We start from the raw sequence: 63,596 nt of genomic DNA, 5'->3' as shown, positions 1-63,596 counted from the left end.
GTTGCATTCTGTGAACGTTAGTTGACAACTGACGGTTAAAAGGAGGGGAGCACGCGCTAGCTATGCGGAATTGAAAACTCCCGTTAAACACTTCCTAACTGACACCACCTCAAAACGACCACTAACGGAAACATTAACCGACACTAATGTGGTTTTCCACGGCAGGGTGAGTTACCCCGACACACACACACACACACCGAAGTTCACCCCTCTTTTCACCTCCTCTTCCCTCTCTCACTCTCTCTCCATCTTCTCCTCCTTCCCTTACCGAGCAGCAGCAGCTTGACCTCCCTGGCTGCCTTCTCCCCGTCGTCCCGCAGATTCCTGTCGATCATTTTGCTGCGCTCCACCGCCGCCTTGTCCTCCGTGCTCAGTGTGCATCCCATCCTCGACTGTGTGTCCTTCAGACCCCCAGACGGTGTGTGTACCAAAAACAAAAACCTAAAACACCATATATACCCACATTAAATGGTAAAAAACTGCCTTCACTCCGCACACACGCCCTTTTTTTTTTTTTTAAATGACAGGCAATTGATCTGTACGGGAGGGGGGGGAAGGGGAAGCGAATCGACTTTTAAAAAAAAAAAATAGTGTTTCTTCTGAAATATTTTCGGTTTCAAAAATCCTCCTTGCTTTCGGGGGGAAAGCTATGTTGATAGCGAAACAATTCCTTGATGTTGTGTCTCCTTCCCGTTAGCCTCCATTCGTTGCGGCGGCGACTACCAGTGTTGAATGTAGAGCTTCGACTGGAGAGCAGCGCGGTTTGTTCCGCAAGCAATAACAATCACACATCCGGTCTGGTTCTTCACAATAAAGGTGTTCATTTCACTTTTTTTTTTTTTTTTTTTTTAATGTTCTATTATTATTTTTTTTATGTACACACTTTTTATGTGTCCAGTTGTCTTTTTTTTATTATTTATTTATTTATTTATTTATTTATTTATTTATATATATTTTTTGTTGTGTTTTATCTTGTGTGATATAAGTCATTTCCATACGCCTAATAAAAAAAGGACTAATCTTTGCAAATATTCTCTGCAATATTTTCTATACTGTGCTAAAAGCCCATTTCTACTCTAAAACACATTAAATCCTTGGACTAATACTGTACACTGCAGTGTATACGCCATGCAGGAAATCTTTGTTAATGCACAAAATACCAGACTAGCAGCACACTAATCACATATAAGTGGTTGGAAAACACAAAATCACAGCAGGTCTATGGTACCAATGTGATATATTAATACCAAAATTAACTTAGAAAAGTGGTGTTCCTGGTTTTATTCTGGCAGAGAACCTTTGTTGCATGTCATTCTCCCTTTATTTTCATTATTTATGAACTTTGAGACCAAAATGTACACTGTAATTAATTTCTTTAACTATAACGCTGTATAAAAATGTAAAAATCCTTTATTTCAGTCTCATTAACTATCAAATATAAAGGAACACTGTACTGGGGACAAAAATGTAAACTACAGCTGACTGTGGCAGTCAAATGTTTGGCTACTGCAGTTATTATTACATAACACATGTACACATTAAATATATGTACAATCAAGGACGAATCATTACAGTCATTTTATTGGATGCTTTTTAGTCTATTATGTGCAGTCCTTACAGGAAAAAAAGAGGGCACATATTCTTGTTTTTTCATCAGTTTTCATGAAGCTGAGATTTCACCTGGTGTGTGTGTGACGATTAAATACCAAACCTCACAATTTATTTTTCTGACGCTTTTATTTTGAAGGTAGACGCCCAAACGGAAGCTACTTGACAGCGGAACGCATGTCAGACCCGCACACCCATAACTTCACTCACTGCTACCCAAATAAAAACCCATTATTTTCACATTATGGACCATATATATAATGTGACTTTTATTTTAATATACAATAAACTTATTTATTTACCTTGTGAGTCTCACTAACAGGATCTTTTTTTTTATATATATATAAAACTGCTATATTAAAATATATTATGTATATTCCCACTATTACATACAATACTTCTTCAATCATGTTACATTACCTGTTCAAGCTATAACTGTGTTGCCTACATTTCTAGAATGTATCGTCCCCATGGGAACCAAACCTCTAACCATGGCTGTCCCCTCCCCTACCCATTCAACTGTACATGACCATTGTTTGTGGTTTAAATAATTTAGCCTGTCGGACAAAGTCAAGTGTGAGTAGTCAACAGTCAGTGTAAAGGTTGGTGGTGTTCACTTCACACAGACCTTCCACACAAGCCCCCACGGTGTAAACATCTCCGCCTTTCCATCTCATTTTCATTTCAAATGTGGCTTTTTGGGAGAACATGCAAATTTGTGGTGTTGACATTTCCATTCTAATCCAGTGATGGCTGGAGGTTTCCCTCTTTGTCACCCAGGCCCTCTCCAGGTTTGAGATTACAAGCGCCAGAGGATGCATCCCGTAGGCAAAAAAAGGTTATGTCACTTTATCTCACACAGAAAATACCACAGACATGGAGTTCTTTGAAAGGGACAGTGTTCCCAATGACAGATGTATGTCTATATATACTCCTGCTTATATTAGGCATTATAAAATCCCTTTTTACTTTCATTTGTCTACATTATTTGTTATGTGAGGCTATCTATGTGTCCAACTGTACACATTATGCAAAAGAAAACTTGATTTGATGATAAACTGTGCACATGGTGATGAATTAGGAAAAACTGGCTTGTTAAACGCACACTTATAACTTATTATATGTTTTAAAACCCAGAATACAAACAACAATACAACATTATTGACATTATTAACATTTTAAAACCCTAAATTAATCATTAGATGAATAGAAACTGATTATTTGTGTGTCCAAAGAAGTCGGGACAGCAGCGATATCTGGTAGGAATCGGATATTTCTGCAGTTTATCCTCTGTTGCTTGCTGTTTTATTGCATTGCAATCTCTACAAGAAGTGCATTGTCAGACTCGAAATATGTCAATCTTTTTAAACAAATAGAACAGATTGACATAAATATTATCAATGACATGTTTTCAATAACAATATAAGCAACTGGCAGAGAAACACAAAGTCTATAGACCTAGTGTTGACCCACACATCCTGAAATCCAATCCGTCAACAATAAAGTCAGGTGAGATTCAAACTGTTGTAACAAGAAAGTTTGTTTAAATAGATGGAGACAGGTCTTTGGCAGAGAGACAGGGAGGGATGGACCAGGCAGGCCTTCTGCACTGGATGCTCAGTGAGTGGCGAGGGAATGATGGTGCTGCCCTCCAGTGGTGGTAATATGTAACTTCACGGTGCTGTAGAGCAGTATGAATATGACGGCTGGGAATAATACTGTGTGCTCAACCCTACAGCAGAGCACCACACAGTGCTGGAAGGCTTAAAGGGCCAACACAGCCAACGAAAGCAATGTCTTCTTCTTTAACACCCCGTATGATGTCATAGTGATGTCATCAGGGTTATGACGGTTTAGGCTAGGCTAAAAGAAAACTTATTACAATGGATGTGGATTTTAAGAGACACATGCATTTAGGGTGGGAGGAAAGGTACTATTCAGTTGAATTATGGGAACTGGGAGGTGTAGGATGTAGACTCTTTAATTTTATGTTCCAACCAGATGCTTTTCTTTTTAAATGTTCCTTATGTGTCCCATAAAAGTGCTGGTGAGAGTGCCTTTTGTTTTTATGCCCCTAAACTGTGAGATTTGCTGCCTCTGGATATTAGAAACCTATAATAAAAAAAACTATATGTTTTTAATCTGGCTTTTACCTTTGAGTAATGTTATAACCTTCATTTTTAGGTTTTAATCTTTGGCTTTTACATAATTTGTCTCCCTGGTGTTTTTTTTTTTTTCAAATCAGTGTTGTTCATTTTTGTTCCTATGTGTTCTTTCAGTTTGTTATGTGAAGGGCTGCGTGTTTGCATGAATGTCTTTAACACATGCACTGAGATTTAGCCAAGCGTCTGCCAAGAAGGGTTGGATCCATCGATCAGCATGTGCACAATCAAGGTTATATTGTTGCTAATTGACAAGTATCAGTTAATCATGTATATCACAATGATGAATCAAGATAAGCATTGCAAAATCTCTTTCAGACAGATAAAGGGCAATTCATTTTAATATCCCCCATGAAACTACACAACCACAAATACAGATAAGCTTTTCTCATGGTCTCTGCACGATGGGAATATAGTTAATAATTCATATATTCCTCCTTTTTTCTGTGTCTGGTAACCTTGTAGCTGGGATGAGCAGAAATTGGAGAGGAGACAAGAGAAACAGAACAGGAAAGAATGTAATAAGACTGAAATGTCTTTGAAGGTTTTCATCATCTAGGTCTCTGGATATCCAGAACTGATATATCTCACATCAATGAGGATTCAAATAAATGGCAAGTATTAAAATATAAAATACTATTGAAACAAATCGAAGATCAGACATAAACTTTTTATTTTATGCACTACGTCTCCGTGCACCAACTTTCCTCCTCAGCTCATTGCAGGTGTTATCTCCTGGTCTGATAGTGACTGCTGATACCCAAAGGTCATGTCTTTTAAGCTGAACCTTAAACTTGTCTTGTCATTATATAACTTCATTTATAGGAGGTACCTAGGCGCCTCCCAGAGGTGTCTGTACCTTTACCTGGCCTCAGCTGCTCTGTCAGCTCCTCTGATGTTACAGCCTGCCTGTGCTGCTGCTGCTGCTGCTGCCGGGTCGCAAACATAGACGAGCTGCACACACTAGCACACACCACAAACACAGACAGAAGGAGAACAGGCTGCCAGGCAGGCAGGAAGGCAGACAGACAGACAGACGTACGGAGAGGGAACGGACGGAGGGAAACGCACACCACCATGGTTTTCTGTAACAGAAGGTGCGGGCTGATAGCTGGAGCTGTGATTGGGGCGGTGGTAGCCATCCTGGGAGGCATCCTTATCCCAGTGGGGAACAACGTCATTGAGGGGACAGTGGAGAAGGTATGGTGCTCAGTTTCACCCTTGGGTGGAGAATAGGGAGTGACAGAGTGTGTGAATGTGTGTGTGTACGCGGTGATCAAGGTGAATCAGGAGAAATGAGAGGCGTGCGTTTTTTGGAAAGCTGCTTCAACTGGCAAGTGTGGCAAGTGTGTCTTGTTTTCCTCCATCAAAAGATAGGCATGTGTGATTTGTTTAAGGCACTGTAGAGAGAGAGAAAAAAAACGGTTTAGACCTTTTTTATCACAGAGCATCCACCGTTTTCATGTATCAGTGGGACAGCTGGCCTGCTGGCAGTCTTGAGGCATGTTAAAAATAGACTGTGTCTGTGTGTCTGTGGGGTTTAGGAAGCCGTCATTGAGCCTGGAACAACAGCTTATGACAACTGGGTGGCTGCAGGGGCAAAGGTGTACAGGCAGTTCTGGTTTTTTGACTTGAAAAACCCCCTGGAGGTTTTGCAGTATGGTGCAATTCCAGTGGTAGTGGAAAGGGGACCTTACACATATTGGTAAGGTTGATTTGTTTACCTCTTAAATATCATTTTGATGACAGGTGTTCCGAATTTGATTTGAAACAAATCTAATACAGAAACAAAAGGCTTTTATTCCTGATGTCATATGAAATGTAATGTCTAAGTAAGACCCTCTCCCCCTTCAGGACAAGATATCTCGCCAAAGAGAACATCACTTTCCACCCGAATCACACTGCCTCCTTCCTGCTGCCTTTTGGGGCCATCTTCGAGCCATCCATGTCAGTGGGATCAGAAGAAGACAAAATCACCACCCTCAACCTGGCTGTGGCTGTAAGTGTAACCCCACTGTGCGGTGATTCCTGACTTGACTCAGCTCTACTGCTAATATTAGTTACGGTACCTCTGTTGCAAAGCCAAGAGGAGCTATGCCAAAGCAAGCTGTGGGTTGTGGTTCCCAACCTGTTTTGGACTGTGACCCTCTGTGACAGGTTGTTGGTGAGCTGAGAAGAGTGATTGCCCCTTCACAGGTTGTTCCTTTAAAATATATTAAGGCTGAAAACTATCCAGAAATTCAGTAGGAAAGCAGAGATTAGAGAATCATTTGTACAATAAACTTAAAAGCAGAACTACATTATGGTTTTTCTTGGGCCCCCTCAGATTTAGATTTTATCTTTTAACCTTAAAGAGGGTCCCGACCACCAGGTTGGGAACCAGTGCACTGGAGGGTTGTTGCAGAAGGGGAACTTAAGTTTGGTTGGTACAGGTTAAGGTTTATGCTATACCAGTGTTGCAACAATATATAGAGTTTCTGCACTGATATCATCATACTTTGAGGAATATTAACATGCTTTTCCATAAAACCCCTATTTTATACAAAATATTTAAATGTAAAGAAAACTTCAGGTATTTTTCAACCTGTGTTTTATTCCCACAGTGACACACAGTGTAACGTGTGAACAACAATGTGTATATGGGCAGCTAGCATGGTTAGCCAGCAAGTTTCCTTGGAAGCAGTACGCAGTTAATTACAACAGCAAATGCAGCGGGCTAATTTCTGTTTACACTTACAACACTTAGCAATGTTTTTCAGAAGCAAGCAGCTTGCTTGGTTATCTGGCAAGTTGCCCCAGAAGTCAGCTACAGTAGCTAATGCAGCAGGCTAATTCCTGTTTACTTGGATAATGCTGCATGTTTTTCATTAACATGCAGCCTGCTTGGTTAGCCGATCAATCTGAATGAGGATTGGACGGGTTTTAGGTTCTAAAAAGGTATTAAGAATACCGAGCTCAATGGTAACTGGCAACTTGAGGCTAAAATTAACATGGTGCAGAGATGCTGCCTTGTTGTAATCTGGAAATTATTAACAACCGGAATATTTTACAATGGCAGTCTGTTCATGTCTGAGTCTGTAGTCTTAACGTGTATAAGGCTCAAATGATAAAGCAATTCCAATAAGAGTGTCTGTAAGTGATTACGCAGTATAACACTCATAAAAGAGGATTTCTTTCTGATCTCTTCAGGCAACCACAGCAGTTTTTTGAACAGCAGTTCTGCATGTTTCGCAAACGCTTCATTGTGGAAGAATACAGATTTATAACTGACACCATCACTGATAAAGAAATTATAATTTACTGAGCTTTTACAAATATAAAAGGTAAATGTTTTTGGACTTCTTTTCAGGGAGCTTATTCAGTGGTTCCAAAAGTGTTTCATGGCATGCTGAACAAACTGATAACGTCAAGCAACTCCTCCTTGTACCAGCGCCGTACAGTCAATGAACTGCTGTGGGGTTACACAGACCCCATGTTGAAAACACTTGTGGGCCTGTTTGCACCTGTGAGTAAACAAATATATGGCCTAAGACACTCAATCTACCCAGTAACTCCTTAGATATACTATGATTTTATTAATTTATTGACTTAAATGTATTTCTTCTAGTACAATGGTACCTATGATGGCTACTACAATGTCTACACTGGAAAGGATGACATCTCTAAAGTTGGACAAATTGACATGTGGCGAGGACAGAGGTATGTCTGATTATGGTAGGGTGAAGGAGATACTGAGTTAGTATCTTTACTGAGGTTCTACAGATATTCACAGGTGACAAAAATTGTATTATTAAATCAAATATACAAATTTTGACAAATTGAATTTTGTCCAACAGGACTTTACGTTTCTGGAACGACACGTACTGTGACATGATCAACGGGACAGGTGTGGCTCATGCAGCAATGTGCTTTGTAACAAAAAGCTACAGGACTTCTTTTTTCCTGAACCCCTTCTTATAACGCACTTCTGTAGCTCTAAATACAGACGAGTCACCTTTCTGACCTGATTTCTTGTCCCCCTTTCTCAGATGCTTCGTCATTCGCTCCCTTTATGGACAAGAAGAAGCCTATATATTTCTTCTCATCAGACATCTGCAGGTGACGAAGAGTTTCATTTTGTGGGAGCAATATCATCTTATCTAGTCTGACTGCACTTTGCGAACATTAAATGGGCCAGTAAGTGTCAACGACGGCAAGATTTAAAATCTTAATTTGAGAACTGCTACCATTTGGACTTTCTTCTCAGTAACCACTAGAGGTCAGAGCTTGCCAATACCAAAAAACCATGGTCATGTACTTGAGTCATTCTGAGTTAAGTTGCACCATAGAGCCAAAGATAACACAAGGTACACAAGGTTCAGTTGCTGGAAAACCTTTGAACTAATCTCTGTGTTGTTATGTCTTCAGGTCTGTATCAGCTAGCTTTGTGGAAAGCAAGGATCTGAAAGGGATTGAAGTGTACCGCTATGCCCTCCAGCCAAATACACTGGCCTCCCCTACAGTCAACCCAGACAATCAATGTTTCTGCAGAAATATGGATGTCACCAAGAACTGCACCTTGGCTGGAGTACTGGACATCGGCTCCTGTCAAGACGGTCAGTTTGCATTTCTTTATGTAGGATCAAATGTCCAGTGTGTAACATTTAGAGGGATCTATTGGCAGAAATGGAGTAAAATATTCATAGGTATATTTTCATTAGTGTATCACCTGAAAATAAGAATCACTGTGTGTCTACACAAAGATTACAGAAGGAGCTTCTACAGAGGCTGCCACGTTGGACCCATGTTTCTACAGTAGCCTAGAATGGACAAACCAAGCTCTATCTTTAGGCATTTTGTGAGTTTTGGGTCCACTGTAGTTGAGTTGTCTATTCTCTTGCTATGTAAATAGGAAGACCTATCTACATCTCTCTGCCCCACTTCCTTCATGGCAGTCCGTACCTACGAAAGGCGGTTCTGGGCCTCAATCCCAGCGAGGAGCATCATGCCACTTTCCTGGATGTGGAACCTGTAAGAGCTTCTCAACTTCAATTCACTTTGTGATTTTTGACTTTTAGCGACTCGGATGTAAGTTGTGGTATTTTTTCCACCAGACAACTGGGTTCACCTTGAGGTTTGCCAAGAGAATTCAAGTGAATATGATGTACGGACCATCAAATGTCATCACGTAAGTTGTGATTCAAAAAGATTTTTAAAGGGAACACTTTGGGGAAATATGATTTTTTTCCCTGCTTGACGAGAGTTAGATGAGAAGACTGAGACCACCCTCAATGTTTGTATGGCTACAGCCAGCAGCTGGTTAGCTTAGCTTAGCATAATATAAAGATTAGGACAACCCTAGTTCTGTTCAGAGGCAACTTAATCTGCCATTCAACACCACTAAAAATCACTTTTTTCTGGTCTGGTAAGTTAACTGCTAAGTTAACCTACTGCTTTGTACAGATTATACTACTATATAGATACTATATAGACTAGATATTACCTATTTGTTAGGCAAAACTTGTTACCTTCAGATGGAGCCAGGGTTGCCGTTCCCTGTCTTTGTGCTAAGCTAAGCTAACCGGCTGTTGTCTGTAGCCTCATATTTACCGTAAGGACAGAGTGTTATTGAACTTCTCCTCTAACTCTCAGCCATAAAGTGAATAGGTGTATTGTTTTGAGACAACATCATGAAACTGAATGCTGAGTAATGAACTCTTTCCCTGCAGGGTGCTTAAGAAAGTCAAGGATTACACCATATTCCCTCTTGCTTGGCTGAACGAGGTAAGATAAAAATGAGCCCTGCAGTTGTGAAGTGTATATTCTGTTAGCTTGGGATGCATGGTAATCAGTCACCCTCTCGTCCCGTCTCCCTCTACCAGACGGCTTCGTTGGATGACGAAACAGCGGATTTGTTTAAGAAGGAGCTCATCTCCCGTATCCAGATGTTGGACATGATACAGAAGGCGCTGTTGGGCATTGGTGTGGCTATCTTCGTCCTGTGTCTCACCTCCTACTGCGTGGTGGTGAGGAGAAGTAACAAGCTGGTGTGAATGACTCATGCAGAGAAGAGTGCATTTAAGCTGCTGTGGGACATTGAACCTTTTGATATAGACTTGCACTTTTTTGTAATTTCAGTGTTATTTATAATGTCATACCTCCCTTGATTCAAGGGAAGGGGATACTGTGATTTTGTAAAGCACAAGAGCTGAATTCCTTTGCCATGTATTGTTTTAATTGCAAACACTGTAACATTAACTCAATCAGGGATTTCTGGAGGGAGAGCAGATGGAGACTCCTCTGAACTGTCAGGTTATCAATCCACACAGAGGAGAAATGAGTTTGCTTGACATCCTACAAAATAAAGTGTCCATGAATCTAGTCTTGCGCAAATGTTCATATCCTTTGCTGAAGTAGTGTCTTCAAAATGAATAAAAGCTGAAAAGGAGTTTTTCATTGGGTATCCTTTCGTAGTACTGGGCTGTTTAAAACTGGTCTACATCCATCTTGGTCCAAAATACATAGAGACTGTCCCGCTGCTGAAACAAACTGCCGCATTGTGCACGTTGAAGCAAACTTAAATGGTTTCCTCTTTACCTTGAGTGGCCCATCAATCAAACAAAGCAATACAAAATGGACTGGGGGATGATTATACTGCTGTTATGAATGGTACTTGGGTTTGTTTAGTGAGAAAGCAGTATTTCTGCCTAGCAGGAGGCCTCTCTTCGATTTTATGGCTTACAAACGAGCCCCCCTGGGTGTCTTTGATTTTACTGCTCGGTCTGAATCTGACATGTCACACATATACGTGTTTCATTGGGATTAAAACAGACAAGTTTTACAGCTCTTCCTTGAGGTGGGGCAATTTACACTGTCCACTGATCTTTGAAATATAGAACACACGCTTCTGTTTGAAAAGCTAGACCCTTTTAAGCTTCCGTTTAATATTAAACCCATATATTTTACAGGTTGTCAAAAGCTTGTTACCTTCAGACAGAGCTAGGCTAGCTGTTTCAAGTCTTTGTGCTGAGCTAAGCTAACCAGTTGTTTGCTGCAGCTTAATATTTACCATACAGACATGAGATCTTTCTGTAAAATTGAGATTCATCTGAATTGATTTATTCAGGCTATCATGACAATAATAAATAGAAATACATATGTTTCATAACACTGAAATTACACTGAGTTGAAGCTGACATGATGCTGGTCACACAGTTTTATTCAGCGTGGAGCAGAGATCTGTATGAGGGAAGGTACAGCTAGAGAGTCTTTTCTCAAAATGAAAATAATACTGTATATCTCTGCAATTTGCAGATACAGTCATAGTTGGTGAAATAGGATGAAATTATATACACAATTATTTCACAAAAACTCAGCACAACATTAAATTAAAAGGATGAAACGGACAAAAAAATACTCTGTACACAAGCAACAAATAATCTCTATCTACATTAACTACGCTTCTGAAAAAAAAAAACCAGTCTATTCACAAATGTCAAATGGTTTATCTCACAGACTGTCTTGCTGAGTTAAAGGTCCAGTGTGTAACATTTAGGAGGATCTATTGGCAGAAATTGGATATAACATTCAAGGTATGTGTGTAAAATTACCTGAACATAGGAATCTTTGTGTTATTGTTACCTTTGATTGAGCTTTTATCTACAGACGCTGCAGCTCACCTTCCATGAAGTCCGCCATGTTTCTGGCCTTTTTTTTTAGTTTTGCGGCCATTGTAGTTCCTCCTACACACTTCACAGCCTCTCATTCCCAGGTCATCAGTCTGTAGTCTACAACTTCACAGCCAGATACCACTAAATCTTACACACTGGTCCTTTAAAAGTACGTCCAGTTTGCTATAGATGACGTGGAAAATGTGGATCCAAAGAAGGATATTGTCATGTTTCAGCATCTACTGTACCTTATGATGTAAACTTTCCAGGTTTACACTAACCAAAAAAAATCTGCTTATCTGCAGGTTTGGTTACTCAAAGGATTAAGAGACCACTACGTTACTCATAAACATGCGTCTGTGCTACAAACAAGTATGATACAATATGCAGCCGAATTAACAGTCTCTTACATGTATGTCTGAGTAATAGGAATAAATACAGGAGAGATCATGTAAGATGTTTGCAACAGCTCACACACAGACTTTCATATTCTACTCAGTCTTTTAATACTATTTCTGTTTGGGTAACATCAGCACTGGATGTCAAGTTTGGCCTTTGAACTAATACATTTGCTGACAGCACTGTAATATAACACTTATTGGGACCACTTGCCATCTGCACTTTGTATGAACAGTAGACAGTATGGCTGTCAACCTGTGAGATGAAAAAGTTATTTTTTTCCACACAAGTGGACTTTTTATTACCCTACATGTCATCCCACTGAGCAGACAATTTTGTTAGTTTAAAGTAAACACAGAAATGTGAGTAGAATCTAATGAAAGATTAGTATAATACTTCCAGAGGGCACTCACTGTCAAACATGCATCTGTCTCCCTTTTGTCCCTTTTCAATCTCCTTTATTTACTATCTTGAGTTCAAATTAACTCCTCTTTTAGTGAACAAATCCACTGTGAGCTAATATCCGGACGGTCCAATTTCCCCTCTAATATCTAAAGTATGATAAGATCAGAGCTGCATCTCATGGTGTATTATCATAAGCAATATCAGCGGAGACCACAGTTTATTAGTGGCACTCGCAACAGGGCCACTTCAGTTTGTGATGAATGGCTTGTGGGTGCCTGTGAGTGTGCGTTAGTGTATGTCACAGCCATCTGGTCACAGTGCCTCATGCAAGAAAAAAACAAAAAAAAGAGATATTGCCGAATAACAACTCCCCGCACCCACCTCCTCGTTTTACTGTACGTCCACAGTGCAGCTCTGCAGTTTGAGATGAGAGTTGGAAAATGAGGATCTGGATATAGAAACAGAGGAAGGCGTGCGTGTCAGTCTCTGCAGCAGCCAGCTCCCCTTGTGTCAGACCTCTGGGAGGTGATTGCGGCGGTTGCGGCTCTTCCTGCGGTCCAGCAGGGGCTTCAGTTTGGCCATGTCGCCCCTGAGAGGTCCAGGCGGCGGAGGCTGCTGCTGCCTCTGCTGGAGGTTCTGGAGCTCCTTCCTCTCTTTGCAGTACTGCTGCACGGCCAGGCTCTCCGCCGGACTGAAGGCTGCCAATAGGACCTTGGGGTGCAGCGAGCTGGCCCAGGCCCACGGCGACTGCTGCTTGTCCGTCAGCATGCTCACCATGGCCTCGCTCAGCACTCGCAGGCGGATCTTGGCGACGGTGCGTTTGAAGCTGTTCTCGGTGGTCAGGCAGTAGTAAAGGCCCTGGTCGGACAGCTGGACGGAGCGGATGAGGAGGCCGTGCTCCGTGGAGAGGACGCGGTCACTCAGCTTCACCTGTGGTTGGCACAATTAGGCCGTGTCATAACACCATCCACATGATGTGTGACAGAGAATTGCAAGGGAACTAAATCTAGCTTCACAGTATATACAGTGCAGACAGGTAACAGGTTAAACTTGAGCAATTACTAAATGTAAATTAAAGAGAAAGAAATAATCTGGAATACAGATAATCAAAAATAAGCAATCAATTTAAAATAACCATGATATTAAACTGATACTTAACTGATACTTAAACCCTTAATACCACACTGTTTATTCCTTATCCACTGACTACCTTTTAAACTAGCTGGACTTTAGTTTGGAAAAGACTCCAATGATTACACACCGTAAAACTAAAGTGATTTATTTCAGGGGCAACTTCGATTCTCACGGGGAAACGGCTATAAAACGGCCATTACTCTGAGCCTGCACCACGGAGGCGAGAACTAAATCCATAGAAGATTGTGTCTTTATTTAAGCAGGCGCTCTCTTACCGGGCTTCATTTAATATTTCACTTTCTTTCAAAGGGTTAAAGGGACTGTCAAATATTTGTGAAATGTTTCCCCGCTAAGAATCCGGTCATTAGTCAAGGTCTATATCATGTTTGATCTGTATCGCTGCTCATTAGGACGCTCCGCTGCCAATAAGTGCTCACTTTGTCATTCCTCAGGCGATACAAGTCCTTATCAAGTGTGTGAGCTCATCTGAATGCACGACATGATTAATGTTTGATGTAATGATTTAACTACGCGACTGAAACACCAGAGCGGCTCCCTGTACATCAGAAAAAGGACATTTAATCAGTTATGTCTCTTAGGGATTTCCTTTGTGGTCTTTGCCCCACTTCGGCCTGTTACATACGAGCGAGGGGCGGGTGTGATGTGTGACCTTTGACCTCTCTAAATGTCAAACTGACCTCTTTCCTCCTGTCATTGTCCCTCTGAATAAGCCAGCGAATGGAGGCCTGGGGAGACTTGGGAAGACACTCCAGGAAGGTGGTGTTGTTTTTCACGCCGTATTGCGTCATCTCCACTGCGTTTCTGTAGGCTGGCGCACACACACACACACACACACACATCGAGTCAATGGAGCCACATCAGACGTCACTTGCTGACGGACATAAACCCCACAGATGGGCTCAAATCTGTCTGAAGTCCCCACAGTGAGAGTGAAATGTTGACACAAAGCTTAGTCCAACACCTGCAACAAGAGCCAAACTTCACCCAGACTTCTTCAATTTCTAACCGAATAACAAAACAACCTCCAATGCGTCAACTCAGTTTCGTCTCATTTGCCGTGTCGTTTTTTTTGTCGCAGCTAAATGGTACATCACTCAGCTGGATGTGTGACAGGGTTCTGACTAATTAGTGGTAATGGCCATATGGTTGCTTCCCCAAGCTCGTGTTAATTTAGAAACGTAAACTGTTTTGTGGAAATGGAGCTCTCTGGGGAGCGAATCCTCTCCTCTCATTAAACTGCACCCCGCCAGTCGACTGCGTGCGTTTCTGTGAAGGATTGTTGTGCAGCACCTGGACAATCAAACAGACAAGCAACACCCCTGGACAGGTACATGAACACGCAGGAACATACAGCAGTTGCAGCTACAGCTTTGGTGGAAACAACTACAGTCATTCGTCCATCAAAATTATCTCTCCATCAGACTTACTTTTAGAATGACAGTAAATGTGTCAATGTCAATCTGCGGTGGGAGTATGTCTAACATGACAAATTTCCCTTTTCAAATACTACATTACTTTTACTCTTTTATGTATTTTTTGGACACTTGGGGGCAGTGGAACTTAAAAAAGAGCTGAAAACATTCCCACCACATGAATTTGTTAGCAATTGCCTATTTACACAACCTGTTGACATGTAGCAACATTAGCATTCATTTGGAAGTAAGTAAGCGTAATATTTACCCTTTAAAAAAAGGTCTGTATCTGCTAGCTGCTTTTCTTCTGCAGCTATTTGCTCATTTAGTCTGCTGTCGGGTGCGGGGCAGGTAGCGTGCAGGGAATTAATCAGAGCTTTTTTTTTTGCTGAAAAAAACAGCTGCCTGCTGTTGTGAGGTTGATGACTGTGTTATTTGTGGGCCGTAAAATCTAAACAATTAGCTAAAAGAGCCTAAGCTCTGTGGAAAAATCTCAGCGGGGTTGTCCCTACTAGCGACACCTTTCACACTCCAAATATATTGATTAGTGCTGGCAGCTTTAATTACCTTTAAGATTGAATCCTCTGCATTGAGTGAGTGGATTTCCATGCATAATGTCCTGCCTTCTGCTTCTCCTAAAAAATATTAGAAGAAAATAGCAATGAGTATTAATACACTGCAGCTAAATACAGAAAAAAAACCACACAATCATAACAACCTTCTTCCTCACATGTGCCTCTCATATTGAAACTGCGCGAGGAGCACTCAGTGCCAAAACAATATGAGGAAAATCTGACTGTTATTCCACTCAGCGGGGCACACTCATATAGAACAGCTTGAGGAAAAGAGCACGTAAACAGCTGACACATCTCAGACACATTTTCCGCAGGAAAAACTGGCGCTGCGCTTTTGTTCTGGGACCAAACTAAGCCTGACCTGCGACTGACTGGAATGTCAAGAGACAGGCAGCTGGTCCTTAAAGAGACCAGAGACGTGCTGCTTTAGAGACGAGGTGTTGCTCGTACCTCCTCGTCTGTGTTATGTCTAGACGGAGTGAGGGAAGCAACAAAAGCCGAATCGGTGACATGGCTTACATTGACATTGACGTGTGTGCTGAAGGAGGCTGTGAGCAGCTCTTTTCCATTCTTGTTTAACATATTGTTGTTCCTTAGCTGTGTCCCACATTCAATATAATACGACAGGGCGTGGTGCATTGATTGATTTCATATTTGTTGTATAACTGAGGAATACTTTGGATGTCTCACTAGATTGTCAAGGCAAATTGGGAAAGATTCAAAGCGAGTGAATAGAAATACTGAATTTTATTTAAAAAATCCACACTATGCCAATGCTTATTTAACACTAGTGAAAGTTTTGAATAGCTGCCTTCATGAATGGACTCTCTAATCAACACCTGTCAGCACTTATTAACACTGAAAAGGTTTTTTGTGGGGCTTAAAAACAATTTTTTTTCCTCACACTGCTTAGACAAGAATCTCTGGTGGACACTAAAAACTCCTTTGCATGCAATTTAAAGATACTGAACACTCCCACAAAACTGCAGTTATGAATCCTAAAACTGTAAACCTTTGTGTACCTTTTGCCTGTGGGATAAAAGCGAGAGCAGCTGAGTCCGTCCCATGCGCAGTAGGGGTCTCTGGCGAGGCAGCAGTCAGCGCAAGCCGAGCCGTAAGCGTGACAACGGTGCAGGGAGACCTGCGAGACCCCGAACTCCGAGCTGACGTACAGCTGTTGCTGCAAAGTAAACAGTTCAAATGTCAGTCGCCCTGTTTGTCTTAATAAGTGGCCGGCTGACAGGAAAATGAAGCAGAGTGCAGAAACAATTATGGCTTATTATTTCCTTGCCTTTGGGAGGCTTATTATGCACAGGAGATTTCTCTCTCGTGCGTTACATGGAAGCCATGAAGTATGAATAACATATTAAAACAATTAAACTGCACTTAATATGCGAGGAAAGCAAAGTTGGGAAGGACACTTACTTTTTTGGAGGATATTCTCAAGTTTGTAACAGGAGCTTGATTCTGAGAAATGGCACAAAAAAGAAGCAAGTTCAGAGCTTTTGGACATTGTTGTTTTTTCTATCAAATTGAGAGTTTGATGTTTAGATCTGTAAAATATGAAGCCGCCGCCAGCAGATTAGCACAAAGACTGGAAACAGCGATGCAGGCTCTGCCCGAAAAATCTGTCCAAAATCCGCCTACCAGCACCTCTAAGCTCACTAATTCATAAATAATTTCTTATTTGTTTAATCTTGCCAAAAACTGAAGTGCATAAGCCAACAATACGTTGTGATTTTATGGGGTAAGCTAGGCTAACTGGCTGCTCATTGCAGGTTCATATTTCCTATTCAGATATGACACTGGTGTGTTTATGGTGGATGTTAATTGTTAATTTGCAACACCTCTCAGAAAGAAAACGGGTTTCCCAGAATGCCAAACAATTCCTTTAAAAATATTTTTTTGATTACAGAAAACAGCTTATCATACTTTAATAAAATAATAGTCATAGCAGAGAAGGTAGCCATCTAGGATCAGCTTCCCGCCAGATGTCTTTAACTTTCTAGAATAAATATATGTCTTCTGAGAATAAATGTCTTCTGAATGACAGACTGCTATAGTCCAGGTGCTGTGGGAGATCAAAGGAGCCGTCTGATCACAGGTTAATCACACTTTTAGGGATTTTTAGCTAAGATAAAACAGTGTGTGCGAAGGTTCACTCGGGGCAACAACCAGACTCTTGCAGTATGTAAGCATGTTTCCCATCACTCCATGCTGCCCTGCACTGCAGAACATCCATATCCTGAATGCCACCCTGCTTTTGTCTGTCTGCCCCCTGGCCTTTGTCTTGTGGCCAAGCTCACCCTCCTCCTCCTCTTCCTCCACCCAGCCTTTGATTTTGGGAGGGAAAAGGGATGAAAGTAAGAGTGGAATAAAAAGCAAAGGGAGAAAAACAGCTGACCTTAAACACTTCCATCTCCTCCAGGATCAGATCTTCATGCAGGGACTGATTGGTGGGCAGGACAATCACCTTCTGTACTGTGCCTTTGTCTGGGGGCGGAAAGGGAGACATGTCATGAGTTGTAGGCACACGCAGACATTTAACAACCATGTGAGGCAGATATGGCTATGCCGAGACATGTGTGCTAGAAAAAAACTAGTGAAAAAAATAAACTCCAAGTCTGTTTTCCTTTACCCATGTTTGCTTTTGAATTAAGCATGATAGCCATGGCCAGCTTCCATATCAAAATCAACTGTGGCAGGAGAGGGAATGGGAGCTCTGCACGAGGGAGGATAAGGGCCACGAAAAGGGCAAAATGCAACACTACCATCATCAATATGGCTGTTTTGTCCAGGGAGCTGGAGCAGCAGAGCGGGGAGAAGGAGTTACAGTAACAGCTCCTGGAAATGCCTGATAAGAGAGTCTCCCTCATTCTTCAGACAAAGCAGCATTTTCGTGCTCAGATATGGTAAGACAGCACAGGCTTTTCTTCAAGAATTCAGGCAGGAGAAACAGAGTGGAGAGGGTGTCTGATAAACACAAGCAGCTGTGAGAGAGAGAGAGAGTCCGAGGGTGGCTTGCTGAACGCAAACATGTGCACGAATGCACGCAAAAGGATGTCTGCACACACACATATTACTCTGTTTGTAAGCACAGGAACTTTATATATTTCTGCTTGTGCAATGAGATATGCACTTTCATGTCTTCAGGTTTCTAAAAGCCTTTGATTAAAGCAAACAAAGAGACAAGTGAACTGCACTCGAACCACTCGCATGTTCTTGCACCTGATTTAATAAAATTAAACTATGTACTACTACGTATGAGATTAAAGTCCTCTGATAAAGGACCTTATCTTGTCACCCTGTCTGTGGCCTGTGACATAATTTATGCTTTATGCTGTGTCATGTTGTTTGTGTTTTCAAATTTGCCACCACACCCACATTTAACTAACCTAACCTCTGTTCTCTGTTTATCTGATAACCAGCTGTGGCAAAGGGACTCAACAATACTTTATTTATGAAACTGATGACTCATGTGACAGAGGGAAAGTGTATTACCTGTCATTTCACTGTCAGTTGGTTTCTTTCTAACTGAAAATTCTTCCATTTTAAGACGTCCTTATCAATAATGCTTGTGTAAAATTGAAGATTAGCCAATATATAATTTTCAGATGCTTTATTTTCAAATATGTATATCACTATCAACCTCAGTATCGGTCGAGGCCTTGCTCATTCCAAAATTCAGCCTGTGGCCTCAGTAAGGCTATATTCACTTAGACTGAAAAAACAACAACAACAACAACAACTATATCCAGTAACTAAAACAAATGTGATTTTGGGTGTCAATAAGTAAAGCGATGTTGATACTAAAGGAGTGATGTCTCTTTTTTTAAATTCCACACTCATTTTTAGAAAAATTTCAATCAAAAAAAGAAAGATTTTACATTTGAATGACACATTTTATAGTTTTTCTGCATTGTTTGTAACTAATTTAGATACATCCACATCTACTTATTTGGGCATGTGCTTTCTGGTGGTTTATGGAACGAGAAAGTGAATGAAATCCACCAGTTCAGTGCCATTTTCAATGCAGCCTCATCCGCTTTTGAACAAATGAAATAAGACACATCATTCTGCTGATAATCCTTTCACTCAAAATGATCTGATTTGAGGTTTAAATTAATTCTGCCTTCTAGAGGATATACATGAAATTGTTTTTGTTACAGTATTTTAGCATGGCCTTAACATACAGCAGAAAACATAATATAGCTCTTGTTGTGAACATAAGAAAGAGCAAAATTTGGCTGTACTTTGCTAGAATCTGCTGGACCTGTCTACATTCATACCTGTGCCCAGGAAGAGCACTTGGTAGTTGCCGTCAGCAGCCATGACCTGGTCCACTGCCACTGATGTGTATTTGTAGTCAGCATTGGTCCGAACCACTAGAGGTCTCCTCCCCACTGGGTAGATGGGGTTGAACATGACTGGATGGTTCCGTACGAAGGTCACCACGTCGTCTGGGAACTCCTTTGTTGACTGGATGTCAGGTGTGAAAGCTCCGCCGGGACACTGGAGAAAGGTAAGTGAGTGCATTGTGTTTAAATGAATGTCATTCTCATATCCACAATCTGAAAAAAAATAAAGAATTGCCCTGAGAGTCCAAATATATACTTAGGTGGAATAGTTTATAGATCATAGATATTAAGATAATAGACAATATACACTAGTATGCTGAGAATTTAGCTAAATATATAAAGGTTAAATATGGAGTCCCACAAGGGTCTATATTGGGGCCTTTTTATTCAATATTATTCTTACATACATTTGTGAAGTGTCAAGGGTAATGCAGTTTATTATGATTGCAGATTAATTTTTTTTCAGTTTAATTTCATTCTTTCATTTCTGGGTAATGTTATACAATGTACTGACAGTATTGTAAATTAAATGATATTATGTAATTATGGAAATGTACTGTTCTCTGTCATTTATTAAATGATTATTGAGCCACAATGACAGTATTGAAAAGGTTTAAGGTTTATTAATAGACAATAAGCTTGATAATCTTTTGGTAATGTTATATAAAGGCAATACTGCATTGCCGTTTTCAGCAAACCAAATTATACTATCCACTGTCCATCTATATATCTATACCCAGTTAGTATGCAAGGCAAAGTTACTAAATGATTTAATGTGAGTAAAAAAGATTATTGCCTAAAGAATTGCACAAATGTGTATTTCACCATGTTGAATCTAACTGCTGAGTTCAGATAAAGAAACTGTGCCTAGAGGGAATACCTGCAATTTAATGAGTAATATTCATATTCAGCTGTTGCTAATGTATGACGTTGTGTTGTCATTCCTTTTATAGCAAAAGGCTGTTCAATCATTTATGTTATTTATTCATTTTTAAAGAACAAGTCTGGTAATACAAGATTTTTTTTCTCCCTACTCATTCCCTAGCATAGGATGTGTAAAGAGGCATTGTCAAGATGAATATTTTATATAAAATGTTGTTGTAGAATCATGCACTGAAATAACCAATGAATGAATGATTTAATGAATGAGTGAATGGCCTACAAATTAACTCACAGTTCCTGGTCTTGGATAAGGAATGCGCCCCTGGAAGGCCACCCACTGAAAGTTGGGCCCCTCTCTGTGAGCGAAGGGCCCGTTGAAGACGGTGAGGATGTCGGCCATGTTGTACACGCACACTGCTGAGCCTTTAAACACGGAGCTGAGGAAATGAGATGCATACTTTAATGAAACACAACAGTGGGACCCACCCAGCTAAAATATTCAGCAGTTGTTTATTAAGATCTCTGTTTCTAAGGGTATGCGAGTCATGCAGTCTGGGTGGAACCGTTGCCACTCTCCAGTGAGGACAGCTCACCTATTTTGCCCTCACGGATGTGGTTTGGCAGTCATTTTAAACCACACTGCTTAGCACATAAAAGGGGCTTTGTTGAAAAGGGGCACAGAAGCATATTGTGTGAAGTGGAGACGGAGGAAGAAACACAGTGTGGCGATAGGAATAACATTGATTTAAAAGACCTCAAGGACCTCACTGTTTTGGTTTGGCTTTAGTCTTTGAGCCAGGATACACTACTCTAGCCTTTCTATGATCCTGAGGTAACAAGTGGATTGAGGGCCTGTGGCAGTCACCCTGGGTTAACCAGACAAAGTCAATTAAAGATCAGAACAGACGGATCAAGTGACTAAACCTCCAAATGTTCCATGTAACCCTGCTGACTGTGACTTCTGGCTGATTGAGAGTAGTGTAATCAGTTTATTCAGTGTGGTTTTATTAAATTACCGCAGAGGTCTAAACAGTATGTGGTAAACTTTTCTTTCCTTCATTTCTTATGTCAAAATCATTACGTTAAAATGTTCACCTTCATGTTATTCTCCAGATTTGGTGCTTTAGTTTTTTCCCCGAAACACTGAAGGATAAAGTGTTCCTTTATGGGTTGACAAAAATTCTCCAACTTCTGGAGCAAAATAAACCATTTAAAAACCTGCTGGATCGCAAATACATATTATCCCGCAGGTAAAAACAGGCCTGTTTGGACAACTCATGAAAAGTTTTTAAAGATTAATTTTGTGGGCCTTTTGCCTATGTTGGATGAGGACAGCTGAAAAGAGACCGGGGGAGGGGGTGGAGGGGGAGAGAGAGGGGATGAATTGTAGCAAAGGACCCTGGGCTGGACTCCATCCCGGCCCGCTGTGGTGAAGACTCAGTCCCGACAAGGACTGTAATGGCATAGGGAATTAGGCGTCTAAAACTGGGAGTAAACAAGGTAAAAACAAAAAGGCATCTGGTCGAGTGGTTAGAGATGCATACCATTTACAATTTGATGTTCCCAATCTGATTCTGGTAGACAATCAAATTGTTGCATGTCACCACTCTAAAACTACGTATTTTTTGTGTCTCTAAAGCCTGTCACACTATCAAAAAAAGCCCCAAATTCCACCAAAACATAAAAAAAAATGTAATAAAGTCAAGGCACACTGGTACAGAGAGGTATTTTTTATAGTATAAAGGAGAGTGGACACATCCTTAAAAAACTTTTATGGGTACATATTTGGTGGGACAGGTCTTTTTGGTAAATGTTTTATCCAGTGTACAAAATATACTAATATAGGGAAATGTTAACAGTGATCAGTCCGTTTTTTAAGTTTATCTCTCTGATCTGTCCATTTGGGTTCTGAGATACAGTTAAAAGAGAAAAGGGGACTTCAGTCCTTCCTTTTTTCTATGAAACCTGAAAACAAGCCTCGGGTTTCACCTACCTGAAGAATACAAAAATGAAATTCTCTCTGCACTCAAAAATCCTGGCTGTGTACTATTACTCTTTGCTTGTGGAACACATCCAACAATACATATCATGTAATGCATATTCTGTATCAATGCATACTATAAATAATGCGCTGCTGCTTGCTTGGAAAGAACATCAAAACGACGATGGTAAAGCCACCAGGGTGTTGTAATTGATAGTTCATCCTCTGACTAAGCTGTTCTGCAACATGACACATGACGTCTCTATGTAACAGGCCCTTTGACAAGCACATCCCCCCCCGCTGATATCCAGTCAGTGATTAACATAACCACTGAGGCCTGCAGGAATGTTACAGTTGGCTTCATCACCATCGGCCTTACCTTGTGGATGTGAAGACTCCAAACACCAACAGGCCCTTGGGCTGATCAGTTTCCAGCAAAAACATACTTTCTGAAACAGGAAACACATATGTGCACATGTGTAATACCTTCAAAAAATCCCCCGTGATATGGTTATATATCATGCTGCAGGTAAGATTGCCAAAAAATAATGAATGCATGAATTAATAACTGTACATGTTGACAGATGGACCGGTCCGATGAACTAAATATAAAAGCAGGTCTAAAATGCTGCAAGCTGTTTGTAGTTTTCAAAGCTGAAGCTAAAGGAAAGGACTGGACTAATATGCTCATAAATGAATTCAAGGTAACCAAAAACAACAGAAAAACTGTTATGAAAATTGATAAAGGTCTACAGCCTTAATCCAGACCAAACAAAGGAAGGTCCATGGATTTGTTTATGGAGAAAGCAATCGCTGGAAACTTTGGAACAAAAATAGTGAGCGTTCGGGAATTAGGGTGGTCTCTGGCAACATATTTCAAAAACATATTTGCTTTAAACTTGTTTCACGGAGCATAAAAATAAAAGTCACTGGAGTCACTTAACAAATAAAGAAAACATAAAATGTTAAAAACAACCATTTCCTTCATTTTACTTACCCAGTTCATCAAAGTGCGTTTCGGTGCCATCTTCCTCCAGAACCGAACACACCATCCTGGCCTTAAGGAAGGTGGTCCATTTGTTCACCAGGCTCCGCTGCCCTCCAATGTCGTTCTGCAGACAGGAGCCGCACATAAGCAAGTCGATACCACAAAACATACACTGCTGATTTGTTTAGGCACAGACAAAAGGCACTCACTGGGCACACTCTGGCCACCATAGTGTGGATATTTTTAGTATTTCCGCTGTTATCTGTTAGCCTCTCGCGGAAGAAAAAATACAATTTGGAATCATTGGGGTCTGTTCCATCTGGTATCAGGTGGGCATCAATGAAGATTGGCTCTGAATGACAGAAAGGAATAGTGAGTTTAACAGCAATAAAAAAAAAATGACATCCTATTTGTGTAAATTAATCAACATATATACACTCAAAATCTTTAGAGAATATTTTTTGTGCTCACCACTAAGCCACTTAGAGTTGTGCTGGTCTGTCCGCACTGCATTTCTCTTGGTCAGGCTCCTGAAGATGGCAGCATCTGTCCCCATGAAGTCAATGTACATGCCTGAGAACAGCTCCTGGTCTAGGGGGAAGTACACACACACAACAAATCAACAATGTGCTTACATATTTTGTAGAGCCTAAAACCAAAAAAAGACAGTACTTTTAGAAACGTGCATTTCAGTCTATGGCCGATAAACAACGTTAAGATAGTTGAATGGGTTTACAGTCTGTGTGTGTCCTGCTGCTAATAACAGGCTTCATGCTCTCCACAGCCGCATCATGCCTTTTATCATTCCTTTACTCTCACTTCATCATCCATCAGTTCCAGACCATGTGTTTTGGAGGATGTGGGGCAAGTTAGTGGAGGATTAGGGGTATGTGGCTCGCATCCAAGCTGGCTTGCTAAGGAGCGAGTGTCGACAGCACTCAGTCGGCCACAGAGAGTCCAAAACACGACGATGGGGATGAAGTGCAGATTTTATCGAGCCCAGACACTGCCTTTGGTTGTCCTCTGAGGCTTGGACTCTCTAACTCAGCTGCCACAGCTTTGCCTTTGACCTCAACTCTATTTGGCAGAGAATCTTCCTTCCTATCCCCTTTGGGTTATTCCACCCCTCCCCTCTGGCTGCCTCCTTGGCATCTCTGCAGGCGTTCACTAGCTGGCAAAGCTGCTGCTGACATGGCCGTGCTCAGGTGTCGGAAAGCAGAGCTGAGGGTGCAATGTGTCGCCTTAAGTCGTGTCAACAGCAACCCAACACCCTTTGACCAATCAGAGCTCAAAGAGAGAGAATGGGAGAGAGAGCGGGTGCGGCCTGACCTGCCTTAGCCTCTGGTGCTCTGTGTTTTATGTGTATTAAAGTAAAGCTGAAATTTGAATTGAAAATAAACAACTATTGTGTACAGAAAACTGTTTTTATATTTCTTAGTTATGGAATTATATGAGCTTCAGTTCTGTATGTGGGCGTATCTCATGGCATGGGTCGACTCACATTTCAAGTCTTGTGCTGCTTGCAGCTACAGACCGCCGCACATAATAGCCCTGTACAGAGTAATAGTAATAATATAGGAGTAACAACTGTCCCTGAAAAACAAACGTGGACATTTTACATCATCCAGTTGTTCAATGTAATAAAACCTAAATATAATACAGTATTATATCATTAACACACAGGATTTTTAACCCTTGCGGGATTATTTCTGAAGTCATACAACCCTCTTCAGTTGAGCGCTCACTAGTTGTTCCCATGACAATCTTTCCCTTCTCTATCATCCATCCCATATGGCGTGAACATGGCAACGGCGAACAATGGCTAAACCAGCTGGTGAACCGTCTGTGTATCCATTGGACTATTTTTAGTGCCCACACACACAGATACTGCACCGGTCAAACTACAGTATTGGCACTGTCACGAAAAATAAATAAAAGTTCAAATGAATCTGAATTTCTGGCAATTCCAGGGGTTTGGAAGAGGCAAAAATCACAAAGATGGAGGTAGGAGGAAGCACTTACTGAGCATGACGGAGACTGTATTCACTTGAGGGTTGAAGGAGCACCTCCCTTTTCCAGATTCGGTCCGGGAGTCAATGTGAAATACTTGTTCCTGTCACAGAGAAAAAAGTGGAAGTCAGAGAATTTGGAGACAGTTTTATATGTTAAATGATTCCGTCTAGTGGCCTCCACCACAATAAAACTGCATGTATGTACTGCGTGTCCCACAAGGTAGCCCTGCTCACGTTTCCCTCCCTTTTGGTTTTAAGGAAGCACAGAAACGGTCCTGGCTTGGTCTACCTTAACTGGCCCATGTGGGACAGTAAAAAGAACATTCCATTTGGAGGAATTTCCCTGCTAATGTGTTGGATAACTATCTCTCCATCTCAGGTGAAAAGGCTGCCAAGTTTCAACTCCCTCCTGGTGGCGGTCTGGCCGGTCAAAACGCCTCTTGCTAAAACCTGGGTAAACTATAGAGCTTCCTGTCCTATCCTTATTTAGAGGCTGACCCACAGTAGCGATGTAACTTTCTTGAATGTGATGAGAGTGATGTCAGCTGAAGAGCATTTTTCCAGGAAAATGTGTCCGTCCGCCAAGAAGTTGTGGAGATGGACTGAATCCATCTGGTAGGTTCTGTCATTAACCCCAATACTGCAAAATATATCAGTTTTAACAAAGAATTTGGATGTTGCAATGGATCATTAAAGCCTCCATCTGCTCAAAAATGTGCTTTGTTTACTTCACTTGCCTGTTTGACCTTCAGAATGCGTTACTTGTACAAATGTGTTTTTGTATTTGTGTATTCATAGTTTCCGAATCACATAAATTATTAAACAAATCATTACAATAGAAGCATTTTTATATGCCTTAAAAGAGGTCTGGAAGGGATCTTTAAAATAATATTTTTCTTTCAACAAGTGGAAACTGTTCGTATTGATAAACTTCTCTGACAATGACTGGAGTTATCACACCATATAAAGTTTTAAAAGACAAAATAAAAGAATAAATGGCTCAGTAATTTATTGCAGTGTATATTTAACAATGCATCCTTGAAGCCCTTTTGAAACATGCAAATTACCTGTCTGTTGCCGCCATCCTATCAAGTTTCTGAACTACAGTCTGGGGCACATTCTCACGGCAAAGGTCCACACTGAGCTTGCCGTCAACTCCACTCCACTACAGCAGCTTGTTATACTTAACAGATCCCTTTTCTTGAGACACTGACATGTTTGAGATCAGAAGTTGCAAACAGAGCAGTCTGCCTTTCAAACAACACCCCTACCCCCTCCCCAAATGACAAAAGGCACTGCAGTGCGGGAAGAGCCTAGTTGGGCGCTCTCTGCTTGTTAGCGTTTGGCAGCAGTTGGCAGTCTGTGGTTAAATGTTGTTCACTCAGTGAGCACTTTTCTCCTGGAGGGCTTCCCTGCTCTCACTTACAGAGCCGTGTGGCCGGAGATGAGAGCTCCATTACCCCCCTCTTATCCTCAGCATCTCTTCTCATGTGGCATCAAACTGAGTACATAATAACAAAAGTTATGGACTACATGGTGATGCTTGAAAATTCTTAGTAGACCAGTTAAAGAATATGCTATTGATAGAAACAATGGCTATCTGATGCAGCACATGAATTTGATTTCATTAAGAGAACGCTGGCACTGTCATCCACTATATGCCGTTTGAGTACTTGGATACTTGAGTCTGAATTACAGAAATATTGTATGTCCTCCAGTAGACAGTGGTGTAAAATAATAAAAATTATATTCTATTATTGCAGCTATCAATCAAAAACATGTTATATTTTCTTTTGAACCTCTAAATAATTGAATAAAATCTGATTTAACAAAAAAAGCTCATCCACATCCCTTGAAGCATTTTATCACTACCTAATCTCTTACAGGAAAATAATGATTTTTGTTTACTTGCTCTGGGTGGCAGTATTCCCACTACTTTGATTCTCCTGCGCTCAGAGATGACATTAACAGTCAGCACTAACGGTGCTTTTAGGGATTAATAAAGGGGAAGCGAGTTAGAAGAATACTGTCCCAAGTGAGCAATGAGAACATTAATTACATTAACTCTATTAAGTTAATGTAATTAGGTTTATTTCTGAAATAACCGCAGGGGAACCACAGCATCCATTGCTCATTATGTCCCATCATCAAACACATTATTTTATCTTTAATAATACTACATCCACACATTAAGTACTTACAGTTGAGGATTAGAGGGACAAGATGTTCTTATTTTTTTCACTTTTGAGATGTTAGTGGTGACATTCAGCAGCCTGCACTGCATCCCTTTAGTGAGTTTTAGTGAGTGAATAATCTACCTTGGTCTCCTCAACAGTTACAGTAATGGCTGTGTTGACCACCATGTCCCCAAAACGTGGTTTATACCATCACAAGTTTGTATATTTAGTGTAGCGAATCTGTCATCGCGTTCCCACCTCTGGTCTGCGGCCCCTATTGATGTACACACAGACGGGGCTGTACGCTCCGCTGCCGCACATGAACAGATGAGTTCTGTTGTAAGGCTGCACCACGCGGATGAAGTTCCCACAGCCGTGCTGGAAAAGACAGATAAACAAAAACAGACACGTAAGTTCAGTAGGTGAGAAACAACAATAAACATGTCAGTCTGATTCATTCCAGTTAAATGTCAAACCTATAGTTTATTGATGTAACCTTTTAAAGCAAGACTATGTAGCTTTGGAGAGAAGAAATAACATATTTTTCCTCTCACAAATGAGATTCTGAATTCATAACCAAATGATCAGTTCAATACATTCAGAGTTTTTTTTGTTGCTAGAGCCTTATTTGGTCTGGTATGTGCATATGTCTAGTAGGTTATGACAGCTAATATTATCTAACTGTAGATAAATATTGTTGTATAATGCAGTCAGTTTGTTAACTTTATGACTCCTCTTTGCTTGTATACTGTTAGCAGATTAGCATTACAGCTAAATGCATTATCTCATTTTAACTTGTAGCCACACTGTTCAGCAACAGTACCTAATGTCGCTTTCATGTTATCTAACCTTTTTTTTAATAAATTATAACAATATAACATAATAACAATATGAATTGCAGTTGGCAACACTCCTGTAATCCATTTCAACACTTTTCATGTGTTTTAATCTCTGCTATGACACAATGCACTGAAACAGACATAACAGAGGATAAGTTCTGTTTCCTGGTGTACAGCCAAGGTGAACGGAACTTGTTTATCTCTCCTGAAGTATCCTATTCCATATGAGGGAGTAATTCAAACTTATCTCACTTGCTATGACGGTTATACAATCACATGCTCTATGATCAAACAATCCCAGAGCTCACTCGTCTGGTATTAAGGCCGGTGGAAAAAGAGCGTCAGGGGGTATATGTGATATATCTAGGTAAGGCAGATTACTGCTCTCCCTCCATCTCTGCTTTCATTTCCCAAACCCGAACGGCAGCGGCATGAGCGCTGGACTTTGTGGCTAATTAAGCCTGAGCTTGCAGAAAACGTGTGGAGAAAGGAAGAGGGAGAGGAAAGAAGTGGGGAGGAGAGCAGCACGTATCCAGGGAGCCGTCAGGAACTTGGCTGCGGCTGCAGGAATGGCAGCTGCTGCAGCTCACGGACGGTGTACAGCTCCACCGAGAGCTATCGATGAAAAACAACAGAACTTTCACCATCACACGCCCATCTTTGTTATTTATCTGGCTTCTCTTTACCTCCCTCTGTCTCTTTTGCTTTCTCCTCATGTTTATCACCCATTCATCTCATCACACCCTCCTTCAGCCCTCACAAGCCCATACGCAGCCTTCGTGACTGTGCTAGATAAACAGCATCCAGCCTCATGGCCGCAAGTTCAAGTGGCGATCACGTTGAGTTTAAAGTGGGGGGCTTTTGAGCCAGCAGCAAACAGACTTAATCAACCTGGCTGGTCTATATTTCCCCTTTGATGCCACCCCCGGGCGCAAACAAAGTGTGGTTGCTCTCTGGAGCCCCGCTTCACTCCAGATTCTATCAGAGAACAGGAACTTAATATATACAGATGAGGAGGGTAACCATAACAGAGGGGGCTCTGATTGAAGCGAAGAGACTCATGAGAAAGAAGAGCAACATTATGGAAGAGAGAAAATGAAATATATTGCGGTAAAAAAAAGAAACCGAGAGCTGGAAAAAGTGACCCGAGACAAGTGGAAAAAATAGTAAGACAGAAAGAGAAACTGAAATTTTTAGAAGAGAAACTGGCAGAGTTGAAAGTAAAAAAAGGAATGACAGATACAAGAAGGGGCCATTGAGTGACTCCACACAGAGATGGCTCACCCAAATATTTGTGGGAGCCTGTCTGTGACTCACAGCAGCACAAATCACTCAGTGACTGGAAACAGCTTCTTCTCTATTTCTGCAACAGCGTGTTGTACAAAACCCTGGCCACATTACCCCAGCTGCTGTCAGGGGATGGAGAGATGGTGGAGAATGTAGGACAAACAGGCAGCCCTGGTCGTAGTGTGATGCTTTTTATGGTAACTCGTACTGTTATTTAAAAATCAGGGTTTCAATTTATGTAAAAAGTTGCTTGGGAGGTTTCTTTCACTGCAGTGTCTATAGGTAGCTGTGCGTGTACTTATGCGCAGAACAACCCAATTAGGGGAAAGAAAGAGGCAGAGGAGGAATCAGTCTTCTGAGTCCTACTGTATGTCTTCATTAAACCTTGTTGCAGCTAACAAGTGTTGCTCAGAATCAGGCTGGGTTATGAAATTTCTGCGTCCCATTTTGCGAGCTTTGATTCTGGTTTATTTTTCTACAGCGCTCCATGGCCCTCCATGGCCCTCCATCCTCCCACGCCTCGCTCTCGTCCTGACAAACTGTGCCTATGCCAGGAGGATTCCAGGCCAGGAGGTGACCCTGCGGACATCTGCTGCCTGCTACACATGTGGTTGGACCTGACACAAACTCACAGATGGGAGAGGGAAATCCCAGGAGGCGGCACGCACAGTTCCGCTGGAGACCCACTTGGAAGAACTTGTTCTGGGAACAGCTGACAAAACCTTCAGTCTACAGAACATCTCAATCATCATGGCAGAAAAGCATGAAGGCTAATCAGATACACTGGTTTTCTATCCTGTCCGTTACCATTAGCAACCTCAGTATTAGCTACTATTTATGGGGTCCAAAGCAGTATTGGTGTAAGGGACACTGTAAATACACAATCACTTGGGTGCTGCTCCATTAGATGAATGGCGACTATGATGAAGAAATGTCTAGGACTTGATTCTAGTTTCAACAGAATATGTGCAATGAACATGTGTAATGTTATAGTTTCATGCATGCACACACAAAACTAATCCAAAGTCACTTTAACACTGTGTATCTGACCGGACCAATGCAGATTGGGTGCAAAATGGTTCGCTCCATTACTGCCACTGCTAGGGATTGATGTGGAATAGTCCAAGTCGTGGCAGAAAGAGGGGAACAATTGGGACAATAGCGGTCTTTGCTAGGTAATGATTTCAATAGATGTGTGCTGGTTTTTGGCCACCATCTATTATGGATAAGATGAATAGTATTTAGTACAAGAACATAAGCCTTTGTGATCTGATTCCCATACATTTATATGAGATTATATACAAAATGTATGTTCATTTTTGCAGTCACTGTGTCTACAGATGGCAGATAATATTAATATTTAGTTCATATGCTGGGCTATTGCAACAGTATGGAGTGGAGAAGTGGAGAAAAGTCATGAAGTCAGCAAGCTGAATCAGCGTTGTCCCTTTATATGGCAATATTCACCTAAAATGTTTCTATTATACAGAAATATGCACCCTGAAGCTTGCTAACATTAGCCACCATAAGCTTCCAGACAAAGTCAGGCTGTAGAAGTCAAATACCTGAGTGACAATGCATTTTATTGCTATGAATTCAACTTTTTAATTTCACAAGAGAAAGAATGCGTCTCTCTTTTAAAAGCGGCATAGTCTTGCTGTAAAGATAACAATAAAGTGTAACAAAACAGACATAACATATAAAACAGCACAGACCTTTTACACATGAGATTAAAAAGGCTCAAATCTGCAGTAGAAGGTGTGTTTATCAAACATATTTAGCAAAAATGTGGTCTTAAAGGTGAAACATAAGTATTACATTTAATATCTCCTGTTTTTATTAATTATTAGCAGCTTCATGAGCTGACATTAACATCTGTTTTTCCATATTTATATTTCATTCATTTGTTAGGCTTGAACTTTAAAAGGCCATAAGCAATCCAAGATGAGGGTTTTGAAAAGTTCAGGGTTCTTACTGTAGGGTCCTTTCCTGCCATTTGGCATTCCTCTATCTTGCTTGGAGACGCAGGCCAAAACACCTGGTGGAAAAAAAACAGCACGGCATTTAAATAAGTGACAAGTGGGGGAAGCAAGCCCAGAAAACCAGTAACAGACTGAGAGAGACATAACATGCATATGCTCACACTGAGGTGTGATCATATCCTGCATACACAGACTGAAATCACAGGTAAAATGAGCAAAACAAATGTATGTACTGAAACTTTCAGTTCTGATATAAGTGTCAATGTCAGTGATTATAGTCAGCTACTGCCTGTGGAATTTTTTTTCAAACCTGGGAGAGGTGCTTAAAGGTCTAGCTCGATGAATATATCAAGCAATTTACCTAGAAAAAATGGATGCGGTGCAGCACTCCCTGGGGGAACCTAAATGCTTTCCCATCTGTTTATGCACTTCATGCCTGTCAATTACGCTGAAGATAACTCCTTCACTGCATACCGAATCCGTTATCAGAGAGCTCCAGCATTTTTATGCCTCTTTTGAATAACCCTAAAATTGTTCTGAACGCCGCAAATGTATGGTAATTTGCATATCATTGCACAGATTAGAATAATACCACTGCAGCAGTTTTATGATACGCCTTACATACTGCTAAATTTGACAGACATTTAATTTTCTCTTTTGTGGCGGTGAGAGAAAAGAGATGACAGCATTGCGTTAGAAAATGTTAATCACAGACCCTAATAATAAGCATCGGCTGACCTTAAGCGTGCCATGAGTGATGTTGTTGATGTCCATGGAGAGGACATGGTCTTTGCAGCCCACATACATCCTGTCCTGGTCCTCATCCATCTGCAGGATCCTGTAGTCCATGGCCTTGTCTGATATACTGTAGTGTTCAAAGGACTGGGAGGCCTGCAGGTCTGAGAAGACACAGAGAAAAAAGAGCAATGAAAGAAAACATATCAATAAGCTTGTTTCCACACCGAGATCAGAAAACGTTCTCTCCTACTCCTACTAAATTAAACTCAAGAGAGACAGCTACGCACAAGCCCACATTAATCTCTCTCTGGTCAGAAACAAGATATCTTCAAATTAGGTCTCGATGCATGAGCTCCGAGATTTAAGAGAGATCTCAAAAGAAAACTCAATAAGACTGTAACTTTTAGGATTTGGAATCTGCTCTTTAAACATGCGCTTCACATAGTAGCCTCACTGATGCAACTTTGCAGTGAATTCCTGGTTAGGTTTTATTTAGTAAATGTTCTTGTGTGACCACTTAGACATTTTTTTTTGTTAAAAAAAAAAAAAAAGTATCCCAAAAAATATTGGCACCAAAGCTGAGGTATCATACTGACGATAATTCACTATATAAATATAAAAAAACATAATGCACACAATCCCCTCCTATATGGTTAAACTGCATTGTTTAGGTACATTACCAAGTAGAACAGTACACTACAAGTCACAAAACATCATCATCCTTAACACAACTTCAGTGTATCAGGACGCAGTTAGTACTGTGGATTAAATCAATCAAATATGTTTTCAGATTCCATTTTGTATGTCATACATTCATTGCTCTTTATCACATACTAGTAATCCCAAAATTATATTAAATTAAAATGTTTCCATTTTCAGACATCTGAATTAATTATCTGAATTAACATTATTGGCAGAGACACTTAATGACCACAGAATAAATCGCCCATGAAATTCATCTCACTATGATTTGTTGCTAGAGATATTTCACATTTACTTTCTTTCAGTCAATTAAAGAGAAGCTGTGAGTACATGTTCGGGGACGATACAGTGTACACTGGATGAAAAAGTCTTCTTGCAGAGTCTCTTCGACTCATTAAAAGCGCACATTGTTCGCACACACACACACGAAGTAAACATTCTCAGACAGTTATTTTCAGCCTATTTGCTCCAGAGATTGAGAACTCTCAACCATACCATCAAAGACCTTCACTGTCGAAGCCAAACTCATGCATATTTATCACTTTTTCAATCTGCACTGAGAGCATGGGGGTGTGGGGGGGCAATGTAGATCTACACCCTCCATTTCCTCGCCTCCATTGACCTTCTCTGAGCTCTTTTTTGTATTCCCTCCTGTAATCAACAAACAGGTTGCCTGTGCTTTTGTCTCAATGCCTTGGGCTAAAGTCACATTTTCATTATTGTGTGACATACGCTTTTGAGTCTGGGGCCTTTTATCTTGAAGGAAAGCGGCTTTTCTGTGGCACCACTCGCTCTGATCACAGGCTGTTGTTTGGCACGTTCGGCACGTAAAGGCTGGAGTGTTTAACTTTAAATAAAGACAAGTTAACCACTTCAGTTGCAGGCGAGTTTCCCACGACTCTTCACTCTCTACATTCAGCGTGTTTAGGTAAATTGCCTTATATGGCTCTCGTCTTGAAGTGAGAGCAGGGTATTTTCGGGCATTGTATCATCCGAGGCGAGAGCATCATCTAGCCGCTAATGAGGAACATATAGAAAAACGACTCTGTTTTCACCACACTTGCCAGAAACAAAATTAAAAGTGAAACCTCCTGTCAGCAGATGTATGTTTAATAAAGGGAAACTTTCTTAAAGAGAGATCACATCAGCCTGCTGCTTCAAAGGTAGGAGATAGCATCGCAGAAAGCATCACAGAGAGCTCTGTGCAAAGGCAATATTTTCCTAACGCTGAAAAGGCTTAAGATGTTACAGGCTTTGCTCTGCCAGAGTGCGAGCCACCAAGGGTGAAAGACTCACTAACAGCTAATTAAAAACATGCAGGGCTCAAAATTTGACCAAAAAAAGAAAAGATGTATCTTCCCAAAATAGGTCCTTGGAGGTAATTCAGGAAACCCTTTTAAACCACAATACTCTACCTCATACTAAAGGTGGCAGCTCCCATTAAACATACAGATGTTTACAATGGATGGTCTGGGCAGAGGTTTTAGTTTTACAATCGTACATTATGGCCTATACAGGCGGAAATAATCTCAGTGGTTGAGTTAAACCTTGGTGGGTAGAAGCCCAAGAACCACAGCTTTTTAAGTTATGTAAGATTGAGGTGAAGTCCTGGGAAAAAGGGAAAGTTGAGGCTTTCTTTCTACTAACTAAAAAATGCAACTATATCAAGATTTCTAGCCAAAGTTTAGGTAAACCAAGCCTTAGTTGTTCTAGGATAAGCCTGTTTATGGGGCACAAGCTAGGAGCAGGCTAAATTACGTTTAAATTAAATAGTAAATTAACAATATCACTGACATTGTAGGTCACTATGACTTGACTGCTGTTTCCTGTTAGAATTTCCAACTAGATAATGCTAGAATAGCAATGGCCAACGTCAGCTTGTACTGTAGACATTTGCCATTATTTTGATAAAAGAATCAAAATTTTTATCAGCGGTTTGCTTAATGAGCCTAACTTAAAAATAAACTGGTTGCTTACAGGTACATTTGCTAGCACTAGCCAATGCTGCCATAGTTAAGAATGGGAAATTTAAATCACCAACAGAGTGCTCTGTCTTCAAAAGATTAAGCTTAGTTTTGTATACCGTATTTTTAATGGCCAAAAATGATTTTTGCCACTCAAGATTGTTTAATTCTCTAACTTTTAAGATCCCACTCACTCTTAACTGACTTCGACATAATGGTACACTCCTGTTTCTTTAACTCACCAGAACATTCCACAAGGAGAACCAAATTGTTCAGAGGGGTGCGGTACGGGTGAAATAACTGTTTAATATTATGATGAACTTTGTATTGTTTAATCAGTGGGGGGGAAATAAGAGACTTTTATTTTACGTCGTGAGGGTGTAAGGCCAGTTAAGCCCCGGTGCTGTGATGGGATGCATTGAGGGTGTGTCACATAGATCCACCTCATCCGCTGAGAGTCAAACCGAAACCCTCTGAAGCCCGCATACCTTTGGATCCAGTATCTCCTCAGTGCGCTGCTTTCAATCTCACACAAACATATGAGTCATGCCTGCACTGCGGCAGCATTGTAGACCTACATCAAAAGTTCACAATGCCAGATGGTGCACCTGCTCCATCAGGGCTCGCTTTGAACAATCGTCAAGGTTTTTCAGAGTCATTGAATATATGCACTGGGACCAAATGTTTACAGAATCAATGCCAGCTCATAACTTTCATATGACAACTTTGTAGACTGACGCTGCAACTACTAAACCCTCAGTGGCATCCACAAGCTCACAGTTTTCAAAATTAGACGTCGGGAATAACAATTTATCAAAACAGAAAACAATAGTTGGAACATAACTGTTTTTGGTTTTCGTGTCTGTGTTGAAGAAATCCTCTGGCCACATGTGGTTCATTAGTCGCAAGTTTATATGCATTCCTCATTGTTGAGATCACACAACTTCCCCTAGAGGGAAGGGTGTCAAAACTGTTTGTGGACATCATTACTCAGGCATTGTCGAGCAGCTTATTGCGGACAGTGTTGTGTTTTTTGGGATGCAGATTGAAGCACTTTGTGGATGCTGAAGGATAGAACAATAGATAACAGAAAAAAAGACCTGTCTGCGGTTTTAGGGGTGATATTTGGTGGAAAGATACAAAGCTGGGGCGAACACAAATAATAGTAGGACAGGGAAAAGCTGATGTAATGTGAGTGATGAAATGTCTTATTCTGTGTTGTTTTGTCTTTCTTGCTGCTGTCCTCGTTGCAGGTGGAGACAGAAACAAACAAGAGAAAGAGGAAGCACTGACAGTTGGTGGGTTTTCTATTATGTATGTGGGCAAGTGGCCCTTACACCTCCCTGTGGACCTCACAGCAGTCCCCAGTGTCCAGCCTTTGACTTCGGGCTTTGACCCATAGTCCCCTATTGGTTGGATGGCAGATCAATAGGGATACAATCCACCCTGATCCATGCAACGGACAGTGGGGTTAGCGGAAAAGGGCAAGGTGGCGACTGGAGAGCTGAGACTTTCTTTCCCTTTGATGTGTTTTTTTGTGTGAAGTGGTCAAGCGGAAGCAGCACAAAAGCCTTTTGTTGAACCAGCAGTCATTTAATATTAAACAGCAGGTTGCTTTCTCTGCTGCAGAAGAAACTGTGTTAGCCGAAAACATTCCTCACATGTTAAAGGATGGGCTGTGGTGCAAAGGAACAGGAAATATCTAGGAGATAAAAGTTATCCTGAAACATCCTTCAATAATTTGTTCATTATTTAAAAGGACTGGTACTGCAATTTAGTGTTGTACTGTCAGTAGAAGAAATCAAAATCAAAATATCCTGACTTTTAGTCCCTAGTTTGGGTCAAGCTAAACTCTATGGATTCTAACTCCATGCCATGTTTCTACTGTAGCCCAGAACGGACAAACCAAACACTCTTAATAGTGCCTTTCACATATTTTGAGTTTCATGGCCTTCACACTGTTCCTTCAAGTGATTAATCAATAATAAAAGCAATCACTATGCAGCTCTGGACTAAAGTCAGATATGCAGAGGTTGTCTAGTGTTGTGACAGGTGGTCTGATGACTGCACATTCATCTTTAAACATGTAAAAGATGAATGCGCAGTCATCATGTATGTCATGTCAATTGATCCCCGGCCAGACATCCTTTTTGGAGAATTAAATTAATTATACAACCCTTTGATTCAAGATAGCAGGCCGTACCTTTTGTTTGTGCTGTCACTACAGCTCTGAAGAACAGATATCTGAAGAAACTACAAGCTGTGATCACTGTGGCGGGCTAATTCAGCCTTCTGTAAACCGTGAGAGAATTGATTGTTCATGGGCACAGGCTCCAGAGAGAGGCAGCAAGTCTCAAAGACTAAAAAAAAAAGGAAAAAGAACATCCTCTTTTATGTGATTGCGGTGAAAAGCCAAGTAGAAATAGAAAAAAATGTGAGCTACAGGAAGGGACCTGTCATTGTGCCCCTATTTGTATGGCAGCAATTAAAGTGCAGAGGAGATTGCAGTGCTCACTTTGCTGCTTTTCTGCTTTTTTTCAGTTGTGATTATATACCCAGGAGAGGAAAGGCAACAACCACAAGGAAGCTTCACTCAGGTTTTCAACCCATAAGACTTTCTGACAGACTTGGCGTCCATAATTGTTTGCCTGATCAAATAACCCGAGTTTTACAGCAATGCCTCCAGCAGTAAACAACGCTTCCATGGTTCTGGTTTTGGATGTCCATACAAGGAGCTGTTTGTTGTAATGCATCGTAAAAATTAGAGATTCACAGTGGCTGGAAAGTATTTGGGATCTTTATGAGAGAGGCAACTGTAGTTTTGGACCGCCTGTGACTGAGGTTTTAGGACCCGGTGCCAACCGACTGAGCTGGTGTCAGCCTTTGGGTCTTCTTCTAATTTGATGGGAAATAGCAAAAGGGGTGAGAACATGAAGGAAACAGTGTGGCATCATAGGTTAATGTAAAGGGAGAACATTGGTTAAGACTGAAAAACACAGCTGTAATTTGTAAGATCAACCCGATGCTTGCCAATTGAAGGAGTCACCTCATGAAAATCCATCTGTGGAGACTTTTCTGTCTACATGAAAAGGTGATAAAATCAGCATGGGGAAACAATATGGAATTATTTTGTCAGAACATTAGCTTAGTCCTTGTGAAACACGTATGAACAGCTTTCACCAAATTGACTGGGTGTCTGGAGTGTTGGGTTTTTTGATTAACACCGGCGTCTGAACACAAGCCAAAAGGTCCCTGCAACTAATTAACACTTCAGGGTTGGACAGTGGACCAATTACAAACCAACCTTGGTGTCTCCCATGCAAATCAGCTCTCATCAATTGGCTTTGTACCTGAAAGGCCAGCATGAATAAATTAACTCCATGCTAATGAGGCTTGCTTTCCATTCACTTCAAGGAGAACCTGTTCCGTGGTTGTCAGGGGCAGCCAGTGGGAGGACACCAATCACCCGTCTTGATAAATATTGAAGCAGGGGCTTATACCGCCCCTTTGCAATTCATCTCTGCTCACAAGATAGAGTGAGTTTCATCACGAAGGCCTGACTTCAAACCTGGTGCCAAATACCATTGTTGGGACAATGCTAAGAGCTCTTCGGGTTCAGTTCTGGATGACTGCACTTACCTAACACAGCGTTGGCCCACTCACACATACTGCGCCAGTAAAAGACGTTATCCTGGCAACTGACAGGCCCCTCTAGAGATAAAAAATGGCTGTTGCCCGAATTGGACGGCCATCCACTCTCCTTGGGGACTTGCCTGATGGTATACAGTAATGACTGGTGGCATATACATATGTCAGTTAAGGTGCCGTTCCAGTGGAGACCACCCAGGACGTCTTGCGCTGGCTGACAGAGTCGTCCGATTGTCTGTCCAAAAGACATACTCCACATTCTCAGGCAGGCTGTGCTCAGCACTCAAAATGCGAACAGCATGCACAAACTTACTGTACTGCAACTACTTGTCATGGACAGACGCCAGCGTTGGCTCAGAGAGGGTAGACTTTATATCTCTTACGGCTCATTCATTTTCTGATTGTTGTCTGTCGGCAATTATCTATATCCAGACATTTGTAATAGGAATCATATGGCTGGACAGAATGCCTGAGCTCTTATGTATGCCTTCTCTCATGCCGCATCTAAATATGACATGTGAGCCTGGAGTGTATTTTCTCCCTTGGCTACGTGTGTGTGTGTTTGTGCAGAGTGATGTTATCCAGCACCAATGTCAACTGCCGGTTTCATTGCACGGCTGACCTGCTAAGGTGTTGGCTAATATTCCCCGTAGGAGCCGAAACTTGAGATGACAACCTGTCTATCACGCTGCCCCACCAGCCAGCTAGTTTGCGTTTCCAATGCTCTAATTAGCACCTGGCCTCCCCTTCACATGTCACCGGCAGCCGCTCCTTCGCATAAAACCAATGCGTACCACCAGCCACCCCGCCTTTTAGTCATGACCTCTCACCTGCCCACACCGGGAGCCTCTAGTTACTGCTCACATCCAGGAGACAGTAAATCTGTGATTTAACTGTCAGGGAGGCTCTCGTAGAGACTCTCAGAGCGAGGGGAGGCTTGCAGGAGATATGGGTCAGAGGATTCTCAAAGTTGATGTGTTTACTGGTCATGGAGGATGGAAAAAAGAAAAAGTAAAAATCTCAACCAGGTGGGACTCTTCTCTGCCATCTTTCAAGACTGAAACTGTGTCAGGCTGAAAAAGCTTTCCTCAGTGACATGATGTCGCTGAGGTCGAGTGATTGTTCCTGTGTTGCTGAGTGAAGGTAAAGATTTGCAGTGAGTGCAACAATGACAAATGCACCTGTTAAAACTTTTGCAGTTGGATGTCGACTCCAGGAAAAGAGCGTGTACATATTCTTTTGTTTCAGGTGCTTAAAGAAAATCAGTTCAAGTCAAGTCATAAAACATTTCCAGTAATGGAAAAGGAATCTGTCTTAAGGCTTAATCCAGAGATAGTAAATGCCTTTTTACCCCTGCAATATTAAGCATTGCTCAATGGATGGAAAAGCTCCAGTATGAGAGCAGTTCAATTCAATAACCAAAGCTTTCAAATATGCTACACAAATATGCAGACTGAGTACTAATAAACTTGCACAAGTAGTTACAGGAGAAGAATAGGTCATTGATTTGTGATCATGCCAACCTCCGACCCAAGGATTTTTCCAGTTGACCTTGGCTATCCTTGAAGAGATACTGTCTTTGTTTGTATTGATGGCCATTGATTACCTTTCAACATGTTGAGGTGGAGGAATAATAAAACATTCAACAGGGCTAGCAAGGTCAGCTGCCGGAATGGCTAAACACAGAGAGACAGGCAGAGAAAGGCAGGCTGACAGAGGAGCTGTCAAACATCTCACATACTGTCAGCCCCAAGGCGGTGCAAGCTGGAGCTCACCGCACTCGCTAACCCTCCTGCAGAAAATGTCCATGCTGCAACTCAGGTAATTAGTTGGACATCCTAGGACAAGAGTCTGGGGTAATGCATACACACAAAGAAACAGTTCTCCTCATGACATTCAGACACCAGCATTCAGGTTCAGAGAACACACACACGCATGCTCCGTTAACCTATAGCTATTTGTAGCATGTCTCTGTGTGCCGCTGCCGACAGCTTTGACAGGCCTATGCTTTGCCCAGCCAATAATTCCCCATAATCACAGAGCATCACTGATTTCACTTCACAGGCTTTATTATATCTACCACAGGAAAGTGGCGATGCTAATGTGCAGGTCTAATGTAAAACAGAGACAGGAAGCTGTCCTATGCTAGAGAAGAATGAACCTTTGGGGCACAGACATAGACATCCTGGCCTGCTTCTGGCTACTTGTCAGCATTGATCTGATCTTGATCAGAAGCAGTTAAACTTAGATAAGATAATAAGACCCTATGAATGAAAGTGTCCTTCCACTTATATTGGATTTAAATAATGTATTATTGGGTGAGACTACCTAGGCAAGATCTGCCTGAAGGAATTCAGAAAACACAGGATTGTTCAGATTGATAGAAATCTGAAAATAGTCCTGGTTTTCTTGACCTTCGGGGTATTTGAGGTATTCACTTAACAAAATATCTTGTAGATTTTGTTCCATAACTTACAAAGCTAGAAAACCACAACAATGATTCAGCAAAATGTTTTGCCACTGAAATGCAATCAAGTCAAAGGAATGCACATTCATGCATTTACCACGGACAAACATACACTTTCTTCAGCAGACGCTTCTGCAAACCCTCACCACCAAGTAAACATCCTCAACAGACCGACCTCCACCTACAGTGTATGTACACTATCATTGCTGTATGAATAATGGGGGGTGAGTGGAAGTAGCAATGAGGCATGATAAAAGTGAGGAGGGATTTGGTGTATCCGCTCTCTGATGCCTGGTTCCTGGTCTCCACGGCTGGTTCTGTTCAGGCTGTGAATGAAGCCCATGTGACTCATATATACCAGTGTGAGGGAGTGCTCATTAAACTATAGACACCATCTTAATCAATCTCCTGTATGTCTCAGCCAGGCTCTTAGCCAAGCGTGTGTGCAAAATTTACATTATCCACGCAAAAAGCCAGCACGGGCTCGCTCGCTTTCAAATAAACATCTTTCACGGTTTGACATACATACTGTATATATTTCTAAGTTAATACTGTATTGAATACTGGAGTTTTGCCAGAACAGGGTGAGGAACACTGATGAGGTTAAATGATCCTGATCATAAACACAGACCAGAGCCCCAACTGCCAACTGAAGAGATAAATGAGGCTGAATTAGTGATCCCACCATTCCTGGAATGGCATTTTGGCAACAGTGAGGCCAAACTCTGATACAGTAGCTGAACCAATAAGCAACATATTAAATGTACTGTGTTTCTCAGTATTAGTATTACTCTTAATCCAGTTTACAGCACATGAACGCAATGTGAGTGTATGTAATGCTTGCAAGTGGTAATGGGGTAATGTTAATACTGTGCAGTATTAATAGTAGAACTTTTAACTTCTTAAACAGAACATTAATATCCTTGATGTAGTATTTTTTTCTGAAAAATGTATATTCATTCAATAATCATTCTCTGGAAGCTGCTCAACAATGTCTAAAGTTAACAGCAGCAATGTTTTAATTATATCAACACTCATGATCAGTGTTAATTAGCCAGAAAATGTTGATTACTGATACTTGAGAAATGCAAGTATGTTTTTCTAACTTGGCCTAAATTAAAACAAATTTTGCAAAACTTTGATTTAAATTAGGAAACATCTAACCAAAGTGAAGATCACATATTTAATTTGAGAACAGCTTCGGTACTCGACCGTTTTTGATACTGCCACAGACACATTTCAGATGGTATAAAACAAGAATTAGGGTGAATATAAAGCCCCTACTTCAGTTTCAAAATATCAGCATATAAAGCATTAGGGATTGAAGTACTCCAAGTACTGTTCGATTATAGTAAAAGATTAGTAGTTGATCAGTATTAATCTGTTTTAATTCAAACTTCATGCAAGCACTATTAACGTAAAATTAAGATTACTAGCTGAACAGGTAATCATGACCATGAGAGAAGTAATATGTACCCCTAACCCTAAGGATTTTGGATTTGACACCATTGATGAAAAATCATGGTCAAAGCGAATGCTGTTTGTGGACTTTTAATGGTAACTTTAGCTTGTTGCTCAGCAGAGGCACCATGATTGAAAGTCAAATCCAAATTTTATTTTAGGATTATGAGCTGCATTTGAACTAATCCAAATTCAAGCCATCCGATACTGTAGTCCAGATTGATTCAAACTTTTTAAAAGACTGACAGCTCTAATAAGCACATTATAAAGAAGTTTGAAGGACTGCTTAATATTTAAAGTCAGACTTCTTAGAAATTATAATTTGGGGTGATGAGACCAAATGCATTACACCAATGATATCAGTCTAGATTTTTTAATGATTGTTTTCAACAGATATGAATAGTAGAATATTTTAAAGGTTTCTAAAAACCCAGAGACAGAATCTCTGCTAAGGACATTGATCAGAAAGTTGCAGTCAGAATTCCTCTGTCAGATTAGTAGCAACCTTTCTGATAAAACATGCCATGAAACAGGCCAAAATAAACACAGAGAGCACAATAGATATTTAAATCAAATGCACGGGGGTAATTATCTTTTATCACACTGGGCATCCCAAAATAGTTTAGCTGTATGGAAGGGGGGTATGTGTTTATTATCCGAGGCACGGAAGAGAAAGGCACCGCTTGAGAGTTTATTATTTGGGTTAGCTGCATTTTTCACTGTTTATTATGCGGTTTTAATTGCGGTCTGGCTGTGTTCGCCTGAAGAACACAAGAGTAAGCAGAGTGAGGGAGAGAGGAATGTCAGAGACAGCAAATCTCTGCAGGACGTGAAGCTAGGCCGGGAGTCCCATGAACCTGCCTTACCCCTGGATTGGATTTCAACGGTGACACGGAGAGGAAAAGGGGGGAGGATATTCCAGCGTCCAGATCCATGTACAACCCCAATGTCTTACTCACTGGTTTATTTTCTTGGTTTAGTTTGATCCAGCTTTTAATAATTAACAGGTCTTTGGGAGCGGAAGAAACCAGACTACAGGACTAACCTTTTGGCCACCCAGCAGGTGCCAAACCACCTGCGCCTTCTTCCCCTCTGGGACACCCCTCTTTCAGTTTTCCCTAGGACTCTTCATTCATCTTTCTGGCTACTTTGGATGGAGCCCAAATGCCCTGAATTCTTCTCTCGGTGATGACTTCCAATGTTTATGGGAGAAAAGAGCCTCCACCTTGGACCATAAGAGTCTTCCTACATCTGGTGCTCGCCCATGCCGAACTCTCCCCTGCTGCCAAGAAGGAGTTATGACCCTCGTCCTCCTCAGTTCAGGATGATTTCTAACTAAAAAACAAAAAAGGTGTATCTACTCATAGCTCCCTCATATTGCAAGGTCAGGTGCTAAATCAAAGATGGAATGTAAATTCACACCTGAAGTTGGCTTTGAACAAACATCCTCCTGCTTCGTGCTGCTCTATCCTCATAAATGTACCGAAATGTATCCTAGGGTATTTACGGCACAGTAAAACACACACATTTACCTCACCATACAGATAAACACTCATTAAGAATAAAGTCCAGAGTCTGTTAAAGAATTATTGCCCCAAAGATACCAAAGTCAAACTCCTTTTACAGTCCTCCCTGTGGTGAAACACAACTACAGTGGCCAAAACAAACCAAATCTAATCTGCACTCTGAAAGGGAAACGTGCGCTCCAGGATTATAGGGATTGGATCATTTTCAGCATGGCCACCTCTGACCTTTTAACATGGCTATTTGGAAACACTGGAGGAGTGAGTCAAAACTAAAGATATGATAGAGATGGTTCAGGTTTTTTCCCCCCCAAGTATTCGGTCAGTCATACGTTTTGGCTTTTTTGGTCAAGCTGAATGCCACAGTTAACAACACAGAGCAGAAACAGACTGCAGGCTGGTTCAGATATTTAGAATAAAAGAATAATCGGAGAAATATGAAAGCATGAAAGGGAAAGAAAGACAAAGACGGAATGAAAGTAAAAGATGTAAGGAAATAATGAGACCACATTGGGAAAACATGTGGCACAAGTAAGGCAAATTTAGTCGGAGAGAGAAAGAAAAGAAAACCACACCTGCTTTAACCTCATATTGTAAGCCTTTATTAACTGTATGAGTGCAGAAACCTTGCTGACGGACAGCCTCAGCTGCTCTGTGCTGCCTGTTCCACAGCAAGAGGTAGTGAAAGGTGATCAAACGTCTCCTTCAGCCCCTGCACACTATCCAGCCACTGTGAAAAGGTTACTGCGCCACTCATAGCTCAGGGGGCACGTGTGATTGGCCAGCTCATCTACACTGACTCACGCAACCTAAACCCCTCCTACCACTACATTACACTCTCATTTCAAGGGAGCATCTAAAATTAATAAAATAATCTATGTCAAAGACATTAAATAGAACAAGAGAATCAAAACCAGAAGCAGGAACAAGGCCCACGAGCCTGCAGTATAGAGGGGTGGATTAAAGTTTAACAAGGAACAGATTCAGGGTGGTTCTGACAAGCACTGCCACCTCCTGCAGAGGGCTGACTTTATGCTGACACACAGCAGGATAATGGATGGACAAGAATTAATGTGTGTTGTGGTGTTGTGTGTGTGTGTGTGTGTGTGTGTGTGTGTGATTTAAACTTTTCTGTGTATATACACAAAATTAATCTAATAAAAAAAAAAAAAGAGCATAGTTGCATGAGATCTACAAAGTCTAGGAAAGCTGTATACAAGTCTATAATTATGTAGCCCCTAGGTTTGACTTGATTATCAAGCATTTGTTTAGCATTAGCGCACTAAACACCTGGCATCAATGCAACCTCATTACATCTGCAGGGAAACACAACAAGTAGACAAAGGCCAAGTTGATGGTTTACATTCATTTCAGGGGTGCATGCTTGTTATTTCTTCTTACCCTCAAAGGGAAGGAAGACTCTTGGCAGGGGCTGTGGGAGGCTGGAGACCCCGGTGGAAAGGAGAGAGAGAGCCAGGAGGGAAAGCGCCATTGCTGACACCAGAGGTGGCCTGGCCAACCCCTCCGGCCTGCCCATGACTGCACCACTCAGGAACCCCGACCAGTCAGCACTGCCTGTTGGAGGTGTATGAAAGAGATTTTGGGTAAGTGTTGTCTCATTTTTTTTGGAAATCTTTAATATACAAGTTTATCACATTTGTGCTTTTGTCTACTTAGCCATCTTAGCTGTCACTGCTAAAGCTAACTAGCAACTCCTGCAATGTATTCCCCAACTAATTTTTGAAAATTTAAAACACATCACTGCTTATACACCAGAAAACATCATATAGTTAGTTTAGTGAGTTTATCAGAGCTTTTATTTGAAATGAGTGAAAGCATAACATTTCATTCATTCATGGAGTTTAAATGCAGCAGAAATGCTCATATTTAGACATTTAAAAATGTTCACTTTTCAATCCATTTCAGCCCATTTATGGAGGAGCTTTGTAAGCCTTTATTTGGCAGGCTAGGTGAAGATTCATAAGAAAGGGGGGAGAGAAAGGGGGGATGACATGCTGCAAAGGGTCACAGATTAGAATCAAGCTTTCTCCTCCATGTCTACTGATCTGCAAATGATCAAATCAGTGCTTACTGGGATGCAGTAGTTTCAAATTAAGTTAATATTCATATGACAACGTGTTTGGTCATATTTATGCAATTTAAATACAATGCCATCAGTTGCAGTGAGGATAATTCATTTTACAAGAGCATAAAAGAAAAACAAAAATACACATCACCAATATTTACAGTTAAAGCATGTGACAGGTTCAGAAATGCTGACTTATAAAGCAAACCGTTGCACAGACTACACTGAATAAAAATGAAAGCACAACATGTCAGTTAAATCCCATCACTTACTATATCCTTGCGATGTACCTCTCTTAAATATGGATGAGTTAAATCTGCACAAAAGAGCTGCTGGAGAAACGCTCCCCTCAGCTCAATTATTGATAGTGGCAGGTACTGTACTGCCTGCGGGGGAACTAACTCCTGCAATGCTAAACTCCACTGCTGGAGGAAGGCTTTTTTAACCACCCAAACTGGCTGTTACACTACCTGTGTGCACAAAACATTGCGCTAGATGAAAGACAATGTCCCTTTTACATGCCAAAAGAAAAATAATGTTTTTACAAGAGGGTGGATCTCTGCTCTCATGGCTTATAGATGTGCAATGAAAAATTGATGGCCAAGAGATAGCAAAGCTGCATGATTGCTATGAAAATTTCAGATTCGGGTGTAGTGTACAAATAGGTTGAGATATGGGTGTGTGTGGTGGAGTGAAGCGTGATATATATCTGAGGTGGAATTCTACAATTCAGGTGCATAACAGATGGCAAACTACAGAGGAACGAGATCTCTTTGGCTGCACTTGAGAGAAATAAAACAGCATGAGGCTTAACCAGACGGCCCCCGGACGCTGTGTTGCAGCCCCTCTCCTGCTGCATCATCCACACACACCCTCCCCCAGAGCCTGCTTCAGCCTGGGCGTCTCCCACCACTTTAGCCTCCAGGTGGATGGCTCTGACCCTGTCCTGCTCTGTCCTGCCTTCTTAAAGCGTTGCTCTTATCTGTAGAGTAGTGGTATCTGGCCATGCAAATTTGGTTTGGTTTTGCTTGCTCAGGTTTGATCTTGAAATTATATCTCTTCAGAATTTCAAGTCAAGTTCTTTGAATTTGAATTTGAGTTTTATGTCTACAGCTTTGAGAATAGGGAGAACTTCTTTAGTGCAAAGTAGTATCAATGTAAAGAGCTGATGTCTGTGGATTAACCAGAGTAATGGCGACCTCAAGTCTGGAAAGACACATTTTGATATTTTGAAACCATAGTTTCCCCTCACTTTAACAAAAAAGTGTTTTTGTTGTCTAAAGTTAACGTCACACCCATAGTTTATTACCATAACCACAATCTTTCCTTAACCTAAACCACACTGTAGTTGCCATATGCAGAAATTATACAAGGCGAGAATTAACAGCATTAACAAAAACACATAACATAAAAAGCATTAACATTGGTTATAAAAATGTTGTCATTGAATTTTGGCTTTTGCAGAATCATCTCAATTTCCTTGCGGGAGTCATCCCAAAGAAGTCTAAGTCTAAGTCTAATACTGACATTCTTGTCTGGTGTCAGAGTTGAATTACCACTAAGTGAGCATACAATATTTTTTTGTTGTTATAGTGAATCGACCCTGTTAAGCATCCACATCTACCCCTCCCTGTAGTCTCAGAGTGATGGGCGATCACCCAGGGAGAGGCACCGGGCTGGAAATGTTGCTCTCACAGCTGCTAAACTCATTGTCAAGGGAGTTAGTCTTCTTCAGAGCTTCTATGACTTCCCATCAGGTCGGCTTTAGACACTTCCTTTGCTTCACAAACACTGACATCTCTGTGATGATCGCCACACTGAGATGAATGAGCTCACAACCAGCCTCCCTTGCGCCACCGTAACGTCATCTGGATTAATGGGTCTCCCGATGAGAAGGTGCATTAGTGTTTGTTGCCATGAACAAAAATAATAAATACTTCAATTAATTTTGTTGAGCTCTTCAAAGTCCAGAAATTCCAGCGCTGAGTCTGCCAGGAATCTCTGGGACGGCAATTAAATGTCTCCACAAAGGAGGTCAGCCTGATTGAGTGGAGAGTTATATTTCCAGTGGGGTGTAATGATAATTGTGTTTATTGTGCATTCCTTGGCTGACAGCCTAATGAATTTTCCATCTCACTATTTCAGAGGCACTGTTCAAAAACTAATATTAATGAAAGCAGAAAACTGCATAGCTGTACAAACAAATCTGTAAAAAAAAAAAAAAAAAGTATTTTTTTCCATTTAGCAAACTGGGTCTATGATTGTTTGGCTCCTATCTGCTCCTGTTAATGCTTTAAACACATGAATAAAATTTAAACTACGAGGAAATTGAGGCAGAAAGTCCTCCCATCTGGATTTAGGTTTCATAGATAGAAATACTAAATAAATAATTCAATTTTTTCATTAACTGGAGAACAAGAATTAAAATTGAAATGGTAAACAACTTGCAAGTTGCTCCCTCTGTCCCAGCTCTAACAGGACTGTGTGTGTTCATACCACACCCTGTCATTCAGTTGTCAGCGGCTCTGTTACAACCACACATTCCCTCACACATGACTTAAAGACGCAGCCAAGAACAGCAGAATATTTGCAATTTAAGTATTTAAACTTTACATCCATTTATTAAATAACATGAGAAACCTGTTCAGGTGCATTAAAGTTACACAAAAATACTAAACTAACCAAAATAAACATTTTAAAAACGCAAATTTTCTGTTTTTAGCAGCTTCAGAACTGCAATAAAGTCATGACTCATATTCTGGAAATTCCTACTGTATTTAAAATAGACAGTGAAGCCAAAGCATGTGAGGGAAATAAAGCATGTCACAGTAGTCTGATGTAATATTACACAAGATTTGAAAAAGGAGAAGCAAGGGAAATTTGTTCAAATTTAATAAGTCTGATTGAGTTTACTTCCAGCCAGTCGCGCCAGTTCTCACTGTCGGGGCTCTGCACCTGTTAGCCTCTTGCCTACCACCTCCTCTTTGCCTCAACTGCTACAGTACAGCACGGTGCAGTACAGCAGGTAGACCCTTCTACCTACAGAGACAAGATCAAGATCAGTCCCCTAATCCAGGACTCACCTTTTAGGAGCTTCCTCCAGGGCTGGTTCCACTTGAACAAAGCCAGGTACCAAACCAGATCTGGATCTTATGTATCCCCCTTATGACACCTTGTTTCCAGTTTCCTCCAGTGACACCAAAGAAGAAAAATGCTGCTATTCCATCTAAGTGCTCACAGAGCAGGCTTGACTGAGAGAGCACAGGAGAGAGGAGAGGGGAGAGAGGGAGGAGAGCGAAAAGACAGAGAGGGCTGGTGTCCTATTACACACTCTCCACTGGAGTCCCCCTCCTCCTTCCCCTCTTTCCCCTCCTTCCCCTCCTCCTCCTCCTCCTCTTCCCCCACCCTCCCTTCCATGATATTCCTCCCTCCCTGCCTCTATTAACTAGACAGCAAACTTTAACATGTACAGCTCAAAACATGAGAGGTGGACAGAGGGTGAAACCAGAGAGTTCAGACATAATCAGGTCTGCCTTTTTATCTGTAGATGATCAAATGATGTTACAATATAATTGTAAGTTTCTATTAATATTGTATTTTAAATGATATATTTGAATCTTTTTTATGTTAAACTTTTTAAAGTATGATTATATTTATTAAGGGAAACTATCTTCATGAGCCATTTTTGGCTTCAAACCTCTCCTGCACATTGCTCTATTTCTTTTAAATTCTATTGTTACATATACATTTATAGTGTATGTGCAAATAATAGAATAAATAAGTAAAAGAATAAAATAAAATGGCCATTCCATTATGTATAAAAACACACATTTTCCGTTGATTTCTATTTTCATCCACATATTAAGTATCATCAGTTTTTCCAAAATAATGAATCAGCTTAGAAGTATGTGCTGGAACCATTTTAACAACCAGGCAATGTCAAACATACTGAAAACTACTAAGAGTCTACAGCCTACTCAAAGCTCCACTGTGCCACGTTTACCATGTTTACAGGTCTTGGGTAGTACTACTGAAATAAGTTTTACAATGCTTTTTGTGGCTCCAGAGAGAGCTGCACAAAATCTGATAAATTGCCCCATGTGATGGCACGAGTCAGCATAATTTGGGGCAAAAGAGTACTACTAGTCCCAAAATAAAAATAAAAAAAATCTGGGGTTGTGGAGTGGAGAAGTGAGCTTGCCAGACCTCTGCAGCCCATTTGTCATCTGTGCTAGTAACTCGAAGCTACCTTAGCCAGAACTAGCATTACACACCCGAAGCTCTGATGTTGCACTGTGGGTAAAGAAGAAAAATGTGTGGAATAGAAAAATCTCTGGTTCAGCTGCATCAATTTGATCCTTTTTTGAAAAACTGTCCATTATGAGTCCAACAATGTTACTCTGCATTTGCTAATTAGCACTAAACATACACTTGAAACGTAGTTAATTTCCCTGATTTTTGGTCATAAAACAAAGGAACATTTGACCTGATGGTGTTGTATTGCAAAGTTAAAGAATCACCAGAGTTATCAAATTCATCTTGAGGGAATTAACTGGATTAAAGGGTCCAATATTTGCTTCAAAATCACAGACTTCAACCTCATGGTGGCACTAGAGGTTAAGTCAGAGAATCACCAAAAGTCAGTAGGCTTAATTCTCTGGGGACCGAAGATGTCTGCACCAAATTTCAAGGCAATCCACCCAACTTGGACCAAAGTGGTGGACCAGTCAGCAGACCAAAATTACCATCCAGCCAGCGTTTTCTAAAAACAGCTGAGTTATTTCTTTTTCCATTGCTGATGCATTATTTCCTAGACTTCCCTCACAATGTTTAGTATATTAATGTCCTCCTCTGGGTAGTCTCTCCACAGAAGTGATGGATTCCATCATCGGGATAGATAGTGAAGTAAAGTAATAACATAGGGCATTTTTCATCCGATGTGGTCAGCCATAGAAAAGCTCTGGATATGCTTTTGGTGAGAGAAACATGCTTGATTTTAAACCAGGAGCACACAAACTGTACTTTCAGAGAAGCTATGGACAGTCACTTTAAATAGGCTCAATGGGGAAAGCTTGCTCAGCACAGGGAGCTAAAATGCTATGTCGAGGTCTAAACCATGCCAAACCTGCATAAACACAAACGCTTATCCCAGTACATATTTGTAGCTTCAACACAAGCCCAAACCAGAAGGAGTCAGGAGTCTAGGAAGACTTGGCTGGATAAATGAATGCTACAGTATGTGTTACCATGTGTTAGCCACTAGCAACATGCATTTGGTTTAACCATTTCCATACTGAGCTCCAGAGAGGGAAATTATGCTCTGGTAGCATTTTCATGAATGGATGCTTTTGTCAAGCATCACATGTCACTTCATTGCAGGTATGAGCCAGGATGTGAAGGATTTTACACTTTAGCACTTTGGCTTTAAGGTAGACTTAGACCTTATTGCTAAAAAAAATAAAAAATAAATCACAGCTCATGAGCTTTCCTGCAGGAGAGAAAGGAGAGGAAAGGGAGTGTGTGAGCCAGGTCTGTGATGAAAGCGTCTGACAGACAGAGAGTGTAAAATGGGGGTGCAAAGCAGGGATCGCTGGTGGCTGAGACAGGAGGAAATAATTACCCTTCTCCCTGACAATGGAGCCTGATTTATGCCTCTCCAATTAAAGTGTCAGGATGCCCCACTAGAGCAATGCAGGTTCTTCATTGGGCCCGGTTGCACGCTCATCATTGGTGGAAAAAAAAAAGGATGGAAAGTGGTGGGTGAGAGCAAAATAGAGATGAGGCGTATCCTTTACTATCCCCGCGACAGGGCTTCAGCAGTAAATTAACTTAATGAGCGCGAAGAGCCAAAGAAAGTGTAAGCGGGTGAGAAACACCATGCAGGTGTAACATCTGACAGGAGACATGATTATAGGGAACTACGTCTTACAGTAAGTGATCGTAAATCCACAAAAAAAAAGACGTGATGCAAAATTATGCTTGTCTCAGGTCGGAAATACATTTTGGTCATGCAACATCCGATCTGCAGCGTCTCTGTTACACAGTTCGCAGGTGGGAAGGCTTATGGGGTTGTCTGGTGGTGGTCATGCAGTGCTTCTCTGTCGCTTGATCTCTTGTCCATGCACACATCTTTGAACAACCTGTCCCTTGTTAACACTGCAGATGTTATTCATTTGTCACACTGACGTTAAATGTGCAGGCCAAGGTCGGGGGAGGCCCTCCTGCGATGTTTTCCGCACCACATGGACATGTATGCACTCGGTAAGATATGGTATAGTCGCACTCAAGACAAGACAAATCACAGGAAATCCATGTATTTCCCATAAAACTGAACAACCAGACAAGGTCAAATTAACTCGACCATGATCAGTTTTATTATGTGGAATGTTTTAGTTTTCTAAATAACTTACCAAAATTGGTGGGCAAATGTATTTGAAGATTTAGTAGGGCTGCTACTTTTAATAATGGATTCATCTGTTTGTTATTGTGCTTATTGACATATTCGTTATTTATACTATAAGTTTAGAAAGTATCAGAAAATGCCCATCATGTTTTCCCAGGGCACAAAGTTTAAGGTTTAGAATGATATAAAAACATAAAAACAATTACATTTAAAAAGCTGGAGCCAGTAAATGTTGCCATTCTTTCAAATAAGTTACTGAAAGAGGCCCTCCAGAACTTTTTGACATAAAAAAACCACTCTACTTTGATAATATTTTGTCTGATATTGTTTTCCATAAAATAAAAAAAACAAACAAAAACAAAACAAAGTATGCAAATATTTTTGGTTGCAAAACTGCTGGACACAAAGTGTCCTCCACTTCACTCAAGAATCCATTGACTGTTGACTGGTCTTTATGATCAGTTGGCCTTTAATAGACTTTCCAACGACCTCCAAAAGCTGTCTGAGGGGTTATCTTGTACAATTATACAATGTTCCTTTTAATCCATATTTTATTAAACTTGCAAAGCGAGCAGTCATACACATAACATTCAGTGTAATACAGCAAGACATCCCAATTAGTTTGTTGATTGCTTGATAATGATTATTGAAATGTCAAGAAGACAAGCTGTGTGGCATCTTCCAGCTTGACATGTGATTGAACCTCTTAACTGATGCTGCACATATTTTTTCTAGGAATAAAAACCAGACCCCCCCCCCCCATCAGCGTAGTTTATTAGATTTTACATATGTTCATTCCATCTGTGCAGCCGGTGCATACCTGTGGCAAGGTTGACACTTCTTCAACCTTGTGAAAGTGAAGAAAAACAAAAAAGGCAGAGATGTGAGTAATGGTTAATTAGCTGCTAGGCACCAAAGGGCAGATCTGATAAATGCTAAACAGAAATAGGCGGCGTCCTTCACTTTCAACAGCTCACTCTGACAGATTAATCGAGAGATTTAGCCACCCCTGCAAAAGAAAGAGGTGAGGAATTCTGCCAGAGTCACGCTCTGTGTCAAAACAGCTTGAGGGAAATCTCCCTGCACCCCTTTCTCAGTGTCTGAAGTCATCAGCGGGAATCCATACATTAGTGTACAGTGCTGTACTGTTGCCTCTGCACTCTAATGTGGAGTGACTGAGGCTGAAAAGTGAGCTGTGGTGTTACTTTCTCTGTCGGAGAGGGTCATTTCCATAATGGAAGGTGCACAATCTCACTCTGCAGATGAAACAGAGGGTCCAGCAAAGCCAGAAAGGAGGAAATAACAAAGGAAACAACTTGTGAACTCATTACAGTGATTCATTTGTCCACTGACTAATTTTAGTCTAAGTCTTATATCTTTCCAAGCTAAAACCCACATGTTGTCGCTCTGTTATGGCTCTAAACCTAGCTGATATTGATACTGAAGCTAGAATTTCTGAGTGGCTTGAAAAACCAAAGACAGTGGTTCAGAGCTCTGGTTTTTATCACTGTCCAGTCTTACTATAAACACATAGTCACATAGCCACAATTGCTTAAACAAGACAAAAAACTCCCCACATAGAAATTCCAGCTCAATCAAATAGCAGCTTCAAACCCCTGAGCATCAAAACCAGCTATATATGAGCAGGGGTGAGACCAAAAACAAATAAAGCTGCCAAGCCAGTTACCAACATTTAATCTTTCAGCTAAGCTGTAAAATTTACAATACCTCCACAACAGTACATTCATGTTAGAGTCACTCTTAGGGCTGGAAGGACCAGAATAAATATAAAAATCAAAGGAAAGAACAAAAAGAACCCACTGCCCTCCATCAGTTGGTATAGTCCTGGTTGCCTGGACAATCTGGAAACATTGCTAGCACCTGGCGGAGCACATGTTCTTGGAAGCCTCCAAATCAAACCAAACAAGAAACCGGCAAAAAAAAAAAAAAAAAAGATGGTGTAACATGTACTGAGACTGTACTTTCTTAAAGGGTCTAAATGATTAAAGTTTTAGAATGGTAAAGTGGTAAAGGGTTGATTTCAGACATCTGTATATTTGCATGAAACCATCCTAAATAGCAAATATATTAATCAACCTAAATTTAGATGATAAATATATATTATGTAACTAAAAGACAGATGTCAATCTAATGAGTTAAAGGGCTTTTCAGCTGATTGGTGAGGGAGTTACTGACGATCCATCACACACTCTTGTTGGACAAGCATTTAGGTTTATAGAACATGTAAAGTTATACCATTGCCCCTAAAAATGATTGATTCTGACTGGCTGCAGGGCATCTATTAATTTCTAATTAATGGACAGTAAAACCACTTAATTCTTTTAAATAAAGACATGGAGAAGTTGCAGGCAATGTGAAAGGGGAAACAGAGATGGCGACACAACATAACTTGTTTGGTACTTCTCTGCCTTCTCACAGTTTTGTTGTTGCACTCACTTTCAACGGTGGGCCTCACCTTGATCACCACCACCAGCTCACCACGCTAACATCACCATAGCAAATGTCCCAACATGTCCCCAGCATGTACAAAGTCTCACTGGGTTTTGTGTAGACTGGAAAATGGTGAGATAATGGGGTTTTGATTTGATTAGACTATAATTAAATATAAAAAAAGAACATGATGCTGCTGTGTTTAGCAGAAAGGAAGAGCCTGTTTCTGCATTATTTTGTGCTATTTTTGACCATGATGCCTGGTGTAGAGCCCATCTGTCCCTGTTTACCTGACACACTATACTGGTGATTTCTCATGTGTGTCTCCTCTCCCATCACTGCACATCATTTCCTGTCCTCCACACTTCCATCTCAGTAGGTGGGGGACACAATAAATCAAATTAAAAGTTCGCTACTCGAGGCATTAACTTCCACAGGGGAACTAATGGAATCTGGTTATGATTTATCCCACTTCCTGCTTCTTCTGTAGCTGCTGTACTCCATGTTATACTAAGCTCCACAGTAGGCTGGAGTTCAGCACTGAGATCTTAATAGATTTAATAGAGAATGCCAATCCACGTGCACAAGTTTATTAGTCTGTCTAATAAACTTAACGAACTTACACGTAAAACAACCGCTCTTACAGTAGTTGTGGTTTTCAGAGGCAGCTTTACAAGCTCTGTTGGATTTATATGTTGTTTACTGGTTTCTAAGCTATTTTCCAGATATATCATCTGTTGATATATCTGTACCAGAACAGAACAGTTTTCTGTGATGATCATTTATTGATGCATGCTTCTGATATTCTGATACGGACATTGTGATGCTTTAAATCATACTGATCTGTCTTAAGGGATCGGCAAGATCACTTCCAAAAGATTACATCCAACCTCTTGAATTTTGGTTTAGGTTTCCCCTGAAGTAACTTCCAAGTTAGAAAGAAATATTTTCTTCACACTGTATGTATTCCACATCTGTGTGTTTGAACGCTTGCCTTTATACCAATTTGAATTTAAATTACCGCCACTTTTGGTCTTTTTGTCTGACATAATTTCATATTAATTTCGATGTAGTTCCATGAGACATATTTGGTATTTTCTAGAATATTTGGGATCTTGCCTGGAGTTAAAAAAATATTTGGGTTTAAATGATAGAGCCACTGGAAGAGTTTCTTTTACACTGTGGTAGACCTTAATATGTAATAAGTCAACAATCATCCCAAGGGTGCAATTCCCTTCAAAGTGGGACTCACATGGAAATATTTTCTATTTTCCACACTAAATTGTAACAGAATATACAACAAATTATTGTTCATGTAAAATACAATAGAAGTTGGCTAAATTGAACCCCTAGTTTTTAAGGGAAAACATGAATTAAATATGAAACACAGCTGATTTTGTTTTTTGTCAAAATGGCTTTTCATAAGGCTAGACAACATTCAAATGAGTAACACAATAACAGGCCTGGGTAGCAGGGATTTTTTTTAGAAACAGTGTAATGATAAGACTAATGCTGTGTATGTGGATATTTGGCTCTTAGTCTGGATGTGGCTGATCACTTTGGGATTAGACACGATGAGACAACTGGCCCCAGAGACTCTGAGTTTGGATCGGTCGAGTGACAGCTGCTGGGAGGAGAGTCCTGGAAGCAGATCCAGGAATAATGGACTTGCTGGACGGTGGAGAGGTTGTAAGAATGATCCATTTGGGAGAGAGCTGTTGGCCACCAAGCTAGGCTGTACTCTTGGATATGCCATGCTGGAAGGTAAGGGTGGCCAGAGAAATTAGGTGTTTGGAAGGCTAATAGTTTTGGATACCATTCAGGTGGTTGAGTATCTGATGCTTGATAGCTACTGAGAAAGTCTGTGAAGATGAGGGCTGAGACAAGAGCTTGGAAAGGACTGAGTACAGAGGACAAGGCAATGGTGTTGCCCCAATGAAAACTGGGAGGTAAATTGTCTGTGGAGTGCAATGGAAGTTTGTGCCAGGGAATGTGAAACAGAGGACAAGTAGGAAGCTGTGACAATAACAACATAGTCCAGATTGTCACTCGAAGAAGCTTGTTCCTGCCAGGTAATCTTGGAAGACAGAAGTATGGTTAGATATCATGGGGCTGGCATATGTTCTGGAGGATGAAATAAGCAGCAAGTCTTTGGAGAGGAATGGTGTGTCTACTTTTCAGTCAACATCCTTATAAGCATTACAAGGCAGTCTGTTAACAGGACAGTGTTGGTGAAGAGGATAGGGGGACTGGTTTAGATTGGTGATATTAACGTAAGGTCAACTGCAAGAAAAGAATGAGGAAGACTTTACAGGGAGTGGAGACAGCTTTCATGGTTTCTGTAGGATAATACTGTAGAGCTCTGTAAGTGAAGAGCGCCAAAGTTAGCTGTAAATCAAACCTTGACTTGTTTGTGCAGAAAAGAGGCAGGTCTGCTGTAGGTCTTCAGGTCACTCACCCAAATTTGGAACACCTGGTCCATCTGACACGATGATGTTGTGTGGATGATGTGTTCATCCAGATTGTCAAGTCAAGTGTGAAGAGATGACCTCCTCAATGTAGGAGCAAACAGCAGCCGATTTTTCGCCATGTTGTGAGGATAAATATTAAGATATCTTGAGCAGATGGCAAGGAGTTGAAATCAGGGAAACACTTTGGAATTTAGCTCTGGCAATGTTTGTGTCATGGTTGGCTTAGTAAAAAACAGTGCTAATGAATGAGGCATATTGTTAGTAGGAGTTCTATGTGTGGACTCAAAATTGAGCACGGGTGAGCTGGAAAGTGTTAATGAAAACATAAAAGTGTGGTGCAGATGAATATGCACACCTTTTGATTAGAATATACAGTAGGCGGAAAGATGCGTGGCTGGTCTGATCTCCTGCAGGTTAGGCTTGTAACTCCTACCTGCCTTTCACCGAAGAGCAAGGAAGCACATTGTTCTGTTTACTCTTGATCATCAACTAACATTACATCTTTTAAAAAGCACTAAGAGGTTCAACCAGTATTTGAAGAAGCAGGGAGTGCTCATATTTGCAATCCAAGCCAATAACAAAAGACTGAAATATGTTTCTGGGAGAAATCTTTTTTTGTATGTTGGGTGGCGTTATCTGCAAATCTATGAACTCATTTAATTCTCCTGTCCTTCCATGCTCCCCATAGTGAAAGACTTCTATTCAGAGTGCAAACACGTAGCTACTCAGCAGTTGCTATCAGCTAAATAAGTTATTTTAATGATGAGCATGCCAGAGAAACAAAGAAAGACTTGAAGATTGAGCAGTATAAGATGGTACATTATGCTACACACAAGATACTCCCACCCATCCTGCTACATTCTCATTCAACATCATCATCACGGAGGCAAATCCATTTTGGTCTGTCAGCTACAGCTCATTAACTTGCCATGCCAGTTCCCATCTTGTTACTCTGCCTTCTGCTGCATTTTTATTGAATTTCATCCCTCATTTCCCCGAATTGTCACTATGTCCATCTTTTTTTTCTTTTTTCCAATGAAAATACTATCAGACATCACACACAACCCAGACACAGCTACAATTTTTTGGGGATGCAAAACCTGCCAGCCTTCTGTCTTGATCTCAAGCCCAATTCACAAGTAGGAAAACAACAAAAAAAACAAGTGAACACAACGCTTAATAACGGGTAAATCTTATCATAAACAAATATGTACCTAACTGACCCTCCAAAAAATAGCTTTGATCAGCTGATAGGAAAAGTTGTTTTCTTATCAGTTGATTTTCCTTTCTCTTGTGTCAGGAACATTTTGGTTTAACCTCCAGTTAAACTCTCAGACCAGGAGTGTGGCTGATTTGACCAGTGAATACAAACTTTGATAAGATCTACAGTGATTACAGTGACCGTAAACACAGTCAGTGATTGATACTGATGAGAAACTACATATCAATTGGAGACAATCCTCAAAAGAAAAGAAAAAGCCTGTTGCAACAAGCACATTCCGCACCAGCGCCATTTATCATAATTTACATGACTTCAGCGAATAGTTTAGGATGGAGACAGAGATAAAAGTCTGCTCGAGGGGCGACTGAGATTAGTTTTATCCTCTTCATCTGAATTCCTGTAATTTGACTGTCACTGTGGATCACTGCTGTGACTGCAGATCTTCATGCAGCTTCTTCACAGGAATTTCAATCAGGTGGAGAAGGGATTCTCCACAGGGATTTTCCTTTCAAAAGGCTCAGAGCAACAAGGTCACTCAATAGTTTCCAATGTGTTCAATGCAGTTGATGGCAATATATATTCTTTGGGCGTTCCTAAGGAGCCCACGTCAGTGTCAACAGTCATGATTGTCCGATTGAGCCTTCATTTAAGGTCAGGGGTCACCTGCCATCGTCCTGGTGTCAATCACTGGTTGACCTCTTTGACTGAGTTGGGAAAATGGAGAAGATGCAGATTTTCTGCTATCGCCGTAACTCCTTCCTCAAGTCAAAACACAGTGACTGTTAATAGTGTGAATGGTTTTAATCAAAAGGACTATAATAGTTTAAAGAATGAAGAGGCCAAGTGGTCAAAACCAATAAAATGTTTGAACCAATATGTCCAACTAAATAAAGGTTTTTAACTTATCTCCTTGTTCTTAAGAGTTCCTGAGGAACTGTGACCAGAACTGAGTATATGGAAGCCTGGAATTAGCCAAACAGAAAGTTACACAGAGTGCTTAGGCTAAAGCGTCATCTGTCTTAGACAATGTAAACACCTGAAGTTCCCTAAAGGCTCCTTTTCACAATCATTTCAAACACCCACAGACAGCTAAATGGGACACTTTGCAACAATCATGGCATTGTTTGAAGTGTAAAGATGGATGGGTACTTTATGCATCAGTGGGCAAAAATAAACCCCTTGATGTATTGGCATTTTCAACTATCTCTAAACGCATCTCATCAAGATTCTTTTGTTTTTGTCAAAGTTCAAAGGTGAGTACTGCCTGCCTCAGAGTGGCTAAAACTCAAAGGATATACAACCTCATTAAGCTGAGAGCCAGGGTCTCTCTCGAAGCACATGGCTCAACAGCCATCAATTTATATACATCAGGAGATTGTTCGGATTCACGGAAGCTGCAGCCCCCACACGCTACCTGCATTATGAACAGATGTGCCAGGAGCTCGAGCCCCTGATCCAGCGACGCATGACGAATGGCTGAATTTCACCAAAGACCAAGGGTCAAGTCGTATCCCTTACCCGACCCTGGCATTAGACACAGATGCATGATGTCAGTTCCCATGTGTCGGGACTGGAAGGTGACTGCAAACCCTTTGACACGCCTCAGACTTCCCCACGGAGCTGCAATCCAGGCAACCACTCACCATGAACCGTGAACCTTCAGTTCCCAGATACCCACCTCAAATTATCTAGTCCCAGAGGAGCTGCACGCTTTCTTCCATTCACCTTCACCCACCATTCCCCTCTACCAACCAGTCCCCAGACACCCACCAAAGCCATTCACCTGTGGAAGGAAGCACATAGTACAAGAAGAGGTTCAAATTATGTCTGAGCTTGTAGGTCATGGTTTCAGTATGTCCTGGCCTTGTAACTCCTGGTGCACAGCAGCTCCTTTTTATTATTTATTGAACACTACACAGACCCATCACTTTGTGAGTGCGTTCCTAAAAAAAGGCACAGCTGCACTCTTGTCCTCCCACCGATATCTTTTTAGAAATATCAACATTTGCTCTCTTTTTACAGTAAAATGACCAATCCAGCAGATACTGTTTGCCACAGCTTTAAGGATGAATCAATTTTTTATTCCATAGATGCTAAATTTAACAATGTGTTATCCGTATCATTACTGGATAAAAGCTGGTTTTATGCTTCATGTTTCCAAAAATTGTGGCTTGTTTTTCACTTTATTAAACCAATTTGGTGTTATTAGTCTAAACTGTAACTCTGTGCATGGATCCAAACAATATACAGTTTTTGAGAATGCTTCCATAATCTGTATGTGTTTCCAGGATGAAAAATGAATTGTGTTAAGTTTTTATGGATTGATGATTAATAACGTCATATAGTTTTTTCTCATGACTTATGACTTTTTGACTGTTATAAATAAAGGTATAGACTCAGCATAGATGTCTAAATATTATGTTGACTTACATCCCCATAATTTATAAATTCATGTGAAACAAAGGCCCCATTTATCAGATTAGAGTGCCTCGATGGCAGCAACGGGGAGGGTATATTGGCCCTGTGTCACCCATCACTTATAAATTGGGGCTTGTGTAAACTTCCTGCTGTTTTATATGCTTCCTGAGGTGAGGGGTCATCTGACGAGCATGACCAATCACAAGATAAATCAACGTCTGAAAGCATTTTGTCATCGGCATACTAGCATTCGATTAGCTTTAATTCATTGTAAAGGGCCTCAATTGGCTCTGTTGTTACTCATCTTGATGGATGACGTTTTTAACAGTGAGCTTACATATACAGTCTGCACACACTGCATTAGCTAAAAGTGCTGAAATGTAACACTTGCCTTGAGTTACATCACATACTGCTTGTATGTGAATATAACTTTTGTTTTTTGGGGCTCTTGGCTTAGTTATTTTATTGGTTCAAAGTGCACAAATTGTGTAAAAAGGCAATTGTTCTTTAACATGCCCACCATAAAACCTTGAAGAGGTAATCAGCTTTTTCCTGGCCAAAGCATCTATTAATGCAGTTTTAACGTGATTTGTTTTTAGTAGAGTGATTGTTGAAATGGTAATGTTGTTTGGTTGATACACCACTTTTGTTCCAGACTGAACTAATCTATCTGATTCAATGGATTGCCATGAAATTTTGTGCAAATATCCACTGTGCCCATAGGATACTTCCTACTGACTTTGGTGATCCCCTGACTTTCATAGAGCTACTACCTGAATGGTATCCACAACTAGAGCCTAGTATCTCCACATCTACTGGATGAATGAATACCTTCATGATTCCAAGATGATGTACTTTTTCAGATCTCCTGACTTTCCTCTAACATCAGTATGACGTTTACATTTGTGGCTTTGAGTGAAATGTCTCAGCAACTATTAGATAGATTGCCATGACATTTATGTTTCCTCAGACTGATTAGTAATAACCACTGACATATATAAAGATGATCGATGTGTCTCCACTTCCTACTATTTCACAAAAATTCCACCAAAATATCCCAGATATGGTCACTGCCATCTTGTGCTGGTGGCATCATTTGTAGCCAGAGTCTGTGCTTTATTTATTTAGGGTCGGCCACGGTATGGAGGTCCCAACCATACACCCACCTGCTAGCATGGCTGTAGACTATTATCAATATCTGTTCCTTGGTGAAAAATGTCTAAATAGGCTTTTTCTGACAACATTACAATTAAAACTTTATAAAGTTGAAGCTTCTACAATAAACAATCAATGCAGCTTTAATTTAAGATTTTCGTTGTCTCAAATGCTATGTGAACAAACATTATTCTCTCTTTATTTCTCCTTTTCAATTAAGCAACATACAAATGCACCATTTGCACTGATAGAAGTCATGCAGGTGGCTGACATGCTTTATTAACATGGTTCATAGCTTCAGCACCCATTATTTATTTCGTGCTTACTTTTCAATCTGGGGGCCCCTAAAGACCACATTAATCAAAACCTCAGTGACACACTGATTGAGGCTCAGACAGTTTAATCAATATGCCCAGGATTAGCAGTAAGACAGAATAACTGCTACCTTTAATTATCGTTACTGCTTTGATCGCTGGAGCTATAGGCACTGCTTTTAACCAACGTAAGTGTAAAAGGAAAGTTGAAACACTGCCAAGTCTATTTTCTGTCAATCAGTGTAGGTAAGAAAATCAGTTTTGCTAAAGGTATTTTCTGGTGCTTTAAAAAAGTCACATAATCTTTCTTGAAAATTACAGATCCTAATAATAAGATCTGCAGTATCATTTTGAGTTCTAACTATTTTGCTCTTTACAGCCAAGGATTCAGCTATTTCCTCTGACAGAGTGGTACTACAGCGTGAAGGTAATGCAGCATTTTTAGCCGCTGAGTATAACCATTGGAAATCAAATTTTCCACTTCTCTTATCAGTTCTGATTAGAATCACTCACACCGCTGAGTGTAATACCTTCTAGGCTTGAAACTGGAATCACACAGAGCGAAGATTATATTATAGGAGGATATAGCTATGACTTCATTCTCATATGGGGGGCTGCTTTTGTGTCCAAGGTTAGCCCTGCTTCTTCATAAGGAAGAAACCCATTACGGCAAACAATCAGGCGATCATGGCGATTATAAAC

At 40.8% G+C, this 63,596-nt stretch overlaps 3 protein-coding genes across 4 annotated transcripts in view; 1 reads left to right on the top strand and 2 right to left on the bottom strand.

Moving 5' to 3' along the window:
- gnai1 (guanine nucleotide binding protein (G protein), alpha inhibiting activity polypeptide 1) overlaps positions 1 to 757 on the bottom strand; it is a 14,756-nt gene extending 13,999 nt beyond the window's left edge. The window contains exon 1 of the mRNA XM_035677037.1: positions 269 to 757. Within this exon, the coding sequence (XP_035532930.1) occupies positions 269 to 386 (118 nt within the window). The 5' untranslated portion in view covers positions 387 to 757. The remainder of the gene's footprint in view (positions 1 to 268) is intronic.
- Positions 758 to 4,847: 4,090 nt separating this feature from the next.
- cd36 (CD36 molecule (thrombospondin receptor)) lies at positions 4,848 to 10,110 on the top strand. The gene is made up of 12 exons (XM_035680151.1): positions 4,848 to 4,970; positions 5,315 to 5,475; positions 5,625 to 5,769; positions 7,120 to 7,275; positions 7,378 to 7,469; positions 7,607 to 7,656; positions 7,799 to 7,868; positions 8,178 to 8,365; positions 8,662 to 8,780; positions 8,864 to 8,937; positions 9,479 to 9,533; positions 9,632 to 10,110. The coding sequence occupies exons 1-12, from the start codon at positions 4,848 to 4,850 to the stop codon at positions 9,800 to 9,802; spliced, it is 1,404 nt and encodes a 467-aa protein (XP_035536044.1). The 3' UTR covers positions 9,803 to 10,110.
- On the bottom strand, positions 4,878 to 49,744 carry sema3c (sema domain, immunoglobulin domain (Ig), short basic domain, secreted, (semaphorin) 3C). Of its 2 annotated transcripts, XR_004797455.1 has the most exons (19): positions 49,544 to 49,744; positions 45,776 to 45,949; positions 32,610 to 32,770; positions 31,865 to 31,927; positions 28,022 to 28,141; positions 25,597 to 25,687; positions 24,046 to 24,165; positions 23,784 to 23,926; positions 23,584 to 23,698; positions 22,966 to 23,035; positions 20,898 to 21,042; positions 19,655 to 19,877; positions 17,770 to 17,858; positions 16,791 to 16,832; positions 16,388 to 16,545; positions 15,358 to 15,425; positions 14,056 to 14,186; positions 12,605 to 13,153; positions 4,878 to 5,170 (listed from the first exon to the last, which is right to left on the bottom strand). XR_004797455.1 is itself a non-coding variant. In XM_035680136.1 (18 exons), exons 2-18 carry the CDS (start codon positions 45,909 to 45,911, stop codon positions 12,734 to 12,736), a joined length of 2,295 nt encoding a protein of 764 aa, XP_035536029.1. In that variant the 5' UTR covers positions 45,912 to 45,949; positions 49,544 to 49,744; the 3' UTR covers positions 11,458 to 12,733. The 2 variants fall into 2 exon arrangements, 1 of the variants encoding a protein (XP_035536029.1); XM_035680136.1 differs by lacking the exon at positions 4,878 to 5,170 and having other exon boundaries at positions 11,458 to 13,153.
- Between the last annotated feature and the right edge of the window lie 13,852 nt (positions 49,745 to 63,596).

This window comes from Morone saxatilis, unplaced genomic scaffold, assembly GCF_004916995.1.
Source record: "Morone saxatilis isolate NCDOM2014 unplaced genomic scaffold, NCSU_SB_2.0 Contig10, whole genome shotgun sequence".
NCBI classification, from domain to species: domain Eukaryota; kingdom Metazoa; phylum Chordata; class Actinopteri; family Moronidae; genus Morone; species Morone saxatilis.
This window is presented reverse-complemented; position numbering and strand designations above follow the sequence as displayed.

Excerpts from the sequence above, each read along its gene's own strand:
- sema3c (XM_035680136.1), bottom strand. The coding sequence starts at position 45,911 with ATGGGCAGGCCGGAGGGGTTGGCCAGGCCACCTCTGGTGTCAGCAATG. Across the intron at positions 23,036-23,583 it reads AACGCACTTTGATGAACTGG|AAAGTATGTTTTTGCTGGAA; the intron begins GTAAGTAAAATG and ends TTCCTGTTTCAG. Across the intron at positions 14,187-15,357 it reads CAGAGGATTCAATCTTAAAG|CCTACAGAAACGCAGTGGAG; the intron begins GTAATTAAAGCT and ends TGTGTGCGCCAG.
- cd36 (XM_035680151.1), top strand. The coding sequence starts at position 4,848 with ATGGTTTTCTGTAACAGAAGGTGCGGGCTGATAGCTGGAGCTGTGATT. Across the intron at positions 7,657-7,798 it reads TGACATGATCAACGGGACAG|ATGCTTCGTCATTCGCTCCC; the intron begins GTGTGGCTCATG and ends CCCCTTTCTCAG. Across the intron at positions 8,781-8,863 it reads CTTTCCTGGATGTGGAACCT|ACAACTGGGTTCACCTTGAG; the intron begins GTAAGAGCTTCT and ends TTTTTCCACCAG.